The sequence below is a fragment of the Alligator sinensis genome, unplaced genomic scaffold (genome assembly GCF_000455745.1).
Source record: "Alligator sinensis unplaced genomic scaffold, ASM45574v1 scaffold111_1, whole genome shotgun sequence".
Classification (NCBI taxonomy): Eukaryota; Metazoa; Chordata; order Crocodylia; family Alligatoridae; genus Alligator; species Alligator sinensis.
The window spans coordinates 2,277,832-2,346,906 of record NW_005841875.1 but is presented as its reverse complement, the minus strand read 5'-3'; the positions used below and the strand labels follow the sequence as shown (position 1 = coordinate 2,346,906).

The 69,075-nt window shown below is 41.6% G+C and overlaps 2 protein-coding genes and 1 long non-coding RNA gene across 11 annotated transcripts in view; 2 read left to right on the top strand and 1 right to left on the bottom strand.

The window, feature by feature from the left end:
* Positions 1–7,180, bottom strand: part of SAR1B (secretion associated Ras related GTPase 1B) — a 20,027-nt gene extending 12,847 nt beyond the window's left edge. Inside the window, exons 1-3 of one of the 7 annotated variants that reach the window (XM_006017202.3) lie at positions 6,983–7,180; positions 3,782–3,843; positions 1,878–1,953 (exon numbers count right to left, since the gene is read on the bottom strand). In XM_006017202.3, coding sequence (XP_006017264.1) covers positions 1,878–1,935 — 58 coding nt within the window. In that variant the 5' untranslated portion in view covers positions 1,936–1,953; positions 3,782–3,843; positions 6,983–7,180. Of the gene's footprint in view, positions 1–1,877; positions 1,954–3,338; positions 3,488–3,781; positions 3,844–4,476; positions 4,592–6,982 lie in introns of those variants that run through there. The other 6 variants (XM_025196051.1, XM_014527858.2, XM_025196047.1 and 3 more) reach the window with 6 other exon arrangements.
* A 3,791-nt stretch (positions 7,181–10,971) lies between these two features.
* Positions 10,972–13,074, top strand: LOC112549151. The gene is made up of 3 exons (XR_003092483.1): positions 10,972–11,306; positions 11,576–11,669; positions 12,921–13,074. It is a non-coding gene; the product is annotated as an uncharacterized LOC112549151 (long non-coding RNA).
* Positions 13,075–14,195: 1,121 nt separating this feature from the next.
* SEC24A (SEC24 homolog A, COPII coat complex component) lies at positions 14,196–58,622 on the top strand. Of its 3 annotated transcripts, XM_025196045.1 has the most exons (24): positions 14,252–14,324; positions 24,506–24,609; positions 24,761–25,291; positions 28,878–29,054; positions 32,711–32,788; positions 33,434–33,597; positions 35,143–35,315; positions 37,262–37,364; positions 38,268–38,394; positions 38,770–38,879; positions 40,947–41,059; positions 44,765–44,883; positions 46,317–46,372; positions 47,088–47,294; positions 48,465–48,585; positions 49,789–49,947; positions 50,827–51,000; positions 51,540–51,650; positions 51,949–52,124; positions 52,729–52,866; positions 53,947–54,051; positions 54,210–54,302; positions 54,859–54,962; positions 55,391–58,622. In XM_025196045.1, the coding sequence occupies exons 3-24, from the start codon at positions 24,781–24,783 to the stop codon at positions 55,503–55,505; spliced, it is 3,234 nt and encodes a 1,077-aa protein (XP_025051830.1). In that variant the 5' UTR covers positions 14,252–14,324; positions 24,506–24,609; positions 24,761–24,780; the 3' UTR covers positions 55,506–58,622. The 3 variants fall into 3 exon arrangements, with proteins under 3 accessions (XP_006017263.1, XP_014383343.1, XP_025051830.1); XM_006017201.3 differs by lacking the exon at positions 24,506–24,609 and having other exon boundaries at positions 14,196–14,324; XM_014527857.2 differs by lacking the exons at positions 24,506–24,609; positions 32,711–32,788 and having other exon boundaries at positions 14,196–14,324.
* Positions 58,623–69,075: the final 10,453 nt, after the last annotated feature.

Below are 69,075 nucleotides of genomic sequence, written 5' to 3'. Positions count from 1 at the left end.
GGAAAGAGGCAAAAAGTTCTTATTATTAGAGTGCATATAAGCAGGACACATCAAGGATAAATTTCCCTGGCACTTTGATCTACAGTATCTCTTGTGCTAGAAAGATCCTTGGCGGGAGGAAAGGTTTCAAATATACAGCCATCACTGCTTGATTCAATAAAGTGAGAGATAAGAAAGGTTAGTCAACTTAGTTAAAATTTCACTGGCTGATATTCAGATAGCTGGCCAAGGGTCTAACATACAGTAAAAAAATCAAACCACCGACTGATAAAAGTGAGGCAATGACATTCCTGGTCTATGTAACCTATATTTCCCTTACTGTCATCCTTATATTCCCTTCCCTGCACTCTGTTGTACCCTAAACTCATCTTTTATCCACTTAGACCAGTGGTGCTCACTCTATATGGCCCCATGGCTTGGATGAGTAGTGCAGGCTTGGTCCAGATCCCACATGCAGGGTTGGTTTGAGGGTGTGACCCCACACACTGGCCCAGCCCTGTGCATTAGATCTAGCTGCAGAGTGACCTGGCACGAGCTGGTGTGTGGGGCTATGTCATCCAACCCATGGGGCTCCCCATGAGCTAGACGACATGGCTTCATGGGCTGGATCCAGCCCTGCAAGCTATAGGTTGAGCAGGACTGACAGACTACAAGATTTTCGGGTCAGGTACACTTTCATGTGATTTTAATAACGTGTTACTCAACATGGGTCCTGGGTATGACTGCAACCTGCATCTGACTGGAGGGCCTGGTGGCAATGTGATGGGGCAACTCCTACAAAAAACCCCAGTGTTGCAACCTCTAGAGTAAGGTGAGTATAGGGTGCCTCAAAACCCTAACCCCCCCACTGCCTTGTGGGTACTCCTTTGTTGGAAAAAGGCTAAGGGATATCACCCTGGTAGAAACAAGCCCTCACTGCAGCATTAGGCAGTCAGCAGCACTTCTTATCTATTGCTCTCTGGCAGAAGCTACAACCATCAAAGTACTGAACATCTGGACTTGGTCTGGCCTTTGGATTCTGTCTCAATGGTCTGAAGTGGGGATGGGAGGTCTTGGGCAGCCTCCACTCCTCCATACTCTTGCCTAGGCATATGCGCCTAAGGTCTTGGTGATTAGACCTCTTACACATGCACCATGATCCAGAGGGTACCTACACTCAACAGAATCCCATTAGCTTCCCCAAGAATAACTATGGAATCAGTTATGAGTTTGGCATGAGTAAGGGTTTCAGAATGAGTCTCCACAAGGCTTGGTACATCTGGGCCTTCCAAGTGACACCTTAATGCAATTAGGGTATAAATAAAAACTGGTGAATACTGAGAATCAGGTATACCTCCAAAGAACTCATTGGAGCTACACTGGGGTAAGTCTAGTGAGAATGGAAAGTCTTCCATAAAGAAAGAAGGAAAACAGCTATTTTCTCTTCCAGGAAAGGAGATGAGTGAAATGGATGGGGGAAGTACCGAATGCTGTTGAATCTGAGGCTGGCAACTATGGCCCATGGGCAACATCTGGCCCTCCAACTGATGTCTTCTGGCCTGTGAAACTGGGATGTTGGCGGCAGTTCTATGGCAGGGGCTGTCCACTGCAATTTGACAGTGGGGAAAGTGGCTGCTGGGTTTGGAGGGTGGTGCAGCCAAGGGGGAGTGGTGGCTCATCTTCAGAGCAATTGGCGCTCATTTGGCTTGCTGCCTGTATGAGGTTGCCAACCCCTGTGTTAAACATGTCAGTCCTGTTTTTAAGATTTCATATCTCTCTTCTCTGGGTCATTGAATTGATATCAAAATAAATGCCACTGTTTAATGCATTGTATGTTTAAAGCAAACGCAGGTAAACCGAACTGAGATCATTATATAAAACCGGCATTAAAAACTCACCTAAAAACTGTAGGACGCTACTGAAACCACTGTAAATCCAATCAAATATGAAGGACATATCTGAATCTTAAGGGGTCTGGAAAAAAGAAAAAGATAAATGCATTTAAGCTCTATTGAAGTAGTGTTATTAAGAGTTATAAAATATCTATAAATCAAGTGCTGGATAAAAAATAAAATTAAGAGATTAGCTTGCATCAGTAGATACATTCAGTTCTGGTATTCAGTCTTATTATCATAACTCTGAACCCTGTGCTAGAAAGCCAAACATTTCCGACATGTTAAAGCAGGATTGTTACAGTGAGTACTACCACAACATGGTGTACTGTTGGATGCACCACACTGAGTCAAAGTGGAATTACGAGAATACGATCAGAGTCTGATGAGTACAGATTACAGTTTGCATTCACAAAGAACTTATTCACAAGAGCAGAATTTTTAGCTAAGAAATCTGACACATTCGCTTTGACTTTTCATTTCAAACATTATTTCTTATGTGATTTTTAAGTAAGTGACATTTTACCATTATCATTAGACACCCTTTATTTAGCACAATTTATAACTTGGCATTAAATAGCTCCAACACTAGCTTTATGCCATTTAATATTATACTACCACATGCCAGTTTCTGGGCCCTGTTTCTTACTTTCACAGCCGGAAGAAGTAAAGAGTATTGCAAATTGTATGGTGAGACAGCTGAGGAGGGCAAGCCATGCACTCAACAGCTGCTGCCAGGAGTAAACTTGCTTTAGTTTATAAAAATGCAATTAACATTTGTTCTGATTTATAAACACAGAATCATTTCAAATACATTTCTCCTTCTATAGCACCTTTTCCCTTTATCTATACATGTCAAAACATTTTACAAACAAAGAATGGAGAGGCATATTTTACAGATGAGAAAACTAAAGCAGAGATTAAGTGACTGCCAGAAACTCCTGGGGCAAGTCTGCTGGGATGGGAAATGCAAGATCTGGGTTCTGACTGTTAATACAGACCATTCTTCCTACACATGTTGTGACGGAAAGTCTCCAAACGCTAAGGGTGACAATTCTATGGGTTTTTTTGGACACCTCGATGACATGTTTTTCTTCTACATGGTCATCTAAGTCCCAAACATGACAATTATCCACTGGCTGACACACTATTTCTTGATGCATATGAAGCCATTCATGTGTGTAGGGCTATGCATCCTGGAATAGGGAAGCATCCTGTGCATAAGAGGCATTTCTGGGACTTAGACAACCATGTAGATGAGAAAATCTGGTAGTCTAGGCTTCCAAAGGAAAACAGAATGCTACCCTTACTAGATACATTTTCAAATAACTGACTGAGGTCAAGTATGTGGATTATGCTCCTTCTTGGAAAAATATAGGACAAGTCTTTCATTTTGAGAGGTAGGTTTTGTTGGTTGTAGGTCAGAAGTCCTACTTCAAAGACTCATGACTAGTGGAAAAAGCATACTTATTTTCTTCCTTTAAGCGATCCCTGTAACTTGGTCCATCGATTGGTGACATCACTATCATGGTATGAAATACCCCTGTCTTCTCAGGGTGGAGCACTAGTATAGCAATAGTTAGATCATGGAGAAGCACAGTGTAGTTCTTCCTGGTCTGTGAAGTATAATTAAAATGGTACAATATTATTTTCTCTTGTCTTGGGAGATAATTGGGGAACTACAAGATGTCCCATGACCTAATTTTGTTCAATGAATCTAACTCTACTGTTTTAAGGAAGTGATAGATCTGTGGCACAGAAATCCTTGAATGGATATCTCCCCCATGCAAGAACAGCTTCTACCTTGCATGCTGTACTACTGCCCTTTGGAGTGATCATCTGAAAAGTCAGCATTCACACTGACGCAAAGCCATTTCTGAAGCAAAGCTTGTGATGTAAAGATATCTTACCACTGACTCACTGTGCTGCTATGAGCAGGTCATTTCATATATTCATTTTTATGTCCCCATTTCTAAAAAAAAAAAAGGGACATTTATTTAACCAACCGGGATATTGTCTATTGTTTCGATAACATTTAGAAACAATAGCATTAAGGCCCAGGTTCACACATGGTACTTAAGTGCTGGATTTCCATTAAAAATCAAGCAGAGATAGATACCTAAATACTTTTGATGATCTGGGTCTCAGCGCTTACCATCAGTTTGATGGGCATATTGGTCCCAACCTCTTTCTCTCTGCAATGTCCTCTACACTGGCTGTAGTCTTCTCTCCATCAGATCCTCCTACCCTAAAGTTATGGCTGAGTAAGGTAGCCTTCCGGCAGCCTTGTGCCATGAGTGTGGTGCAAGGCGGCTAAAGCACAGCTGATGGGTAGACCACCCCAAAACTGTCGTAACAATTAAAAAAAATCTTAATGATATTTTAGCAGCTTATAAAAAAAAAGAGTAACCCTAAGTGAACAGATTCTCCTGCCCCCATCCCCTGCATTCTGCCATATAAGAGCAGATGCCACACAAAAGAAAGGGAAAGGAAGTTTTACTTGTAGATCCTAAAGCAAAGTTACAATCTATTTAATCCACATTCGCCTTGAGAATCCCAAACTAGGGCTTCTCAAGAAGAAATCTAGGCTTTCTGCCATCCTCACCTGTACCTTGAATTAATGCGCACGTTGCTGATGAGCTGTGACAGAAGAAAATCAAGGATAAAACCCTGTCATCCCATGAACAGCGAGTTACAAAACATCACGAATACAACTGCCACTTGCACATCTGAAAAGCAAAGGTCAGGAGCAGGCAAACACAGCAGACCCTACACGTCAGCAGATTTATTTATTGCTTGAACAAAATGCCAACCAGGAAAAGCCTCTGTGAGGCTTAGAAAAGTGATCTCCTAAAGCAACCCAGAAATCAGTGCAATGGGTGTGATGCAACAGAGCTGCTCCAGTTACCGCGGTGAAAATAACTTCGTAAAGCCCAGTTATATGAACCTGTTGTTGTGTAAAAATCTTGTGGACAAATTAAAAGACTTAATAGTACATTTTGAAAAAAAAACTTTCATAAAGTGTAATTGGTGCAAGTTTCAAATATTATTAAAATGGGAAGCGCTATTTAATAAAAGCCCAAATAAAATGATTGAAGTCCTACAATAAAGTACAAAAATGGATGTTTAAAAGGGGGTATGCCCTAATAAACCAAAAGCACATACAACATTGACACCAATAAACCAAAAATACGTCAAAAACTGACACCAGACAGAATTTAAACAAATCTTTTCAAGTGAAAAAAACTTGACAGTTATTTTCCAAGACAACACTTTATTATATTGAGATGGGGCATTAAATCTACTGTTTCAGTATAGAAAAGAAAAACCTACACAGATCATGTCATATCTACGAATTAAAAGATTTAGCAGTACAGTAATTATTTGAGATCAGTTGTACAGCTGCTAACAGGATGAAGTGTAGCCTCAAAAATACAAGACTTGCACTTCAAATTCATGAAACTTGCTTTGTCCGAAAGCACCGGAAAAACTGAAATTGTGGCGGATCGCTTACCTACAAAACCCTGAGGAAGCAAAGTGCTTGCTCTTTTAGAATGGATCTAGATATTAAAATATTTTTTCTTTAAAATAATTCAAGCTGTGAGAGCAACAAGGGTTTGGGCAGCAGATTTTAATGCGCCGGTGATGCTATAATGGCTGTTTCTGTACAAACCACTGTATTTCTATGCTGTGCTGTCCTTTAACAAGACATTTAAAGTCATTTACGGTATCACATCAGGATGTACGACAGATGGGTATCAGTTCCAGATGTCCAAATCAGCAGTGAGTAGCATAACACCATGAGCTTTCTTGAGCTGAGTATCATTCTGTAACTTCCACTAGTTCAACAAAAACTGTTTGTTCTTACTTTATTCAAGTAAAATGCAGTCGAACTGCATCAGTAACTCTGGTATCAGTTCGAGGCAGTCTCTAAAAATAGACTTTTCTTGTTAAGAATTTTCAATCAAACAGATTCCTTGTAGGTCATTTATTCTTTACTTGTCAGGAGACAATTTTTTTTTTTGTTTTTAAACGGAGTTCTCTCTCTCATGTTCACTATTTTTGTTATATAATTCTTGTTACTTTTTTAACACGATACAATTTTCAATTATTAATAGAATTGAGGGGATTCTTTCTTGTGTAATGTACCATTGACAGAGAACACAAGGAATAACTATGAAAAAATCAATGGGTTTAACTAAGTCAACTGCTATCTGCATATGTTGGGAAGTGCCTTCAACTGTGCATGACGAGGGGTTGCTAACTAGCCAACATGACTGCACTTTAACCAGCATACTTTGGACTGCAGTGATTCCTGGAGATAGCTTTCTGGAAACAGCTTGGCAAATAAGTGTTCAAAGTATACTTTGTAAGATTGTAGGCACATGCATCTCAAACATTATCTCGATCACACAAAATCTTAATATTAATAATAAATCAAAATATTTCACAAAATTTTGCATATATTTGCCAGAATAGATTAATTCAAAAGCAGGAACTATTATTTTTTTCTAATAAAATCACATCATTGGTTGGTGAAAATAGAGAAACTTTGAAGGAATTCAGATTTTTTTTAAGCATCTGAACGACTTGCAGTAAATGTTTGGGAAACCTCAACATTTTTTCCATTACCATCAATATAGCTGTATTTGGTTTAGAAAGCAGGAAGATTTGTTATTCTATGAAGTTCCTTCTAACTTATTTGTTCTTCTTCATCATGCCTTGAGATGTTGCATTTGAGCTCAGCAGTTTTTATATTTGCTCAAAATGGTAAAAATAAAATAAAATAAAATAAAATAAATCTATGAAAATGGTGCAGCAGAAGCCGCATTAAATCTTCAAGACATCTAATATGCTGTGACTGAAAAGCTCCAAGAAACAACAAACTATTCTGAATTTCTTGTTTTTAAAGTATGGCTATAGTAATATTTGCTTTACCTAAACAAACAAAACTGATGTCACTTTTTTCCTCTTAGCTGTGACATTTCTCTAGCTTTATAGAGCACTCAGAACAGGCACCGACTACATCAGCATAACGTGCTAAAATACAAATTAAGCGTATTAGATCATTCAAAAACTTTACGAATGCTCTAATAGAAGCAAACACTTACCAACAGGGTATTGTAAACCACAGCACAGAAGAGAAATACAAAGCAGAAACAGAAAAGGAATTTGCCGAACCGTCCTCAAAGAGAAATGCAATTCAAGTCCAGCATAAGGAGCATCTCTGGAGAAAGAAGGTTTAAAACACTTTGGTTCCCGGGTTCTCTTAGTATAGTGACGAGGGTGGAAAAGAAATTAAAGTAAATGCCAGGAAAGTAGGCAGGTGAATCAAGGGAGTGCAGTGACTCATTATTATACAGGAGTCACTTGTCTATTCTGGATGATGCGAGAATGACTTCCAATTCTGTTTCCAAACAGGAAGCGATTGCATACTTCATGGAGAAAGACTAACCTACTTGAATCAAATTCCTCTAAAATGTATTAAGGACATTTCGATGGAAGCAAAGTGCTGAAAACTAGTACACCCAACTGCGATTGCTAAGGTGGTCCCAGCAAGAAAGAAGTTGGATCACTTCAGTACTGGAAGACTATATAAAAATAATAGCTGAAAAATATTGATGGGCACTAATCTACCATCTAAAAAAGACTTCTGAACCCAAAGGTGCATTTTTCTCAGGAATGTGTATTGTGTATTGTCTGATTAAAAAAAGATAAGAGTTAAAGAGCGGTGGTCTGGGACTGCGAAAGACGGTGTGCTGAGCTCTTCCCTTCACCAGCCCCCATCAGCATTCTTATACATTATTAATCGTTATATTACTTAATATTGCCAGGCCTTTATAAATGACAAATACTATGTCTAAATTTCACAGTGCAAAATGATTCTGCTGAGCAGACTGGATGAAAACTGCTAACATAACAGACAAACAATCAATCTGGCTGGTGCACTAGGAGAGAGAAACTAATATAGAAGATTTTTTAGCATAACGCATCTTCTTATGAAGTGATTATGATAGATACCTTCCATGTTGCAGGGTTGTTGGTTGTAGCCGTGTTGGTCTAAGGACACAGGCAGGCAAGGGTCTTTGGGTAGATGCGATATCTTTGATTAGACCAACTAAATAGCAAAAAAGTTCTTTGCAAACTTTTGGGCACAAACACCCTTTGCCAGGCGCAGGGAGACGTAACACCAGCAGAGTCTCCCCATGCCTGACGGAGGGTGTTTGTGCCCGAAAGCGTGCAAAGAACTTTTCCCCAACTATTTAGTCGGTCTAATAACATCACTGCTTACTCGGAGAACCTCGCCTGCCTATGATCAAGATCAGCATGTCTAATTATTCTTCATTGCGATCTCTAGCCCTAGACACTTCTATACATTTTGTGATACGACTTTCTTTAAATGATGGGACAGCGTCTCCGGCAGATTCCTCCCACAAAAGCTTGGTCGTACGAGCCGTGACCGGTGACGCAAACAACCGCGTTCTCACTCCTGACGTTTCGAAACCTCAAGAGAAACCTTTCACGCCTTGCGACCTAAGTATTAAATAGGGCTTATTGCGAAACACCCTTGAACTTCACATCAGGAGGGAGGGACCCTTAGCAGGGCATTTTTGAGTAGCTGACTACAGTTTCAGGTGAAAGGTCAATCCAAAATCCCGGCTGCTTTCAATGCGACTATTTAAATACAAATAAGTGATGTTATTTTAATGCAACCCGAAGTCAGCTATCACCTCTACTACGAGCCCTGATCGCCTTTTCCTCTAGACCAATCCGGCTACAACCTGAAGTCCCCGAAATGCATTTAGCTTTCTGCCAAGCAGCGAACCCAGCCCCCAGACAGCTCTCCTCTCATCCCGCTATTACGGACCCCCTTGAGACGCTGCCTTCTCCTTCTCAAGCAGTCCACAACAGGGTCGAGGCCCGATGGGCCGTCAGCCCGGGGCTGCCCAGAGCCACCTTGCGCAGGCGGGCGGGCGGGCACCCGGACCGCCCAGGGCTGGCAGGGCTACGGGGGGCATCTCTCAGGGCAGCCCTGACACACATCGCCAAACCCGGCGGTGGGTGGGTGTGCACGGGGGACAGGACCGGGCGGCGCTGTGTGTGTGTGTGTGCTGGGGGGGCGGCCGTGTCATTTCAGCACCGACGGGGGGGAGAGCCGGCGAGCCGGGCCGCGCCGGATCCACCGCCCTGCCCCGCTAGCGCCCCGCCCCGCCCCGCTCCTAGTTTTGCAGAAACCTGTCTGTTTAAATGTTTTTTATGGAAACCTGCCTTTTTTAATTTTTTTATTTTTTTTTACAGAAACCTGCCTTTTTTTTCTTCTTTTACAGAAATCTGCCTTTTTTCTGTTTCTTTTTTTTTTTAAACCTGCTTTTCCCCCCCTTTTTTTGGAAACCTTTTTTAATTTTGGGGGGGGGGGTTTGGAAACCTGGCTTTAAAATTTTTTTTTTTTACACAAACCTGCCTTTTTTTCCTTTCTTTTACGGAAACCTGCCTTTTTTTCTTTTTCTTTTCTTTTTTTTGAAACCTGCCTTTTTAAAATCTTTTTGGGAAACCTGCCTTTTTTTCCCTTTTTTTTTGGAAACCTGCCTTTTTAATTTATTTTTATTTATTTTTTATTTTTTGGAAACCTGGCTTTTTAAAATGTTTTTTACAGAAACCTGCCTTTTTTTTCTTTGTTTTATGGAAACCCGCCTTTTTTTCTTTTTCTTTTTTTTCTTTTTTTTTGGAAACCTGCCTTTTAAAAATCTTTTTGGGAAGCGTGCCTTTATTATTTTTTTTTTTTTTGCGGAAACCTGTCTTTTTAAAAATTTTTTTGGAAACTTGGCTTTTAAAGTTCTTTTTACAGAAACCTGCCTTTTTTTTCCTTTGTTTTATGGACACCTGCCTTTTTTTCTTTTTTGAAACCTGTCTTTTTTTAATGTGTGATTTTTTGGGGTTTTTTTTTCAGAAACCTGCCTTTTTTAATGTTTTTTTGGGGGAAACCTGCCTTTTTTTTTTTTTTTTTTTACCAAGATTTGTCCCTTGCTAAAGGGGAGGGGCTGGGATGACATTAGCCACCCAGGTGGGGGATGGGGGATGGCAGGCATTTCCCTGCAAAACTCAGCTTGACCAGGTTGGGGGGAGTTGCAGGGATGTGTTACTTTATATTCAAGTGCTTTGAGATCAACTGACTATTCCTGCACCTCCCTCTGGCCCCTTTGTCATCATGCACGTGGTTGAAAATCTCAGGACAGGTATCTCCAACTATTAGGCAAACGAGGCAGTCGCTTAGGGTGCCAAAATTGGGAGGGGGGGACAACAAAATGATACACAGAATAAAGTAACAGGCGTGAACGCCATGTGCCCCCGGAGGCTGGGACACCATGGGGGGTGCAGGTGCCACCGGCCATGTTGGGCAGTGACAATCACGGACCGACTGCAGACGCCGTCAGCAGTGTTAGCAGCGACAGGGGGTGGCGAGCAGGCACCACCAGCAGTGTCGGCAGTGCCTTTCTGCACCCTAACACCCACGTGCACACCCTGACACCCATGCACACCCCTATTTGTCGCACCCTGACACCCACGTGCACCCCCTATGTGTTGCACCCTGACACCCGCGTGCACCCCCTATGCATTGCCAATGGTAGGAGGAACATCATTCTAAATAACAGTCTTGGCCGGCTGTTATAATTGTGTTAGGGTTAATGAAAAGTGTGAAACAATCAATAATTCTTTGTTTTTGTCGTTATAGTTTTATTGTTCATTTTGAATAGCAAATAAGTACATGGAAAAGTTCATTCTAGACTTCTTATTTTCCTTTATATTGAAAGCGGTGGGGGCGTCAAGGTACACAGCTTGCCTACGGCACCAATTACCCTCGGACCAGCCCTGGGTACCTGGTGTGATCAGTTGACATCAAGGAAGCAATTAACATGTCCTATATGCAGACAAGGTTCTTTGGGTGAATCTGATCTCTTTTAGTAGGCCAACTTAAATACTTGGAAAAAAATTTCTTTGCAAGCTTTCGGGTTTAAAAACCATTTGTCAGGCTGAGGAAGCATCTGGAGTTGGTAATAAAAGAGATCAGATTCACCCAAAGAAACCTGTCTGCCTTTGTCCTTAGACCCACATGGCTACAACCAACACCCTTGTCCTATAACATTTGTGGGCAGAAGAAAAAATGTGGGGAGAATTAGGTTTTCTTGAAGAGCTTTCCCATTAATTCCTCTGTGGAATTAAGGCCAAACATCTTTTGTAATACGAGGTGTCGTTCTTTTTCAGTTTCTGTCAATCAATGGAATGGAAATGTTCAATAGGATATAATGGCTACACACACAAAAAATATATGTGAAGAAGGATCAATACAGGATTTCTACCCTATTCATCCAGTCTCTAACAATACCAAAGTTAGGAATTTGGCACAGCTGCATACTGTTTTTTCTGCTTGGAAATCAGGTACTAGGATAGGTAGCACCCAAAATCAGGACATGTTTGCTATTGCTGCTGATCATCTCAGAGTACGGTATACAGAGATGATCTTCCTTTGTGGAGGATTGATTCACAAACATCTTAAATCTCCACAATCACATTGGGTTATAAAGTTAATTGTATCACATACAAAGTCATGGCCAAATGAAAAGAATGGAATTTCACTGTATTTAAAGACTTGTGTCTATAAAAAAGCAATGATCATATTTTAATATGCATTGTTATGATATTGCAAGGACTTAATCCATCAATACTAATGGAAGTCAGAAAGGAAGTATCCCAAAGGACCTATCCAATGTATTAGTGATGAAAGAGAGAACTTATGATAAGGTAAGACGCAGTCCTTCTTCCTCATTTAGAAATTGTTGTAGGATATTCTTGCAGATTTTACACAAAAAAACCCCCAGTTATCATTCTTAAATACCTGACTGATGAAGGTATATTTAATTCTAGGCTTGCACAAATCATCCTGAGTCTCCATTAGGTACATCTATAGCTTGCTGCAGAAATTTAAAAAAACATAACAGAAGAAAAAAAATCCAAGATTAATAACTTTTTTTTAAACCTGACACAAGTCCTATTTTAGTCAATTGAAAGACTCTAATTGACTTCAGAATTTAATTGGGGTTTCACAGCCCTGTTAGAACAATACTGGCTTCTCAGTTATGCTACCCCACAATGAGCGATTGATAAATACATTCACAGCGTTGGTTTTCTGAAGTGGAAACTATTATTTTTTTTAATTTGGGAAGTGTTAAGATTTGGGTGTTATTGTGAAAGGTTTTGTTCCAGAAGACTTAAGTATTTTTGATGCAGAAGACTTTTGTTGATGACTTAAGTATTTTATGAGGAGTTTTATGTTTGTTTATAGCATAATTAGGTAAATAATGTGATCTGCAGACTGTCTAATTGCATAGATGTCTTTTTTTTAATATATATACCACTTTGTAAATAGTCACTTGTTGCAATGATGATCCTTGAATCCTAACCCCTCCATTTTGTGCAAGATGAATAATTGCACAGATACACGTTCCAGAGTGCCCTGATCGTGAGGAGTAGTTTCCCAAACAAGTGTGACCCCATCTGAAAGCTGTCCAGTGACTCGTGAAGTTAGCTCAGATTATTTGCCAGTAAACAACTGACTCTACCAGAGAGAGCAATCAAAGCACTTGTCACCCTGGTTGGCAGCCCAAGGACTGAATCAGCCCCTGGAACTAAATTATATCCATTTGCTAATCTCCAGTCAGTCCTTATGAGACTTTAAAAATGAATTAGTTTAATCTACCGCGCTATGCAATGCTGGAAAAGAACAGGATGAGAAGTGTGATTATTTGAAGAGTAAATAGGTGGTAGAAAACAGTAAAAATAAAGAAGCCTCACACATCTACTGTTGCCAACTCTCATGATTTTTGACATTGTTCTTAAAGTCTATGCTTCAGGAATGTGAGAAACTTCTTTTATATATGAGAGCTGTTCAAAAAGTATTAAGTATTGACTGATGGGGCCATCTCAGGTGAATATGGAGGCTGCGGCACTTGTGGGATACGGTGCAACTGTTTTTTTCTCTTCCCTCCACTAAAGAAAACCTTGAAAGGAAGAAGATTGTGGGATGCGGAAACCATAAAACAAAAAATGCGACGGAGCAACTTTTAGCCATTCCACACATTGCTGATCAGAGGTGCTTCCAACAATGGCAGAAACGTTGGGAGAAGTGCACAGATGCAGGAGGAGCATACCTCGAAGGAGATATAAGCCGAAACCCCTGTAAATAAAATATTGCGTTTCCTACAGCATCCATCTCGATACTTTTTGAACAGCTCTCGTATATACTCTTTAGTCTTGTACGTTCACAAAAATGTCCCTGTTCCATCTTGCATGTTGTTGCCGACGCTCATGATTTTTGGCATCGTTCTTGAAGTCTAGGCTTCGGGCATGTGTGTGTGTGTGTGTGTGTATATATATATATATATATATATATATATCTTTCTCTCTCTCATGATTTTTGGTGTTCTTAAATTCAATTTAAATTAAATTCTACGCTTTGGGAATGTGAAAAACTTAGCTTTTCTTTTATATGTATTGAGACTGATATATATTATATATATATCGATATACTGTATCTCTATATCTATCTTTTCGTGTGTGTGTGTGTGTGTGTGTGTGTATATAAAAAAGAAAAGCTAAGCTTTCCACATTCCCGAAGTGTAGACTTTAAGAACAACACCAAAAATCATGAGCGTCGGCAACAACGTATGAGCTGGAACGGGGCCGTTTTCATGAACGTAGAAGATCACCGTTGTAGAAAATAAGTGGTTGGACCAGAAGCAGCCCACGTGAAACACAACGTGAAGGAATAGTTTGTTGATTAAAATTTGGGTCAAGTTCAGCTCTTTTTGGTGCTCGATTCCTCTTTCCTTCCGCTTTCTCCTTCCAGGGCCGGCCACGTTGTCGGCACGCGTCCCTCTGGGATGGAGCCTTGTCGTTTTTGCCGTGGGAACCGTGGCAGGTGAAACGAGAGGTTTCACGCCCTGGCATCACTCATCAACAAAGGAAAACATTTCTCCTGTGGCTCTGGCTGTGATGTAGGCCATTGACTTGGCCATGAGCGTGACCAGGCGTCAGAGGCCTGGGTCTTAGCTGGAGTCCCTGCTTTGCCCCTGCCCAGTGTTTCCTGCCCCAGTCCCAGCTGCAGGCAGACAGGATCCTTCCTCCCCTCTCCCCAGCACACAGGACCCTCGGGCTGCTGGGCCGCGTCCCCTTTAAAAGCCAAGGCCCGGGGCCGCTCCGGCTCCGCCCACTGCCGCAGAGCGCCTGGGCCCGGAAGTGCCACGTGTACGGAGTGCGCTTGCGCGGCGCCAGGGTTCCTTCCGGTGGGCCCCCCCTCCCTCTCCTCTCTCCCGCCCTCGGCGCTGGGGCTGGGAGCAGCAGGAGCCATGGCCCAGCCCGGCCGAGCCCACGGCGCCGGGCAGCAGGCCTACAGCAACGGTGAGGCGGCGACGCTCGGGCCCGCGGGGCTGGGGTTGGTTCCCCTGGCGGGGCAGGCGCTGGGCTGAGCTCGGGGGAGGCCGCGTGGCCTGGGGGCGGTGCCAGGCGTGGGGAAGACCCCCCGGGCCTCCCCAAGCCCTGCTCCGCGCCCCCCGAAACCTCTCATGTTTTGTGTCCCGAGATGTCAGGTCCCTAGCGGCCCCCGCACTGAGGAGGGCTTAGACAGCGGCTGGGGGGCTCAGGCCCACGGTCCCCCCCCCCCCCCGGTGGCTCAGGCCCACGGTCCCCCCCCCCGCCCAGGCGGGTCCAAAGTACTGCACCAGTCAGTAGTCAAGATGGGACCCTCTCGTTTGCAAGCTGCTTATTATCACCAACGTTACTTGACGGATATTCCCCCAGCGCTCATCGTTTCGGTTCGCTTCGGGCAACCCGTCCAATGTCATCAGCCACTGGTGGCGTTTACTTGAATACGAGATGTCGCTAGGGTCGTATAGCCACGCTTCTAACAAAAAGTGTAGTTTCATATTTTAATGTTACTTTCTGAAAGGCCCTAAAATAGGAAGCTGCTTTTCTGGTGTATTTTTTTTAACAGTATCTGTTTCTGGTTGCTGGCCTCTACTTGGCCTCTAGCGTTTTCTTCTCTGGAAGCTGCTTTCACGCGACCGACATAGGGGAAACGCCGATGCAGAGTGAGTCATGGGTTTGATTAAGAGCAGCTGGGTGCTGGTCGGCTGCTTTTCGTTGGTTAAAATCTCAGCAGTCAGTCATACACGGAGGCGCTGGCCCTTTGGAATCGAGTGTACATGTGGCACTGTGATGATTGCTTGCAGGGGGAGGATCCGGAAAGCAAAGTCTGCTCAAGTGTAGCTTGATCTTGGGTTTATGCAAAAGTAGCGTTCTTCCCTACAAGGAGCAGAGTAACCTGGGAGAGCCTGGTCTGTTTGGAGAGACAGGCGTCACGTATCTTAAGATGAGAGGCGAGGATTTCTTAGGGTGAGATCTTTTATTGGACCAGCTATGTAGCTGTCGAACTTTATCCCGCCTATGTAGTTGGTCCGGTAAAAGATCTCACCCTGAGAAACCTTTGCCCCTTGCATAATTTCTGGACCATTGTGGCTACAAAATCACTCTTGCGCTACCACATCTTAAGACAAGAGAGATGCTGCAACTGGTGGTACAGGCCAAGTTAAAACCGTCCTTATCTTAAACCAGAAGAGAAAAATCAAGCAAGAAAAGCCTTTGCTCTTTCTCTTTAATTATCATGTAAATAAAAAGGGGATGCATTTGGTGCAAGTGTTTCATAGTTACGCATGAACACTGATGTCTCTTAAATTTTTCCTTTCTTATAGGCTTGGATCTTGGCTGTTCGAGTTGCTCCTTTTTCCTACCTCTTCATGAACCAGATCTGTTTTGTTACTTTTTTTAATATCACTGTCAGAGTTGACGCTTGACTAACGGCTGTTGAACATTTCTCTAGTGCTAAGCGTGTGTTTAAGTGCCTAATAGGGTCTCTGTTTTGAAGAGCTTGCCATCTCAATAGAGGATCAGTAGACGAAGAGTAGAGGAGTGCCAGCTAGCAGAGAGTGTGTTGTGGCTTTTGTACTGACATTGCTTGGAATAGGAATGTGCTTAGAGGGCACAGGGTACCTGTCCTAAGGAAATATTTGAAGAAAGCAGTTGGCTATTTGTGTGTTAGGCAATTAAAAGGAAATAAAGGTAGCTATGCAAATACTTGAATTGCTTTAGTTTTACTGAGGTAGGTACTGAAGATAGCACTTTGGTCACTGTTACTTAGGAAATGTAGGAAATGTAGCATTGGTAGGAACAATTATTATTTAAGCACTGACAGCGTTCTCACTGTTTTTAAAACATGCATGGAAAAAGAAGCCTTACAGATTTTCTTTTTTTTTCCGCCTCTGTTACTATGCTGCAGTGTGCATAATGGTTTGAGTAGTTCATGAAGGAAGCTGGCAAGTAACTCTGTTCATGTTCATAGTATTCATGTTCACTGTTTCTGCTTCCTGACAACTTCTTGCACCCCGGTGCTTCAGCAGGTAGCCAACTGGACCTTACTCCATAAATGGTTACAGCAGCACTGCATTGCTCTTTTCTAAACTACTTTTCTAAACTATGTTGGGTTGGGTTAGTAACTCTTGATACTTCAGACAATTGGACAGGGCTTTTCTTAGAGTAAAGTCAGGTAGACAGATACGATTGACTTTGATTTGCTTGTGTGGGTGTATGGGGAATAAATAGAGATGAATATTTGTAAGGAAATGTTAATACGTTCATTAGCTTTGCCTGTAAGTGTCCTGCTGTGATCACAGCAACCCAAAATCATGAGAAGTTTCAGAAGTATTTGTGTTTTCTGTTCAGTCCACCAGGTGCTGTGTGGCACCAGATCTAGCTGCACAAATTCTATCTTTAGGTACTTAAGCATTTCTCATGTTAGTGATCTGAGGGGGGTCAGCTTTCGAATGCATGTATCCTCACAGGCAGACAAGGTTCCTTGTGTGAATTTGATATCTTTTATTAGACCAACCCAAATAGTTGAAGAATAGTTATTAAGCAAGCTTTCAAGTTCAAAAACCCTTCGTGAGGCTAATGAAGTTTCAGCAGTTGGTGTATGCTCTTCCTCACAGCACTTCTGTGTTATCCCTGCTGTACTGCACTGCTTCAGTTTCAGTGCTGTACAAGTCACTTGCCCAAGGTCAGACAGGAAGCCTGGTGGAGCAGGGAGTAGAGCTTGGGCGCTGGAAGAGCAATGCTAGCACCCTAATCCTTGGACTCTTGTCCTTTATTTTCTTGCCAGGAAATGCCCTTTGTTTCTATCCCAGTACTCCATATTGTTATGCAGTACTGTAGTTTGTAAGAGACTTTCAGCCGTGAGTGCATTTACTGTTGGTTTTTTTGTTTTTTTTACTCTATACATCAATGGTTCTCAACTTTTATGAACTCAAGGAACCCCTCGAACAATACAAGCTTTTAGTTTTGACTCATTTCTTGACTATGGAAAAATAATAGAGCAGTATTTCTGTTGCAAAAAACTCATAAAGACTACAACAGGTCTGAATGTGTTTGATAGTATGGATGCTCTTTTAAAATCTCTGCATTCAAGTTGTGCATTATTTGTAGGTGTTTGCATAACTAACAGTTGCATAATGCCTCTAAAGGGATCTCATGGAAACCCAGGGTACCTTGGGACCCTGGCTGAGAATCACTGGTGTATGTGGCTCACTCTTTTCCTTCCTCCTTTCCTTCCTGGCAGGGGAAAAAGCAGTGTTTCTTGATCTGAGTACAGAAGGCATGCAGGTAGTCACAGCAAGGCAAGGAGATCTAAAAATTAGTCCCTTGCCACAGCAGAATGGCAAATTTGGAGGGATTTTGGGAAAATGCCATATTTCAGTTATATAAGCAGAGTCCACAAGGCTCTGTCATTTTAAGTTGTCAGTGGACTTCACTGGTCTGTCTTATGTTTGATTCACATTTTTCAAGGTTATTTTTTCAACCAGAACTGACCATTATGTATGTATATAATACATGTAATGTTTTATATATATCCCCTAAATGTCTTTCCACTAAATGAGGTTAACAGTGTGGAATTTACAACATCCAGTGAACTAGTCCTCTGATTCTCCTTGGGCACCTGGGTACTGCCAGAATACATGCAACAAAGTATATATGTTTTATTTTTCAGCCAAAATAGTCTCTTAATGTTTCAGCTGAAAATAATTTATATAACTCTAGCGTGCACAATGCTGCAGTCGGGCTAAAGTCGGAGTGCCACCTACAAGTGCAATAAATGAACTGTGTCACTTTAAATGTGTGGTTTATGAGTTTTTTGTTTTGGGGTTTTTTTTTTTGGCACTGGTTCTGCTTCTGTCTGTACAAGGCCATTTAACTTCTGCAACACACTATATTCATAGATTTAAAAACACAAGTTTTCAAAGAAGTTTGCAAGTTAATTATTTATATATTGTAGTTCTAGATATTGGGGGACTGTATTAAAGGTGGATACTGAAATAGGCTACTGGCCTGTGTCTGCTGTGAGGAAGTGTACAGCCAACCCTGGGAAGGCAAATGGGATGCAACTGTAGTGAACCATTAGCAAACTTGGGGATGGAGAACTGGGTAAAATCATAGGTGGAGGATAAGAAAGCTGGCATCTGGTCCATATTATGCAGACAGGGGAGAGTGAGGTTACCAGAACAAAAAAACCTTCCTGGTATATTTAGTTAAGATGCAGGTGTCCTAGTAATCTGTGGCCTGAAGCTGAATACTGTCTTGATAGGGGAAGTGTTAGTTAGGGTAGATGGGCTACCATAACTAGGTTCTTCAATGCTTTGTAATGTTTTACCCATTTCTGTTTCAAGTGATTAACAAATTCAGTGTAATCTTTAACAATATTTTATTTTGTAACTTCTTTCTCAGGAGAGCGTTTAAGAGTATGGATAGCTGCAAGTTGTTCAGAATCTCTGGTTTGAATAAAATCTTCTTACGAGTGGCTGTGGACCTCTAGGCTCTACTTATTGTAAATTCCAAGGTTCAAAAATTCCTTGTTCTCATAGGGTTGAAAAGAACGACTGTCCAGTGATGTGCTTTTTCAAACCATTCACAAGCAGCCAGAGGCAGGGTTCATCACCAAGGACCACAGAATAAATTGGGAGTTGATAGGCTAAATCGTTTTTCATGGTTGACAAAATGGTCAAAATTAACAATTTAATTTGTAAGTGCAGCTCTTTCCAGCTGCTGTGTTTCAAATGCCTTCTGAACTGTTGAAATAATCTGCCACCTGGATTTGGTGCTCCTGGGGATAGTCAACACTGGGCTGCTTACACACATCTAGTTACAGTCCTCACTACAGATACAATGAGGGTGCTTTGATTACATCTTTCTTCTCAGAAATCATTTGTGGTTTGAGGTGGTGGGTGATCTTTGACTGATTTTGTTTGTCTGAACTAGTTTTGTGGGTTTGTTTTTTCTCTCTCTTTAAACCATGAAACGTTTCAACAGCTGCTTTCATCAGTCAGAAATGACGTGGTACAGTGTCTTTGTGAAAACTGAATTCCTTCCTCTAGAAATCTTGCCTCTATTGTGTGATGGTGTAAAGCTCAAGAATACTTGAAGCTGAGGAAAATGTATTGTTAGGTACATAAACCTCTCCCTGATCAATGCTGCAAAACACATACAGCCATTTTATTTTTATTTTATTTACAGTATTCTTAGTGAATGTTGCTCATAAGATACAGCTGCAGAAAGAGATTTCCTACAGCAATTTATGTAGTTGCGTAGTTTTCTTTTATAAAGATACAATTAATTTTAAAACAAATGGATTTCAAATGTCAGTTAATGTAGCAAATAAACCCAGAGGAGAACACTGTGTGTTACAGTAATCTTGGGAGTTCATTGTTTTTAAAAAAACAATACAAAACAGCTACTTTGAAAATCTTTTAATTGCTGTTCATAACCATATATTTGTTTAGATCTAAAATACAGATTTTTGGGAGTCACTTGGGTCAGAGAGAAACAAATGTGAAGCACATCCTAAGTTATTTATGGTTAATCTTTGCCCCTTGTTAAGAAATTGTTTGGTTAACACAAGGGTTCTCAAACTGATACTGCGACTGAATGCTCGATGGCAGTGGTGGGGGGTGGAGAGCTCGCATGCGGCAGCTGCCACCACCATCCACCACTCTGTGTTGTCACCGCATGCTGCTTCCCTGTGCTGCTGCACGTACCCCCTGGGAAGTTTGTGGCCCCCTTTTAAGTTGCCTGGGTGGTTGCAACCCACAGTTTGAGAAGCCCTGGGTTAACTGCAAACACTGTGCTGGCCAGGGGGAATTCGGTTTGTGGAGGAATTACTGATGCTAAAACCTTCCTAATTTTTTTTTTTGCATTAAAATCACAGTTTTACAACTTAAGTTTAACAACATCAGAGAGAGACTTTTCAGGTTTTCGCTTCGTCTTTTTCTTCTATTTTTTCACTTCCTGCAGTCATTGACAAATTTGTCACCTCAAATTTTTTAAAGATTTGTTACCTTAGTTATAACTGTTTTGTTATATTATCCTATGCGTTTCCTGCATTTTCATCATGTTTGTGGCTACTGTAATATTTGCAGATACTACAATGTGGGGACATTTATCAGATTTTCAAGCATTTGAATGTTGTGGTTTTTATGTTTTGAAAAGATCTTTGTTGACCCAGGGACTGACTCAGTACTTAAAGGAAGGGTATCAGTATAAGTCATGGAAGAATTGAGGATATTTGGCCATTTCTGTGCATCCTGTCGCTAAGGGTACTTCAGAGGAATTAGGAAACATTGAATTGTTCGTGATTTTCCTTTTTAACTGCAACAGTGAGATTCCAGTTCAGTGCCTTCTGAACTTATTTACTTGAAACATTTTTTACAAGACTTGGAGGATTGACAGTTTTATTATGTTTTATAAAAGCAGTGCTTGCTTTAAAAATGCTGTATAGTTACTGCTTTAAATGGACACATGAAATATTATGATTTTGTGTGTGTTTAGAATGGCACAATGTGATCAAGAGCTGCCAGTAGAACTTCTGAGGAAGTGTTAATTGTTTCTGGACAAATAGTCACAAAGACTTTTGGGATGCAATCTTCAGCATATTTGGATCAGTGAAAAAGATCTCATTTGGAGAAGCATCCTGTCTGACTTCAGGGTGACGATAATGACTGTCTGTAACACCTAATGTGCCTAACCAAACTTTTCAGTGATGGTTTTTTCAAAGCTCTAAAAATAGTGTAATTATTTATTCTGCTTAAAATACAGGAAACTGATAATGCTCTGGGGATATAAATTCTCAAAGGAGTTAAATGATCTTTCTGTTCCAGTGAATCCAGATCAGCTTGGCTGTATCAGCAGGCCTTGCCTATATTAAACATCTGGTGGGAGGCAGTATCTCCCAATGTTAAAGTGCCATGGCATGCGTGCCCTGCTCAGGAACTGTGCTGCCAGAGCAGGAAGGCACCAACTGCTGAAGGCACTATGGCAGCCAGGGAAAGATGTAGGTGGGTCTGCTCCTGCTTCGGCCAGGTATTAGTATAGAAGCCTTGCTCCACTTGGCAGAGATGAAGTAATTCTGCCGGCGGAAATGAGGTTTTGCAACAGAGGAACTTTTGAGTGTGAGCTGCCGTCTTGCTAGCCGAGCTTTGTTTTGTAGACTAGGCCTCCAGTTCTTTTAAAATACCTTCAAGGAGCATGTCGGCAAAGTGGAGAGTGTCCAGAGGAAAGTAACAAGATGAAAGAACTGGGATTATTTAGCAGAGAAGATTGATGGGTATGTGAGGAGTTTTCAGATAAAATAATGGTTTTCATAAGGACAGTGTTGATGAATTGTTCTCTAGATCCACAAGAGACAGGACAAGAAGTAAAGGGTTTAAATTGCAGCTGGGGAGATTGAGGTTAGATGCACAAAGTTCCTAACTATGATGAGTTAAGTTCTGAAACAGATTATCTAGAGCGGTTGTGTAACCTTAGTCATGAAATTCTACGGCGCAGGTTAGACAGCATGTGTCTGGGATAATCCTGACAGGGATGACTCTCTCTTGCGCAGGGGGTTGGACTGGATGCACCTTCTAGCCATATTTTCCCATGATCCTAAGTTAATTTTCCTCAGTAAATGGCATGCTAGCACTACGGTGAGGTTTGTTTCTTTTGCTGAAATGGTCTATTCAAAGTTTCATATTGCATGTGATCTTAAGAGTAATGTTGATTCTCCCTTTAACTAAAGTGGAGGGAAGAAGTTAATCACCAAAGCTGCTTGCACATGTTAAGGGGGGGAAAAAAAAAGCAGCACTTTAAACTTGGCGCGCTCCTGAGCCCAGTACATGCCCAGAAGAGGCATCGTGTCAGTTGGATCCAGCATGTCCAATGTCTATACAGACTGGGCACTTTAGGGGGGCTTTTTTTGGTGTTTTTATCTAATAGCTGTTTGAATCAGCTATTAGATTAAAGCTCCAAAAAGCCCTGCTGAAGCACCCAGTTTATGCAGACGCTGCAGAGCTGGGTTGAAGTAGTGCACTGCTTCCTCTGGTAAAGCATTCTGGTTTTGTTTCTGTTTTTTTAATGTCTGCAAGCAGCCCAAGTGAAAATAAACTGACAAGCAGAAACAGGCTTTTCTTATCTGCCATCTACTGTTGGTTTCTTCATTCTTGTTCATTGGCCAGTTGTGTGGGAGAATGTGGGTCTTTCATTCAATGTGCTCCTCTTGTCTTTGGTTCTCTGATGTGGGTGCGCCCCAGGTGCTAGAGAAAAGCTTATTGGTAAGCTTCAATCTGGAGTGTGATGCCTTTAAAAAGGGTTCAAGGGATCTGCAAGGCTGTCATAAAAATACTCGTTCAAAAGTCTAGTGCAGCGGTTCTCAAGATGAAGTAATTCTGCCGGCGGAAATGAGGTTTTGCAACAGAGGAACTTTTGAGTGTGAGCTGCCGTCTTGCTAGCCGAGCTTTGTTTTGTAGACTAGGCCTCCAGTTCTTTTAAAATACCTTCAAGGAGCATGTCGGCAAAGTGGAGAGTGTCCAGAGGAAAGTAACAAGATGAAAGAACTGGGATTATTTAGCAGAGAAGATTGATGGGTATGTGAGGAGTTTTCAGATAAAATAATGGTTTTCATAAGGACAGTGTTGATGAATTGTTCTCTAGATCCACAAGAGACAGGACAAGAAGTAAAGGGTTTAAATTGCAGCTGGGGAGATTGAGGTTAGATGCACAAAGTTCCTAACTATGATGAGTTAAGTTCTGAAACAGATTATCTAGAGCGGTTGTGTAACCTTAGTCATGAAATTCTACGGCGCAGGTTAGACAGCATGTGTCTGGGATAATCCTGACAGGGATGACTCTCTCTTGCGCAGGGGGTTGGACTGGATGCACCTTCTAGCCATATTTTCCCATGATCCTAAGTTAATTTTCCTCAGTAAATGGCATGCTAGCACTACGGTGAGGTTTGTTTCTTTTGCTGAAATGGTCTATTCAAAGTTTCATATTGCATGTGATCTTAAGAGTAATGTTGATTCTCCCTTTAACTAAAGTGGAGGGAAGAAGTTAATCACCAAAGCTGCTTGCACATGTTAAGGGGGGGAAAAAAAAAGCAGCACTTTAAACTTGGCGCGCTCCTGAGCCCAGTACATGCCCAGAAGAGGCATCGTGTCAGTTGGATCCAGCATGTCCAATGTCTATACAGACTGGGCACTTTAGGGGGGCTTTTTTTGGTGTTTTTATCTAATAGCTGTTTGAATCAGCTATTAGATTAAAGCTCCAAAAAGCCCTGCTGAAGCACCCAGTTTATGCAGACGCTGCAGAGCTGGGTTGAAGTAGTGCACTGCTTCCTCTGGTAAAGCATTCTGGTTTTGTTTCTGTTTTTTTAATGTCTGCAAGCAGCCCAAGTGAAAATAAACTGACAAGCAGAAACAGGCTTTTCTTATCTGCCATCTACTGTTGGTTTCTTCATTCTTGTTCATTGGCCAGTTGTGTGGGAGAATGTGGGTCTTTCATTCAATGTGCTCCTCTTGTCTTTGGTTCTCTGATGTGGGTGCGCCCCAGGTGCTAGAGAAAAGCTTATTGGTAAGCTTCAATCTGGAGTGTGATGCCTTTAAAAAGGGTTCAAGGGATCTGCAAGGCTGTCATAAAAATACTCGTTCAAAAGTCTAGTGCAGCGGTTCTCAACCTTTTTAGACTTGAGGCACCCTTTGGAAACTGCCAGCTCTTATGTTTCACTCAGTTTTTGACCACAGAAACATCACAGAGAAATTCTTTTAGAGCTCACAAAGACCACGACAGGTCAGAATGTTTTTAACACTATGGCTTTCTATTTGAAATATATGGGTTTATTTTGTAAATCTTGCTTGTATACCAGACAGTGCTAATGTTGTGTGGCACCCTTGCAAAGGTCTCAAGGCACCCCAGGGTGCTGTGCACCCCAGCTGAGAATCAGGGTGCCCAACCTTTTTTGCTCTTTGGGTTGGATGGACAGCACTTGGTCCAGCTGGTGGGGCCTATTTGGCACGTGGGGATGCAAGGAGGAGCCCGATGAGGTGGTGTGGGGGTGGGGAGCAGCTCAGCTCTGATCCGGCTGTGATGGGGAAGGGAATTTGGCAGCGAGAAAGGGTAGCAGTATTATTTGTCACTGCTTCGCCACCACCAAATTTCCTAATCCATAGGGAGTCCCGTGGGCTGAATGCCATAGCTCCATGGGCTGGATTTGGCCTGTGGCCCAGAAGTTGAGCACTCCTGGCCTAGCGTATTAGGAGCAACTGATTATCAAGTAAGCATCTGTTGAAATCCTACATTGCTAATGATCTATACAATGGCCTGTAGCAGCAAACTTCTGAGGGAGAAGTATGTTGTATTACTGGTACTGGGAATTTCTCTTCAGGCAATTGAAGAGACTGACTCTTTGTAGTTTTGTCTTTTAGGTCCTGTTCAAAACCCATTGATGCATTCATCACACGTGTCAGATGGCCAGAGATATAACTCTCCAGGATTGTACTCGCATCCGATACCAACAAAGCCTCCCCTGCACCCTTCTCCTGGACAGTATAATTATGGTGGTTCCCAGAATGTTTCTCAATTAAGTAATTATCAGGGACCTGGCCAGACTCTTAACAGAGCACCTGTAGGACCTATTTCTGCAGCACCTTTGCAACATACAGGTTCTTCTCCCCAAATGCCACCTCCATCACAAAACTCAGCTGCCATATCATCTGCTGGTAGCTTCCTTCCTGGAACTAACCCCCCAGCACTTTCAAACTGGCAGTATGGGCAGACTACTGTGAGTCAGCCAGCTGGGTCTCAAACAAGCCATTTTGCTCACGTAACAGGAGCAGTACCAACCCAGCCATCAGCATCATCACCATCATCTTTGGGAAATACAAATCCTCCAACAAGCTATCAGTATGCAGCTTCTCCTGGAGTTCCCCCACTTCCAAACAGCTACATGAAACCAGGTGAGATAACATAACTGTAATGACTCTTAAACAATAGTGTGTTGGGACTGAGTTTCTATGTCTGCTTTTAAAGAGGTTATTTATTATTCACTGTTCCTATTTATAATTCCGTTCTGGTTGTGGGATTGTGGTGCTGGACCAGGTATTCTGGAGAACCATGCCCAGCAATCCCTGGGAAAACTTGCATGGATGTCAGTGAAAGTTCAATGTATGGAGCACACATTTAATTTTGTTGGTTTTTTTTTTTTGAACTGCTGAAGTATTTACTGTCTGTTGGCCTTGCTGTCAATGCTTTGCTAAAGCATGTAGGCTTATGGCTGTTTGTAGACTTTTATTTTTGTTCTGAATAGCTCTTTGAACGTTCACACTTAGGTTATGGAGCTCAAAAAGTTGGTCTGAGACTGTAATCCCATGACAACGGTGGTGTGTTATAAAGCTGAAAAGTGTACTTAGAATTCCAGTTAATCGTTTAATACAGCCCATTCTAAACAAGGCCCTCAGTGGGAAGTTGCAAACTGAACTCTCTGCGCTTACTATGAAGAAAAAGCCGCACAGTTTTCTGTGTCACTGATATACAGAAACCTGGTGTGTGGGTGTTTCATGTAAAAGCTTGCGTTGGCATTGTTGATGCCACAAATCAGTTACGTGCCTAGCTAAACATAAATGATCTGTTCAGGCAGGAACAGCGCATCTCGGGGAGATACCATTGAGCACAGCATGGATGTCAAAACACGTATTAGCACATACAGTTTTTATAAGAATGTGCATCAGGCAGTTTTCAACCTAATTCCTTGTGTTCTCCAGTGAGTGGTAAACATTTAATACTTTTTCGGCAATATTTTCTTTTACTGATTCGTTGAGGGCACTATCAGTTTTATAGCATGCCACAAATTCAGTCTTCAGCTGTTTTAATAAAGCAAGTTAAGTACTGTATCTGGAATAATAAGACTCCATTCCCAATTTCTAACTTCCCATCCAACATGAAGTGGCCTTCATGTTGTTGAATGGAAAGTTTATTTACCATAAAATTTTAGAGTTTTTGCTCCAGCCCAAGCTACTCACTAATATCTAGAAAAGTGACAGGTAGTTAGCCGTATTAGTTTAGTCTGATAGATGTATGTACTTCATGGGTCTCATTTAATTAGTCTGTAAATATATATTTATATATGTGTGTGTGTTCATGAGAGAGCACAAGCTTTTGTGAACCCATGTTCACTAGGAGTGCACCGATAAAGATTTTTTGGGCCGATTAACAATGGCCGATGATTAATGATCCATATTGGTTGATACCGATCTGATTGCCAGTATGGAGCCAGGCAGCTTGGAGAGCAGCGTCTAGCTGGTAAGTCTGTTGGTGAGGGGAGGGGGAAGAGAGATGGGCCAGCCCTGGCCTAATCCCCCCCCTCTGGGAAGAACCCAGCCCCAGTGGCAGCCTGCCCTCACTCCTTGCACAGATTGGGGGGCATATGGCTTCCTCGGGGATATGAGTAGTGGCAGGATCTGTGCCTCCCAGACGAGCCACGGGGCTCTGTCCCATGCCTTGCCCCAGCTGGGCAGTGCCTGTGCCTACCTCAGCCCCACTCCCTGCCTCACCATGGGGGGCCTCGATCTGTGTGTCGTTCCTCTCCCCTTACAACAGACTTACTAGCCAGGCTGTGGTCTCCAAGCTGCTGGGCTGGCCCCATGCAGGCTGTGGCTGTGTGCGTGCACACAGCATTTATCAACGACTTTATCGTCCACATCAGCCAATAAAAGCTGACTGCCGATAATGTCAATTTTCCTTTCATCCATGCTGATACGACATGGACCAGTGTATTGGTGCACCTCTAATGTTCGTTTCATCAGATGCTGTCTGAAGTGAATTTGCATTCACAAAAACTTGTGCTGTTATAAATCTTACCTAGATAGATCGTACCTAGTGTCATAAGAGGCACAAAATTTGCTGTAAAAGTGATACATTTTTCAGTTACATGTTGCTCTAGTACAGATCCTTTGTGCTATCTCATACAGAAGTGACCAAGTTTTGTAGTATAAAGCAGCTGCCTTTTAACTAGTTTGTGAGCACATTACAGAGGCTTCTTTCACAGTTTGTTCACTGTCTTTGTCAGGTTTCCTGTACCCAATTCAAATAAATCTCTCCTTTTTTTGATTATCAAGTGCTCTCCTGTCGAGCATATGTCCCTGTTAATAGAAACTGCACATTTTGCTACTTGAAAAATTATTGTGACCTGAAACAACTGGAATGTTAAAGCAGATACTTCCTTGTGAATGACATTTAAACTTGGCTTGGCTGATGTATTGGAGTGTTAACTCCTCCTAAAAGTTCACAGCTAATTGCTTAGCTGTTTTCAAAATGTGACCTTTAGGTTATAAGAGTCCATGAATATATTTTTTGTGGTTCTTGGTGGGGAGCAAAAATTAAGACGTCTGTTTAGAGATGCTAGTAAATTGTGAGAGAATCTATGTGCAGTTGCAGAATACAAATGAATGACTGAAAGAGTCAGAGCTATAATACAATAACTTTTCCTGAATTTTCTTGTATTTATTTTTAAAAAATAGTAGTGTATTGAGTATTAACTTTGTATAATTGAGCTTATTGCCTAGGTGGGTGGGGGGAGGTGAACTGAAGCAAATGCAAGATTTGGGTGGGGAAAATTTAACATTAGCAATCTCAGGTCATGGCGTAGATAAAGAAACAAAATAGTAATCTTTACTATAGATAACAACAATACAGTTGATAGGTCAATTGTATGGATTGATTGTTTGCTGCTGATACCACAGTGGGTGTAATTGCAAGACTGTAGATTAAGTAAGCAAGTATAGATAACTTGACACAATTTTTTAAAGTTATTTGACCACACTACACCTAATGTCATGTGGCTAAAATAATTAGTGAACAACAGAATGCTGTTACTTTTAGTAGAAGGCAGCGTGCTGCCAGGCCAGGGTGGAGACCCGATATGGTGACATTGGCACGAGATTTCTGAAGACGGTGTTCATTTTCAAATTTAACTAGTTTGTATGTGCTCAGTGGTCTCCCTCTGAAATAGGGGGGCTGGGAGAGAAAATGCTTTTAGAATAACTCTAAGGCTAGAGTAAAACATTAGGGTGGGGAAGGCAACTGGATACATGATTTTTTTTTTTTTTTTTTTTTTTTTTTAACTTTCCACCAAATAACCATGAAATAGAAAGTCTATCATTGGCTTTCCCTTTCTTAACCACAGCAAAATGGTGTGGCATCTTCCTACATCAGAAGTGTGTGAAGTTCTGACTACTTGATGGAGACTTGATAGAACTGTCTTATTGCTGAAGTAGAGTTTGGGTGATGCTTATCTTTTGCTCACAATCATCAAGAGTAAGATCCTCAATGGAAATAAATCATGGAGCCCTAAAGGCCCACTATTTAGGGAACAGGAGAAGAATAGGCCAACAGCTACGAAACTATATATTTATTTTGCAGTTTTTGCAATTGGTGCGAGACTTTTCACTGAATAATGTTTACAGTTTGGCCTTTGCGGCTTTGTAACACAGTACATTTCCATAACTCCAGTTATTCCACAACTCATGAAAATGCATCTTTCTCCAGGATCTGCTCCTCCACCAGTGAGCCAGCCTTTACCTTCGACATACCCTCCTGCTAGACCTCCCCTAGGACCCCCTCCGTCTGGAGGGCCACCCTTAGGAAGACCTACTGCAGCCATGACAAGCCCACCTAACAGCTCTGTGTCCCAGGCTCTGCTAAATTCAGCTACAAACCAGGAAGGTAAGGATCTGTCAACTGTCTGTTGTATTTTTTTTAAATAAATAATTGGACATGTAAAGTGAAATTCTATAAAGAACTTTGTAAACAGAAACTTTGAGGTGCTGGACAAGGCTTCCCCCCCATGATTTTACTAAAAATTATCATCACTTTTCACATTACAAAAGACAGTAAAGTCCTGTGAATGTGTTCATCACCAATACTTTCCAAACAAAGGTGATGAAAGCGGTTTCACCTTCCTCAGTTTTCATTTAATTTATGTTTCCAGTTGAAAGAAGTCAATAAAATATCTTCCAGATACTAATTTCCCATTAGAAGAACAAGCTTATTCCAGATGTTGTATTTATCAGGTGTTGCAACTTGCCTCTTAGTATACTGTCCTGCAATTTAAATAACAAAATGAAATGACATTAATGTGTTACATATTTCCCTAGAAAGAGTAAGGAAATTACAAGAGAGGAGATGATATACCTTTTTGCCTGCAACGGCAAATAGAAGTTATTAACTGAGTGGTCAAAATAACCCTTTGTAAACGATTTAGACATGACTGAGTCCTTGATTGTTATTATTCACTCTCGCTGTTCTCCCAATGAAAATAGTATATTGCTTTTATCACTATCAATAATTGTTTGGTTTTGCTAGTGTGATTAGAATAAGAGCTTTTTATATACATCCTGATGTTGTTTCTTTCAGCATTCGATAGAAACCGCCATGTACAGGACTCTTCCATGGGGGAACCTGAGTTACATTAACACCATACCAAATTTAATAGCTCTATGTTTTGTTTCACTTTTCTATGAAGCTTGAAACACGTACTTCACTTCCTTCCAGTACCTGAAGGTGGTTAAGTGACATGCTATTGATAAATATGTGCCACCTGTCAAGGCCTGGGCATATCCAAGGAACATGGCAGTACTGACACTTACTAGCTGTTACCCCCATGGCTAACACACAAGTATGCCATTGTGTCTAAGCACTCATCATGGCTCTGTATGGACAGACTTACTGTGTTCATGTTCATTTTAGAGATGGCCATGTGGTAATGGCACGGATCGTTGTTTTTGAATCCAGTAGTTTACTTGGTGTGAAACCAAAATCCACAAAAATGATTGTCTTCATTTATGCTAGCTGGGTGGCACTGTACTGTAAAGGTAGCTTTTTCAGGGAATCCTGATGCCAGCTGAGAACTTCTAATTTTGAATAGCTAAAAAGGATATTTCAAAGCACCTGTGTTGATATCCTTGTTTCCAACCAGCAGAGTAGTGGCAGCAGTTTCTTTGCCTTGACAAAGTTGCTTTTACCATGATATTCCAAACTCAGCACACAGTAAAACTAATTTATTCCCTAATAAAAAGCATTTGAAAAGAGGACTCTTAGTACTTAGTATCACACTAAAGTCCGAGGTATTCTGCCGTCTCAGAATTAGCCTCAGAATGCTTTCTTCTTAGGACGTGGCGCTCAGATGTCTGATCACCAACATTTTGGTGGCATGAAGCACTGACTTATTCTCTATATTAGCTTGGAGTAATGAGGTCTTCAGATGCTCCCTTCCTTTTCCGTTCTTTTCCATAGTCTTGACCATCACTTATTCTGGAGCAGTTCGAATGGATGTTGGAGATGCTGAGCTGATGTCAGTAACACTCAGTCTATAGACCGGGATGGGGAGAGAGGTTTTCTTTTAGCAGAAGTAAATCATTACTATCGAGTGAGAGCTTTTTCTTAAGTATTTCCAAGTTGAGTGTCTAAGCCCCAGTAGGCTTTCCAAAAATAACACCAAACATGCAAAACCTCTCTCTGGCATAGAGGAGCAATCTGACATCTTGCTGCATTGCATAGCAAGGTGGAATCTTTGCAGAGCTAACCTAATATCCAAAATCTGTTCAGATGATCAATGCACTCTGGGTGGTGGTAATTAGATATGCTCAGTTCCATCAAGGTCTGCAGGGGGTGGACAAGTTAACTGAACTTCCAACTGTGCATTTAAATAATCCAATGCTCAACTGGTGCACAAGTGAAGATGTAAATGCAAAGCCATGTTAACTGCAAGTTTCAACCAAAATATTCAGTTTAGTGAAAAGAGGTTAATTATTTGGGGGGGGGAGGGGAGGGACTTCTATAGCTTGTAACAGACATTACTTATTATGATGCAATTTCCCAAAATAACTTCTCAAAGATATAGTATTCTTTTAAATGGATTAAGTTTCTTTCTTAACATCTGATTCCTTAGTATTATGTTTACCCAAATCCAAGATGACTCTGAATCTAAAACAACCCCCAAATAATTAAACTCTATATATGGAAAATTTGATAAATTTGTTATAATTTTCCATGTATAGAATCTAAATATTGGAGGGTCACCTTGAATCCCCCATGCAGCTGGGAGTTAGGCAGTAGGGATTGGGATTCAAGTAGCCTGCCCTCCACCCCCACACCTGTCCTGCTGCCTTTGGGCTCCTGCTCACTCACCTTCTTACCTTTGCTTTGGCAGCCTCCAGCCAGCCCAGGGCACGAAGCACATTTTTTGTTTCAGCCCCAGCCTGGCCCAGTAACAGTGCATCAGCTATTACCAAGGTGGGGGGAAGTGGCAGTGGGGCAGACAACAGCTGTGGCTCTGACCCGAGTTTGGGGCTGGAGCAAGAGCTGCAGCAGCTGCCTATTCCCCCTGCCTGCCTGCCCCCCCAACCCTCCACTCAACCACTTTATACTCAAATCCAAGATGTGGGATTCTTTCCTCTCCCCCCAAGTTAAATGGGATTGAAAACTTCATCTTGGATTCAAGTAAATATGGCATCTTAAGGTAAAGATAGACCTCTCAGTTCACAGTGTGTTTGACACACGTTTATGTAATGGGTGCAGGGAATCTAGAACTGGAAAGCCTTTTTGCCTTAAAGTAGGTTAGAGTCATGAAGTTTTAGCAGAAGCTTTAACACTAAGTAGCTTTGTTCCTCAAGCAGCTACCCCTTGGCATCTGACTGAACCTAACAGGAGCACTGTATGAAGTGAAAAATTGTACACTTGATTTCTCATGTTTGCTATTTATTGATCAAGGCAGTTTTGCCAGCTGAAGTTTTGTATTGGTTCTGGACTTCGGGCCTGAAGGTTTAGCGTTCTCAAACTTTTTCTCTTTCCCCATTAAAAGCAATGTTGGGTGGAATTTGTTTTATTTTCTTAAATCCTTCCAGTATTAAAATTGGTTTACCTCTTCTTCATAAATATAGAAACAACTTTCTTGTTTTGTGTTTATCTCGTTATGGCTGTCCCAGGACTTGTTTCTCTCATTCCTTATGTGAGTTCTGGGGTTTACTTTCTGAGGGATTCCCAGCAGGGTTGCTGACTTAAGGGATTCAGTGGTTCGAACAGAGAAATGACTCCAGTGCCAGAACTGAGATTACCACTTTCTTTCTACTGTGCATGACTTCCAAGGTGATTCATAAGGATTTTTTCTATTTCGTTAGGTGATCTGCTTTCACTCTGTGTACGTGTGTGTATATATGTGTGTGGCAGGGGTGGGAATTAAGCATTAGAATTTTTTTTCCAGAGAGAAATTTTCTCCAACTGGTCACAGTTGTATTAAAATCCGTGTGTGATGTTAAACTTCCAATAAGTAACAGCAGGTCTGTTTCTGAACTTAAGCCCTCATTTTTCAATGGTTTTTGTAGGTGATGCCACATCAGCTACCGGTGATGGATCTTTGGTCCAAAATAGTTATGATGCAATAGAAGGGGGAGGCTTCATGGGTAAGATATTCTAATTAGATATTTTTAATCTTGAGGAATTTAAATTTTGAAAGCACTTTCAAAGGGAGGTGGCTGTGTCTTCCCTTGAGAAATGTAAGCCTTACTCATAGTATTTTGAAGAAAGCAATATAATATTTGAAGCATGATTCTTTTTATTCTTTAAATAGTGTAACATATGAAAAACTTGGATGGAAAAGTAGAGCAATCTTACCAGTATTTTTCAATAGCTATCTGATCAGAATGGGCATTTTTTACGTGTGTTCCATGCAGGGGGGAGGGGGCTTTAATCGGAGCCGCTCTAATTAAAGTGCATGCAGCGTCTCGTGTATCAGTGTCCTCATGCTTCAAAATGGCAGCGGGGGGCACTTTAACTAAAAACTCATCAGCTGCTCTGGTACGCGAGACATGGAGGCTGACTGGAGTGTGCTAGCTGGCATGCTCCAGCAGACTCAATAAATCAAGTTTGCTCCAGTGTGCTGTAATTGCAGCACTTCAGAGCAGCTTCCGGTCATGTCTACAGGCACCCAACTTTGACATAATAGCACGTCAGCTGGTGTCTTGTGTTTTTGGGTTTTTTTAATGTATTGATCTAATTGGATTTCTTGGACAAATTAATTTAAATATTACAATTTTCTTCACCTCTAGCAAGCACGCATCCTTCTCCTGCTTCCCAGAATCTTAAAATGGGTAGGAGTGTTGGGTATTCTTATCCCAGCTTGCCACCAGGCTACCAAAATACTTCACCTGGAGTGCCAGGAATGCAGCCCCCACCCATGCAATATCCAGATGGGCCGCAGTCATTCCATCAGGTAAGTCATTTCTGCCATTCTTGCCTCTTGCTATAGACCCTGTCATCTCAACTGATCTGTGCGGGTAGACTGCTGCTTTGTAGACCTAATTAGGATCTGTGTGTGTACCAGGGTTTGACTGCAGTTCAGTTTGCAGGTTTGAGGCCTGAACGTGTGCATGTTGAGATCTCAGGCCTGGATGGGAAGAAATTCTGTTTCATATCTTGATGTACAACAGCAACAGGGGAAGCAAGCTGACAGCTTTCCAATTAGACTCACTTGGATTGATCAAAGGAAAGAAACCGCTGCCAACATATTTTTTTCCCAGCTGCATGGAACATGTTTTATTTCTTCCATTCACTGATTTTCCCCAACCTGCTATTGCCATCCATTGTTCTTCATATTTCAATTTTTTTCTCCAAATGTTTGAATTGGAACAGAACTCCATCTCTTGTTGCAGCTGAGTTTCTCTCCTGCCTACTTGTCTTCCAGATCTCCTTTGTTTTGGACTTCACTAATCTGCATAGAGTTAGTGGTCCAGTTTTAATTACCACTTGTCCCTGTTCGTCCAATATATGTACATGCAGGAGGCATTAGAATACAAGTAGTTTGGATTAGAAACTTTGCTAGAGTCATTTTGCCTCTTTTTAAAATGTTGTGCTCACATATATCCTAGTTTCTCAGCTTTTATAGTAATGTGTTTAAATAAGACACTGCTAGGAACTCTTGTACTGTGCAACGTGTTAGACCCAACCTACACAGCAAGGGTCCCTCAGTGTAGGTGGTGGGGTTATATTGCATTATATAATGTCAGTCACGGTAACTTGGTAGGCTATGTGGCTTCTAACCTACAGTGGTAGAAAGGGTCTGAAGCAATGCAAGTGAGGCCTAAAGTGAAACATGACTGCTAGGATTCCTCCAGCTGCAGAAATGCACTGTAGGAAATGCACTCCTAGGAATGGGGTCTTAAGAGCTGAGTGATTAGGAAGGACCACCCAATAATACGTCATACCTGCTAGGGATAGAAGTCCTGGTGTGGCAAGGATGGTATTCCAGCCCAGACAGGATACCTGGAAATGCCACCCTATTCCTCAGCTGCCCGTAGAGCCTCCTCCTATTTCTGGGTGTATGAACTGAATAGCTATAGAGTGGCAGGAAGGAGGTCAGTTTAGTAGTTTTATATAGCAGATAGTTAAATATGGAGGGTAAACTTCATGATTGTTTGTGCCTAGGTAACTTCATCCCTGAGACTTGCTTACTGTCAGAAAAATAAACTCTGCTACTTTGTTCTTGTTCCACTTCCCTGTATTTGTGTTCCAAGGACTCCTAGGTAGCACCCCAGATTTGTTCTCTGTACTATAATATTTAGGTTGCTGTTTAATAATTGACAAGACCAAGTTTAAGCGCCAAAATGTCCAAAACATTGCAGTATTAGATCCAAGTAACATCATCTTCATAAAATGAAGGGGAAGTATTTTGCTTGCTTTGCAAACTGATTGGATTTAGGTGTATCATCCGGACAAGCTTAATTAACTTCTGAATTATTTATTTCTTTTTTTTACTTAGCCTGCCTTGGGCACAAATCACCTGGCTGCATCTATGGGTAGCTTAAGTCTGCAACCAGAAGGAGTAAGACTTGTCAATCTTCTTCAGGAAAGGAATATTCTTCCCACAGCCCCTTTGCAGGCTCCTATTCCGAACTTGCATGAAGACATCCAAAAACTCAACTGTAATCCAGAGTAAGGTTTCTCATTAGCTATCATTTTTCAAAACGAATGGAAATGTGAACTTCTTTTTTATAAAACTCCTTGGTGCATAAAATCAACATAAAACTCTTCATGAGAAAATTTACTTTAGGTTTTTTGGTAGCTGTCAGGAACTATTTTAGTAGTAGTGTAATTTTTTTATTAAAATAAGGAAAGTGGACAGTAGCTTAAGCTAGATAGATGTGTGTGCGTGTAGAAAACAGACAAGGGTACAAAACTTTAACTGATCCAGTTGCCTCCCAGTTATCAGTACTCTAGACCCATTCTTGTCCTAAAGCTATCCCTTTATTGCCTTTGTCATAATACAGCTACTTTAAAACAGCTGCTCTGCTGTTGAGTTGCTGCAAGGGTAAAATAGAACTCCATAGCTTTTACTGTTGTCAGAGAGAGAAAATGATGACAGACTAAATCAAGAGGAAGAAAGGTCCCTTTCTTGTCTTTAAAAAGAGAAAAAAGAACCTGCTGGGGATGCTGGAAGGTCTTACACATTACTTTCAAAATATAATTGTTTGTACAAAATACTGTTTTCTCGGGCCTCTTCTTCAGGAAGGGTTCGGAACGCAGGTTTTAAAAGTTCTCTCCATTTGTACTAGCTTTGTCAGAAAACTAAAAATAGATTTTATGGGATTAATTGGGTAACTTCACTACTTTAGTGACCTCATCTCCACTTGTAAAACAGCTAGAGGTACCCTTGACTGTAATCCTTTCTCTAGCACAGACAGCTGAAATTTTTCCTTGGCTAACTTTGGTACATGGACCAATTCAGTATTTACTAATCCCAGCATAACTTGTAAACAACCATCAGTTCTTTCAAGTATGTAGGCCCTGCCTTTCTGAGGATAATGACTAGACGCTTACCTGCCAAGAGACATGGCTGTTAAAGTGATTTCCCAAAAAACAGCTATAGCAGTAAACAGTAGAAAATGTGTATTTTCGTATGTGGCAAGTGGAGTTTCACCACAGGGGAACATGGGCAAAAGACTGTTATTTGTAAAGCTCTTTGATACATGTGATACAGAAACCTAAAGAAAGACAGAATTGGTTAGTTAATTATTTATTTTAAAAGACAATAAGTAATTGGTAGAATGGATCCCGATCAGGTGTAAAGATAGAAATTCAGTCATTTAAATAAGGTACACCAAAAGACGTCTACCGATAGAAGACCTTAAATAGAAAGTTAAACAAAAATGGCCAGCGAGATTGTTACTACAATAATCTAATTGCAAGAACCATGATGGGTATTGCCAGATGCGCCTGTACAGTTGGTCTTCAGTAACTGTAAAGATTTGTTATCACTGTTGTAAAATTGACCTTGGAATCCTTTTCAGAAGATACAAGATACAAACTTGGAGCCATATTTTCAAAGGAGCTCGATGCCCCAAAGCACCACAGTCCTTGGAAGTTCTAGGGCGTTGAAGTCTTGTGAAAATGCAGCCTTTGCCATCTAGGTGTAATTTTGGGTTGCCTTCTGGTGGTTGAGGTTAACTTTTTAAAATACTTCAGTAGTTTTCTTCTAACAGATAGAACCACTGAACTATTTGTTTTTTTTTTAAACAAGATTGTTCTTCAGGTCATTTGGGATGCAGAATGTTACAATAAGCCTAGTTTTCACTTGCTCTGCAGCAAATTCTATTTAAGTCTTGAATGATGTGGATATATACAAACTATACTGTAATACTGAAGAAAATTTAGGTACCTGTGACTGCTATACTTGGATCAAAAGAGTTCAGACTGAAGGTGTAGTGAAGGTGGCATGGTGCTGGAGCAAGGGTATTTTATTTGGAGTATTTTATTTGGAAGTAGCAATTCACTGTCTTTAGTGTGAAAAGAAACTATAAAAGATGCAATGTACTAAAATTAAAATCACCATTTCATTCTCACTGAATGCCTCTGAAAATAACCCTTTGTCCTTCCTGTAGGTTGTTCCGATGTACCCTGACTAACATTCCTCAAACTCAGGCCTTATTGAATAAAGCCAAACTTCCTTTGGGGCTCCTGCTTCATCCTTTCAAAGACTTGTCGGTATGATGAAACATTCAAAGTTTAAATACTGTTGTGTTAGCTGTACCTATACTAAAGTGCAAAATTCGATGACTAACTCTGTAAGAAATGGCCAGTGTTTCAGGTAGCTGTGGCCTGGGAAAATATAATTCTCCTCGGTAACTGAACACTTTGACTGGCCAGTCACGTTGTCTGTATTCCACATGAGTTGCTCTTTAGTTGTGAAAGAAAGAAAGAATGAGGACCTGCATCCCAATGTTACGTGACCTATCCTCATCCATAAATTGTTCGAATCCCAGAGGGAGCACGGTACTCAAGCTGTAATTAAAGGCATTGTATTTTGTTATTGGTATGGCTTCAGTAGCTCTGTCTTATCACACAATCACAGCTATAGCCATTGATTTCCTATATTCAAACCATCTAAGCCCTACTTAACTAAGTTTGAAAGTCTGGGCTTGAATGTCCTCCGATACCGTTAAAGGTGTATTATATAGATTCAGAGAAGTTCGGGGCTGGAAGGGACCTCATGAGATCATTGGGTCCAGCCCCCCTGCACTTGGGCAGGAAAGACTCAAGTGCCAGGGCCTGTTACTTTCACAGTTGAGTTTGAATGTAATATCTGTTTCTGAAGCGCTGGATTTTGTCTTTCAAATGAATTAAAAACACAAAGCTGGACACTGCAAAAGGTTTGTAGTTGTTTTGACAAAGAGACATAAAATCAACCAGGTTAGTACCTGTATAAGACCAGCCTTTCTAGGCATCAGTTTTAAGGGTGCCATGTTGATCAGTAATATATTCTGGTTCCTAAGTGAGCTTGCACCAAAACCGGCTAGCCCCGAAGCCCAGTAAAGCTAATATTGCTATCACAGATAATGTTGCAAGCACCTACCTTCTGGGTCTTTAAACAGAGTTTTTCTATTCCAGCAATTGCCTGTGGTCACCTCAAGTACAATAGTGAGATGCCGTTCCTGCCGAACATACATTAACCCCTTTGTGAGCTTTCTAGACCAAAGGAGATGGAAGTGCAACTTGTGTTACAGAGTGAATGATGGTAGGTTTTAAAACAGCTTGCATGCTTGAACATGTATTGCCTCAGAGGTACACTAATCCTGACCTTTTGCGGTCTGCTACTATACTAGTCTCCTGGGATAATACTAAGTGGTTGGGCTGCATAATATGGGCAGTCTTCCAGATCAAGAACTGGTCATACATACAGAGACCTGTTGTTTTGGAAGCAGTACTCCCAGTGTGGAGTATTACTGTAGAAATGCACTGCCCTACATTGTAGCCATGGAACTCATTCTTATGCTATATTCCATTTTGGACTCATTGTGATTATATCAGATCTGCTCTGAATCCCAGTACAGTTAATGTCAGTGTATGTTGGTATGAGAGTTGTAATATGACAAACTTCTATTTCATGTAGTTCCTGAAGAATTCATGTACAATCCTGTGACAAGGGTCTATGGAGAACCTCATAAAAGACCTGAAGTTCAGAATGCTACTATTGAGTTCATGGCTCCTTCTGAATACATGGTGAGGTTTTTCATTGTTATTCAGTTTCACTCTCCAGCTGCCTAAGTCTGAAAAATGCCCCATTGTGATGGGTGCTCTGCTGGTCGTTTGTTAGACAGTCCCTGTCTCTTGGAGTCCGTCTGAGAATTCTTAAGATGAGCTTCTTCAGGCAGTCTGCAATCTTACCATTACAGTTGTTGGAGATATCACTTATGGCACTTGCTGATCCCAAGGAGGAGTCGGTTTACGCAGCTGAGCTGTTCTGTCTACTTGTTTTCCCCAGTGGCTGTTTTGGTTGGGAGTCTTAGCCTGCTGTCTCAGCTGTCTTTAGTGATAGAGGTCCATGTTCCATACTTAAATCCCAGGCTCACTTATTTCTAACCATTGTCCTGTGCGTCCATGAAGCCGTATTTCCTTACACTGATGTACAGCAACTTCAACAAAACATTTTCTTGACGTAATCTTTAGAACAGTGGATCCCAACCAGGCTGTTGCAGCAGCCAGATAAACCTGCTCTGCACGCTTCCCCCACATTAGGGCTCTCTAATCAGCCTAAAGCAGGCAGCCTTGTTCTATGCAATGCTTTCTGGTTTGGTGTCCCCTACGCTTCTACTGGAAATGAGTGCGGGTGGAACTGTCTTGTCCACTTCCATTTCCAGAAGGAGTGTAGGGGGGAAACTGGACCAGGAAGGCTTATGCAGCACAAAGCAGCTCCTGCCTGCTTTAGGCTGATTAAAGAGCCCTAATGCAGGGGGAGTGTGCATACGTGGCACTGCCCTCCCCAGGCTGGCTGTGCAGTAGGTATGTAGGGCAGGTTCATCTGAAGGCAAAAGAACTCGGCTGAGAAGCGCTGGGTAAGATGAGGCAGCACCAGCAGTGGTTCTCAGCTGGAGGTGCCACCACATTCAAAAAAGTAGAGGTGGGATGTCATGAATCTGAGAAGGTTGAGAGCCATTGCTTTAGCATAACAGCACGTTTCATTGTGTCTGCACTTACATTTTGTAGAGGACTAGAAATTACTTGCTATGACTGCCAACAGTGCAGCTGCAGTTAATTGTTTGCCCTTTGCATCTCTAGCTATAGGCAGCAGTGGGTTCTTGGGCTTTGCTTGGAGCTGCAGTTCTGAATTTTAACCAGGTTGACTTTGTGATGTGAAAGTTTGGGGATCCTCATCCCTTTAAAGAGAGATTGTAATGACCTTCCTTTGACTGAAAACCCATGACTTGAGACCTTGACCCAACTTTCTTCTGTTCACATGCCTGTTTCTTAAAGCAAAGAATCTTAAATTCACTGGATCCATTTTCCAAATGGTAAATTTATTTTCTGCTTCATGTTAACACTTTATCTTGTTGGATTGGTAAATAGAAGTTTTAGGCATCACTGTGTAACTTAAATACCATATAAACTCAAAGATGCTTCATTCCTTCATAATTAGTGGACTCAATAGACAAAGAGCCTGACTTCTACCCTTGTTCAACTGAGAAGTCCTTGGACTTGAGTGAGCCTGTTTGACTGGGTGGTAGTTGTTGCAGGATCTGTTCCTTAAGTATTAGCCAGTATGTTAAACTTTTACAATGCCAGTCTGTTGTATCTACATTTTCTCTTAAATCTTAGTTGACAAAAATGCTTTGGAAAATTATAATCTATGAATTTGGAGTAGATCTGGACAAAAAACATTAAAAAAAAGATCAAGTACATCTTTGAAAAAGTTGTTTAATACTTCATGCAGTGAAAAGCTTGTTTAAAAAAAAATATCTTGGGGTCCTTGAAATCGCATGTCAATATTTTTATTGTTTGAAATTGTACATTGTAAAACTTAAGTTTTTAAAATACAGATTTCAGGGAAGATTTGATCTGACAGTTTCACTTTGGCAGCTGTGAGAATTGATGCTATGTTTATTCTTCCGTGAATATTTCCTTACTTTACTGTTTTATACCATCACACTATAATGACTCTTATTCCACAAAAAGGAGTCATCTTGTGAGCTGTTCTCTGAAAGCAGTTCTAAGTGATGCAATATAGATGTACTGAGTAACAAATAATAATCCAGGCAGTCATGCTGAAAATAAAGTCTCTTGTTTCTTTAGCTACGTCCACCTCAACCTCCTGTGTACCTCTTTGTGTTTGATGTTTCCCATAATGCGATAGAAACGGGATATTTGGACACAGTCTGCAAGTCCTTGTTAGATAATCTTGACTTGTAAGTAAATGTTATTCTTTTTTCTGTCTGGTTATTTACATACTCTGGTATTTTCTATCTGAAAAATGCTTGTAGTGACTTGTGAAACTAATTTAATGTGCAAGTAAGACTTCAATTCAATCTGAGAGAGAAACTTATGAGTATTTTATGGTAATATTGGCTTAAACTGCAGTCCTTTTTCAATTGTAGTTTCACTGATTTAAAAACTTGAATGATTAACAGGCATGTTTTACCAACTCATTGTTTCACTACTTGGTTTTCTTTCATAAGGGGTTTTTTATTTAAGGGGATGGAATACCATATTTATTCAAATATTAGATCAGGGTTTCCCCCCTCCAATTAGCTGTGGGAGGAGTCCCTTGTCTTACACTTGAATACAAGTAAACCTCATTAAATACATTACCTATCATTAAACTGTTGTCAGAGGCAGCATGTGCTCAGTAATAGAAACCAACTATGATGTTATTTAAGTACATCCAACACTGAGCATCCTTGTAGAACACATGGCCCATCCTAGGCAACATACTGATGGAAACCTTTTTTGTGTGTGACCCTTTTTAAAAAAACAAAGCAAAACCCCCCCCAGTATCTCCAGGCTCAGTGCCAGTTCCCTGCAGAGGGGACACTTGTCTGTACTAGCAGGCTGGCACAGGGAGGGCCAGAGCCACACCTGACACCATCCCCTTGGTGCCAAAAATGCTACATTTAATCTTGGCCAAAAAGGCCACGAGCCTGATGGGAACCTACCATAAGTCTAGGTCAGCACCTATTTTGCTGAGTCCCTCTTGGGGCCGACGCTTTTTCAAGTCATGGTGAACTACTATGTCAAATACATTTTGACTTCCTCTTCACTCCCACAGCTGAGCAGCACAGTTTTTCCTCCAGTTTCCAATGATTCCTGTTTCTTCACCAGCCTTAAATGTTTAGCAGACCTCACCAAAAATCTTTGTAGATGAGAAGCAATTTTGCCTCTTCCCCCCGCCCCCTGCAGCCCATCACATGTGATTAGTGTGGCCCTGCACTCTGAGGTGGAGCTGGATCAGGTAGCCCTGTACCTCATCTATCTATAAATTTTTATAGGATCCCAGAACTCGTGACAAGAACACCTGGTTCCAGTTGTGGGTGGGGGTGCTAATTAGCACGTGAGTTCTTTGTGTGAGGTCTCTGGAGCAGTGCTTACCGGGGGTCAACGTGGCTTGAAATGCTGTTGATTCTGCTGGGGCCCAAACCCAATGATCTCTATGATAAATTATGAGACTTTTGGTTTTGGACTAATATCTTGTATAGCTCATACTATATATAAGTAGGTACAAAGGTGCTGCCAAAAAGTGTGTTTATGGAGTGCCTGTGCTGAAACTTGCAGTAGTTTTTGCAAAAAAGCTAAAAGCATCAATTCTGAATGAACTAAGTAAGTCTAGATACCCATAATAATTTGCCTAAAGAGATCCTAAGCTTTGGTCAACTTTTGCTGCACCATTTTATACAAGTTTTAGGAATGGATGGCCACCCTCTTGATCCTTAGAGCTCTCATATTTTCTTGTAAGTCTTAAATCTGCTAGAATAGCTACTTGACTCTTGAACCAACTTACATTGGAAGTGGTTTAATCTTAAATGGTAACCTTGAGTCTCTTGAGAGCGTGTTCATCCTCTTTAAAAGAACTGTGTAATCTCTATAGTCCAAAGAAGCTACCCCTGCTCTCCGCTTAGAAGTTCAGTACGCAGTGGGTATGTCTACACGCTGCCTTTTGTGCTAGGTCGCCATATGGCGTGCTACAGCAATGTAGTGATTATGCAGGTCTACATAGGATAGTTAGCTACAACGCCATAATAGCGCACTCCTTGCTTATAGCGCACCAGTACAGTGACACAGCAGGGAAATTTTAAACATGCACCACCTGTATGGTGTGATACAGGTGTGGTTACTGCACCATGTTTTAGTACTTGCAAAAGGAAGTACTGAAGCACGGTGCAGTAACATCATTATCATAAAGTTACGTGTAGCCACGCCCAGTAAATTGTTATTATAGTACCTTAACTCTTGTATGTATATCAAAAGAAGACCCACTTTCTAGAGTTCATGCAACTTGGCCAAGAACTTGTGATGAGAATCTCTCTCTGAGTTTTTTCCCTTTTGTACAGCCTCCTCTCTCTCTCAAGTTAAGTTTCTGATACTAGTCAATTTCTGTAACTTGCAAGAGGACCATTTGTAACTAGAGGTGCACTGGTACGTTGGTCCATATTGTATAAGCACTGATAAAAGGAAATCGGCTTTTTTTTTTGGCTGATGTGGCTGATAATGTTGCCAATAAGTACTGCGTGCATGTGCACAGCCGCACCACACACGTGGCCAGGAATGCAGCCTAGCAGCTTGAAGAGCAGCATCTGGCCGGGAAGTCTGTGGGGAAGGGAAAGGGTGTGGGGTGAAGAAGGGCAGATCGAGGCTCACACGGTGACAGGGAGTGGGGCTGGGGCAGGTCTTGGGATGGAGCTGCGGGCTGCCTCTGCGTGCTCGGGGCTGGGGAAGAGCCCGGCGCAGCCTAATGTGGGGGCTGGACCTGGACTGTGTTTGGGGCAGGGCGAATGGCAGCAACACTGAAGGAGGGGTCTACGGCAAATTTTGGGTGGCTGGAGCCTCTCTGCCAGCACCGCTGCCATCTCCCCTGCCTGGCCTGAGCACTGCCCTGGCCTAGTCCCCCTGCCGGGAAGAACCCGGCACAGCCTCTGGTCCCGAGTGCCCAGCGGTAGCCTGTGCATGGCTTTGTGGGGGCATGTCGCCTATGCCTCCACTGGGGGGGTGTGCAGCAGTGGGAGCCACCCTGTGCCCCTCTCCCTGGATGAGCTGCAGCTCTGTTCCATGCCCTGCCCCACCCTGGCTGTACAGTGCCTGCCCAGCTCCTGCCCCACTCCCTCTCTCACTGTGGGGGGGGCCTCAATCTGGCCCCCTGATCCTTTCCAGCAGACTTACCAGCCAGAGGCTGTTAACTAGCTATATCAGCCAATACCAATCTGATCGCCAGTGTGCAGCCTGGCAGCTGGATGGCAATTGGCCATTGGTATTGGCCCCAAATTCTTTTTATCGGGGCACCCCAATTTGTGTAACCCATGTTTCATTTCAGTGCTTAGGCTTCAGAGCACCCTCTGTGGCTAGTTTTTGGAGAACTTGATGCAGAAGGCTCAACTATATCATATACTAATGCTGCTCTTACATACCAGATGGTTGCTATGAAGGCTTCTAAAAAAATCCTGGTACACCTGAAAGAAGCTTGTATTTACTTATACTAAACACTTATGCAGTAATTTTGCTTAAAGCACCAGCCAAAGTTTTGCTAAGTTCTTCCACACTTGTCCCAGAACTCCCCTTCAGGGAGGGATTTTTTTTTGCTTTTTGAAAATAGAAGGAATGTTACATGGATCTTAATTTTTTTTTCTTAGACAACTAGCCAACACAATTATATCAGCTTATTTCTGTAGAAAGCCTGAAAGCTGAGCCAGTGGAAAATAAAAATCAGAGTAGCAGTTTGTGTCTCTTTCAGACATTAGCCCTAGATGGACATTTTATTCCTGCGCCGGGGGCGGGGAATGTTTTACAATATTCATTGCATCAAAATCGCATTATAAAAACTGTAGGAATGAATGCATGAGTACTCAAAGGACATAGGCTAACTACAGTTGACTTACTGAGCCCTTTGTGTCTTTGGTTTTTAGGCTTCCTGGGAACACTAGAACAAAAATAGGCTTTATAACATTTGACAGTACAATCCATTTCTACAGTCTTCAGGAAGGTCTCTCTCAACCACAGATGCTAATAGTTTCGGATATTGAAGGTATGTAAAAGTAACTCTAGACCAAATATTAGAAAATACCAGACAATTTTGAGATTCTTCTTGGGCACGCGTTTTGGTGGGGGGGTTCTCAGCTCAGATCATTAATCATTGATGCTCAGGGGCACTGAAATCTGCTATCTTATCCAAGGCCCATTTAAGTCAGTTGAACAATGCTTTGGCCTGCAGAAGGGTTCCTTTGTGGCCCTCACAAGTGAACAGTTCATGGCCTGAAACATGAGATCAGATTCCTTTACATTCTAGTTTAACCCATAAAATTATCAAACCCTTTATCACTAAGGCATTGCAGCCGCTGATGCTCGGGAGCATCCTGTGAAGTTCACAGTGACTGAATGAAGATTAGTTTGGGGGAGGGGGGGGTTCCTTATGATCATACTTGTGTTTAGTTTCAAAAGAACCTTCCTTGCCTGTTCTAGAACAGGAAAAAAGGAGCACCAAGGTGTTTTACAGGATCTTATTTTACAAGCTTTGTTATCCTCCAGCACGTCTACTTTCCAAGCTAAATGATTCGCATCTTCATAACTGTATTCTGTTCACAGATGCTTAAAAAAAAATGCTATAAAAACCTGGCAAAACCTTCAGATACTACTAAAATATAATTATTGATTGTGGTGGCCTTACACTGACAAGCTGAGCTCAAGAGTCAATGCTGAGTGCTGAGAGTCGATGTCTAGTGCCCTTTTGGGCACTAGACATTGCAGGACTTTTAAGCAGTACATAGTTTCATGGGGACCTAGATCCTGCAGCAGCTCACAACATCTAAGAGGGATAGTGTCTTTACGTGGTGGGATTTTTATTTATGTATTTATTTATATTAAGCTAACCTGAGTAGAGGAAACTGTTTTTGACAGCTACTCTTAGTTTTAGATTATTAAACTAGTGTTTCTTCCTTGTATGTGGCCTAAAGAATTGAAGCAAGCTAATATAATTACGACAGTTATGTTTCACATCTCAAATTAAGAGGTGTTGGTTGTGTAGTAGCTGTTACTGAGGCCAGAATAAGAAGCCAACTTTGTAAATGGTTAGAAAAAAAGATGGTTGAATTGTTAACAATTGTTAAACAAACCAAGCTGAGTTTTAATGAGTGAGCTGTACTCTTTAAAGGACAAAGTTGCTGGAAAAATGAAAGTGTGTATTATGTATTTTCCAGCAGGGACTCAGACTTGATCACAGGTATAGTAGGGTTATAGTGAATACTGGACAAGAACCAGGGATTCCCAACTGCACCAGGCAAATATGCTGCCTCTGTGATGCTGAATTAATTGCTTAACTTCACTGAGCCTTTGTTTCCACATCTGTTAAATAAAGATGCCTGTTATCTGCTGGCATGGTATTATTTGCAAATTGTTAAATTGGAAAACCGGGGAGAATATATAAGCATGGTTTAATAACTAGCCTCATTTCTGTTCTTCCAGATGTGTTTATACCAATGCCAGAGAACTTATTAGTAAACCTCAATGAAAACAAAGAGGTAAGCCTTAAGCAGTTGAGATCGCATGCAGTATGGAGTCCATAGCACAGCTATGTAGTACTTGCCAGAATACCGTCACTTGAAGGCAAATGCGTCTGAATCTTTTCAGGGGATGAATTTCAAATTGCGGGTGTCTTTTAAATGGGGCTTCATTGCTTCCTGAAGCAGAATTACTTAAAATAGTGTTAAGCTTTGCCATCTTCTGTTTGATATGCTACAGATGTTTTCTTCAGAAAAGAAAGATTGTTGTGAATGTTGTGTTAGGTGAAACATAAGAACATTCATTTGGGCTTTTTGTTATTGTAGCCATGACCCAGCTTTGGCTCTTTATCACTAACTGAAAAAGTGAAATGCACCTGCTGTTCTTTAAGTAGGGGCCTGTCTTAATCTCTGCCTTCTCTCTTAATAGTAGATGAGGATAACAAAAGGTGTATTATTTTAATCTGAAAAAATGCTTTACTACTTCTTGTTAAAAATGTTAATGCTCTTAAATTTACCACTATTTTGCAAGTACCAAATTTCTGGTAGAAATAGTGTCTCGGTGGTAGCTACAAAACAGCAAACGGCTATCTTGTTTCTTGACATTTAGTATTGCTTTTTGGAGTGGGCATTTTGATTTTCCACCTTAGTATTAACAGTACCCCACATTGACAAGTTGGATGATCAGGAGACATCTCTTAAGATTATAGTTGTAAGTAACTTTACTCTGTCTTAGCTAATTCAAGACCTACTGAGGACCTTGCCACAGATGTTTACCAAGTCTCTGGAAACTCAGAGTGCTCTGGGACCTGCGTTACAGGCTGCCTTTAAACTGATGTCCCCCACTGGTGGTAGAATCTCTGTCTTCCAGACACAGCTTCCATCTGTAGGAGTGGGAGCACTGAAATCCCGAGAAGAGCCAAACCAAAGAGCATCTGCAAAGGTTAGTGTAGCAAATCCATGGCCGTGGGGCGGTTCTGATTCCCCTTAGTGTCCGTGCAGCCCCTGCCTGGCTCAGGCTGAGCTGTAGCCCTTCCCTTGGTTCTTACCTGCCACGCCTTGATCTTTAATAAAGATTATAAAAGGGAGGCTGCCTGTGTGTTCTATGTAAGCCTGAGCCTGTGTTGATCCTCACTGGGCTCTCCCAGAGTCCCCTTAATAACAGTCCTGCACCCCAGACCAGCAGGCCCTCAGCCTGCCTGTGCCTCTTCTGGGCACTGCTCGCCTTAGGGGCTCCTTGCTTGGCTCCTTAGCCTTCCCTGTACCACTCCCCAAGCCTTGCAGGTGTTACTGTTTGATTGGCCCTTTTGGGCACTGGGCCCCTGACCCCCTCTGTCTGCCCCTGTGGCCTTACACTTGGTCTACTCCGGGCTGAACAGCTGCTCAGGCTTTGAGCCTGCCCTGGCAGGGTTCAAGGCTATTGTGTCCCCCATAGGCACTAAGGGACCTCCGTAACCACCCCTTATAGTCCCAACCCAAACTGCTGGTCTAAACAGTGACATAAACATAAGCCCCTGGGCTATAACATAACAATAAGAATGGAAACAACCCTCTGGCCCTTTAAGAGGGCAAACTTTTACTTTTAGTACAGCTCCTAGGGGGTCACTATTCCTGTAAGCACAGAGCAGGCAGTCGAGTGCCCCTGGGTGGCTCTCCTGGGCAGGAACTCCTTCCCTTGCAGCTGCCAGGGGGGGAACCCTGGACCGCTCAGGCTCTGGGTTTATATAGCTCCAGCCTGAGCCCTCTTCTGGTCATATGCCTCATTAGCTCCTTTCCCCACCTGCAAGCAGCCTCACAGGCTGCTAGCTCCCATAAAGGAGCAGGCACACCCAGTGCACTGCTACAGTTAGAAGAGCACAAAAAGTGAGGAAATGCTACCCCATGGCGTGGTTTTATGTAATTCTCTTGAGTGGGATGTTCTAGGTGACCCAAAGATCTTTGTAGTTCTGGGAGTGTAATGGAACTACTAAGGAAACCATTTGATTTTCAAAGATCTGGAACACCCAGGATTGCTGTTGAAGTTGGTGAGAGGAGGCAGTGCTTACTGTCCTTGAAACTGGGGCACAAATGTGTACTGTTGGGAATTCCTTTTTCTGGTTTTTTATATTAACAGGACATACATCTTACACCATCCACTGACTTCTATAAGAAGTTAGCTTTGGACTGCTCGGGGCAGCAAGTTGCAGTTGACTTGTTTCTTCTTAGTGGGCAATATTCTGATCTGGCTTCATTAGGTAAGACCTTACAGGCTGCTTCTAAAAAGTAATTGTTGTAATGTGTATTTCTACACTGCAGTTAAAAATGTTTGAAGGTCCACTGCAATTCAAGCATGTGAAACTAGATTTTTTTTCTTTCAGTGTTGTATATTCTAACGTTCAAAGCATTGACTAGTAACTCTCTCCAAGTGAGCAGGTACCACACATGGCAGAGAAGGGTCTTTCTAATGAAGTATTATAAGTTACATTCCTCAGGAGTTCAAGGCCTTGTGGCCAAGCTAACAGTTCACCAGTTCTTTCTCATCTCATGAAACAGCTGGTACTTTGTCTAAATTAGTAGACAAAATAAATCTGAGATTTGACTGAAATAAGATCTTGCCTAAAAAAAGGAAACTAAATTTAAACTAGAACAGAACAAAAAAAACCAAACAAAACTCCATGTTTTTATGTCATTTAGTCCTAGGCTTATAAGGAATCTCACTAGTAATGAGGTTCCTTGCTTTAAAAAAAAAATTATAATTGGTAGTAACGTCTTCACTAGTCAGAAAATTCACAGCCCTACATGTGATTTTTTTTTTTTTTTTTTTTTTTTTTTTTTTTTTGTTGACAGTAGAACTTTTGTCTTTTGAGTCCTCAAAACTTGTCCATTTTCCTCTAGAATCGGTGTCCTAAGTTTTTGAGGTTTTACCTTTGTGTTAACTAAAGACATGTGTTAAATACTAGGGTGGCAAATGTAGGAATTGAATTGGACTACATTTTATTAGTGTATTGAAAATTAGCTTTATCTTTGTAACTACATTGTTTGCAAGACAGTGTTGAAACACTAACACTATTTTCAAAGGATGCTTGTGGTCTTGGGATAAGGTGAAAGTCAGTAGAAATAAATGATTTTCCTTACCACCTCTCATTAGATGACTGAATAAACATCTTTGGAACAAGCTTTATTAGCATTTTAATTACTTTCTTGCCCATAAAATAGTCTGAGTGGCATGTTATCGTATTTCCTACATACTAGTTATAAATCCATTTCATACCTTATAACCTTCCTGATTAATTGAACATGGGTGCTTGGGTGTAAGCCTACAGATATGTAATATGAGAGAGTTATTTAATATTTAATGTAGGCAAATGACAATTAAAAAAATTGGTAAACTGCACTGTAACTTAAAGACCAGAGTCAACAACCAGTTTGCACTCTAATGTACATTGTTTCTCTTCTAGGCTGCATATCACGGTATTCTGCTGGTAGCATCTATTACTACCAATCTTATCATCATAAACACAACCCTGTTCAGGTGGAGAAGTTACAGAAGGAGTTGAAAAGATACTTAACTAGAAAGATTGGCTTTGAGGCTGTCATGAGGATACGGTGCACCAAAGGTCTGAATTTTTTTAGTTAAAATACTGTATGGGCACTTTTCCCCACAGGCATGAATAAACAAATGGCCACACACACACACACACACACACCCACACACACACACACACACACACATACACACCCTAACCTGATTGCAGATTATTTTTTAAATATACAGACTGCTTCCCTATCAGTAAAAACTGGTGCTAACAACCAAATAGTTTTTGCCTTGTCAGAACTAGAAATTGGCACTTAGTTGCCATGAACTTTCATGTGGTTCTTAACTTAATATATCTGCTACATGGAACATTTTTCTACAACTGCATTCTGCCCTGTAGTTAAGCTAGATGCTTGTATACTGACATCTTCATGAGATGACAGGGGAATTTCCTACTGTCTTGTTCAGTTTGTAATTTTGATAGAGGTACAGCTTTCTAGTACTGCCTGTGACAAGGTTATTGTACTTTTATATTTAGTCTCATCATTTACATCTGTAAACTTTTCAGACTTAAACTACTGGTTCGAAGAAGTAGTGCTTATATAGAAAAGGGAATTTTTACACAGTACGTTCTCTTAAATGATTTGTCATACAATGCATTCTACATTAGAAATATCTGGAAATTCTGACTTGCACTGCTGTGGGGCTAGAGAAATTGGGAGCACTGTTAATCTTCATGCTGGTTTGTATTGTGAATTTTCAGTAACCACCACCTTTTCTGCAAATTAATGTTCAGCCTGTAGTATTTTCATTTGCTAAATGATGCCAAATTTGGAAAAGGTGGTATGTCAGCAAGCTAGAAAGGAATGCAGATATGTAATCAGTTAATTGTTTATATTTGATTCTAAAACTACCACTAACTAAATGGGTTTGTTTTTTTTGTTTTTTTTTTCTTTCCTAGGTCTTTCCATCCACACCTTCCACGGGAACTTCTTTGTACGATCCACAGACTTGTTGTCCTTACCCAACGTGAACCCCGATGCAGGGTATGCTGTACAGATGTCAGTGGAGGAGAGTCTTACTGATATGCAGGTTGTTTCTTTTCAGTCAGCACTTCTGTACACCTCCAGCAAAGGTAAGAAACATCAACAGCATCAGCTAGGTCTGTGGTGTAATATGCTAGATGCCATGTGGACAAGATCTTGAGATGTAACTAAGTTTACTCTTTAGGTAGCTGCAGGTGAATTTTCATGGTGTCCAATAAGCTGGCAAGGATTTAAAAGTTAGAATACTGACAAACTAGCTGTACGAGCTGCTGTGTGGTGGCATTATTACATTTTCACTTTACGGGTTAAGCTGCATGCTAGAAAACTTGCTCTTATCTAAAAACGTGCTGTTTTGAGCCAAGAGATTGGCCCAAGTTCTCAATGTGCCACTTAAGATCTGTAAAGCTTCAGATACTTCAGTTGTAGCAGGTATTTTTCTGGGACACAAACTAGTTGCTTTTGGTAACTTGGACATAAAAGAATAATTTAAAAATCAAAATTGCTGGAAATACTAGTATCCAGACTTCATTGTTGCCCTGTATGCACCAGTTTTTTGGGTTTTTTTTTAAATGATGGTGGTGGGGGGAGATGCCATTTGAAGATTATACAATTTCTTTTTTCTTCATAGGCGAAAGAAGGATTCGTGTCCACACTATGTGTTTACCAGTTGTAACAACACTGAATGATGTCTACCTGGGGGCTGATGTGCAAGCTATTACAGGACTGTTGGCTAATATGGGTAAGTGGTGAATATGCTGTTTGAATGTGTAGATTTAAAATGTTATGTATCAGTGGAACCTACTGATTGGCCAAGTGCCTTACAGCGATTGGAGCAGCAAATCAGACTCTTGGCCTTTCTTCTAAGCTTCCTTGATGTCACTATCCCTCTTGTTAGTCGGGTGAAGCCCCATGCTTGTGAGAACCTTAAGATCCTAAGATGAAGAGCTAAGGAAGTGCAAACATTTTAAGTTAATAGTTCTTGGTAGAGAAATGAGAGAACTTGCCATTAATCGTCTATATCTGCTCTTTATTTTTAGCTGTGGACCGGTCAGTTTCTGCTAGTTTGAGTGATGCTCGGGATGCCTTGGTGAATGCTGTGATTGATTCCCTATCTGCTTATCGGTCTTCAGTCCTAAGTGTTCAGCAGCCTGGTCTCATGGCTCCCTTTTCCCTACGACTCTTTCCACTTTATGTGCTGGCTCTCTTAAAACAGGTAAGAAGAAAATAAACTTTCCAAAGGCTGAGTCAGTTGCTATGCATCCACCCAAATTAGAAGTGTCCTTGCAAGACGAATATTGATATTTTCTGTGCAAGGGCTTCTGTGAACCTGCGTAGTGCCATTGCCTTTTGAGTCTGAACACCCCCCCCTGAGAAGTTGTATGGTAGAGTTAAATATGGTTGCTCTTAAAAAAAAATTATACATTTTTAAACTAATTGGTTAGCAGATGTTTAATGAATTTATAGCTCCCTCTGACTCTACTCTCTGGCTCTTTAGAAAGCATTCCCTTACTAGTTGTTGGCACCAGAAGTTCACTAAGCAATTAGTTATGAATTTCACAGGTATAATTTAAGAAACATGATTTGCACATAGATAAGTTAGGTGGGAGAGCTCACAAAGTTTTTATAATGATATATTTAGGTGAATTCTCAAGGTAGAATTTTATATGGGACTCTTAAAATACTTTAAATGTACCAAATCAAAATCAGATGCAATTATGTATAAATTTCGTATTTAAATGTGGTACTCTACCTAGTGCCTCCTGTTGGCTGCAAATTAATGGCAGGTTAAATGCTTAAAATATTGGTTCTGTTCACAGAAAGCATTCCAAACTGGAACGACAACCCGTTTAGACGAACGCATTTTTACTATGTGTCAAGTGAAGAACCAGCCCCTAATTTACCTCATGCTCATGACCCATCCCAGTCTGTACAGAATTGACAATCTCACGGATGAGGTATGTTCTTTTGTTTGTTTTATATTTTTTTCCCCACAGTATGCTTGTTGCTTGGTTTCTTAGATCATTTATTAGAAACAAATAATTATAAATATTTTCTAGGTATGCAGTTAGCTCTCAGGATATTCTAGAGTTGGATTTTGTTCCAAAGATCCACTGAGGCAATCTATCAAAAGAAATGTGATGTTCTGATTCTTTGGCATTTAAGTTGAAGGCTTAAGATATGAATTGTGCATAAAGACAGCAGCATTAAAGCTGTGTTCCATAGCATCTGAGTCTTGTTCCAAATATCAAAGGTGTAGCCTGTCGTTAGATAAGTGGGAAAGTGGCAGGAGAGCATTGGAGAGCAAATCAGGCTAACTGGAAGTTCATAAACGTATTATGAATACAGTACATAGTCCCCTTCTTGAGACTGGCTGGTGGTTTGCCTGGCCCTGTGATGGAGGCAGAGTTGTATGGCTTTTGAGCAGTTCCCTCTTCTTGTCTTTCCCCAACTGTTGCTTACAATTATATTGATGAGCTCTGGACAGGATGTGTGATCCAGCTGGCAGGGTGGGAATTCCCGTATATGGAGAGCTCAGTGAAAGATATTGGAGACTAGCACTTTGAAAATGTAATTGGGTTCTTATTTAGAAAACTTTCGAACTACATGCTGCATCTTGTAAAAGGAGACGTTACAGCAGCAATACTTTCTATGCAGTTCTTGAACAGCTGCTTTTTAAGAAGTCTGGACAGTAGTTCTGTGAACAAACATAAATATGTATACTTATTGCAGGAGACAGACCTGTTCTCTAAACCCCTACTTCAAAGCCTGTTGACTTCTGACAATAAAACATATGAAACTTTCAGAAGGGAAATCAATCTGTCTGGACAAAATGGATGCTTTTTTTTTAATGTATGGCTAAATTTGAATGTTTGTGATAAACGTATTATGCATTTGTGGGGTAACACATGGCTCTGATAGTTATCTTTTCTAGCTAATGAAAGTGTATATCACTTGTATATTTCTTTTGTTTCTCTGTCCTTGTTTCTCATCTATGTATGTAGATGCACGCTGATGTGATACATTTTTCTCTTTAGGGAGCCCTCAACATCAATGATAGAACCATACCTCAGCCACCCATCCTTCAATTGTCTGCGGAAAAGTTGAGTAGGGATGGTGCTTACCTTATGGATGCTGGCTCTGTAAGTTGTTTGCTTTGGGAATTTTAACAACTTTTATCCGAAAGTGTTTAATAAGTTCTTTTTGAAGACTCCTGAGCATTTGAAATATTGAGGAAACCTATGAAGATATGCATGTTGCACAGTTTTTAATGCTGTGATTTTTGGGCCATCTCTTTCAGGTAATGTTTATGTGGATTGGAAAGAACTGTGGACAGAATTTTATTAACCAAGTCTTTGGGGTTCCAAATTATGCATCTATACCACAGAATATGGTGAGTACTTTGGTGTAACATTTGACTCAAACATCAAAATAACGTCTTAAACAAATATAAGTAAAATGTCATCATGCTCATTGCAGTGCTTTGCATGGTCAGGCCTAATTCAGTTCAGGTTTTGGAAGAAATTCATTTCTTCCATTCTGCTTCTCTCCTTCCTTAGGAGTTCCATGTTTAAAATGTTAACCTGGGGTTCTCATCATGAAGTTGCAAATAAGTGAAGCTTGACTAATGCAGGCAGTTTGTGGGTGCAGACTAAGCCCTTTAGTTTTTGGTGGGAGTTTTTAATATCATTCTTCTGTACCCCAAGTGAAGGTGAGACTGTCCTCCCAGTTATGACAGCTGAGAGCCAGCATCAGTTTGGCACAATTTGATAGATTGCTCAAGGATGGCCTGTGACTACAATCACTGTGATTGATGTATAGAACAGCTTCATGTTAACTTGCCTACTTTTCCTGATTTAAGACCGTGGTTGATTTATTTTATTAATGCTAAATTTACTTCTCCTAAAAACACATTCTGTTGTAGCTTAATAATAATCTTTGTCTAATAGACGCATCTTCCAGAACTTGATACAGCTGAATCTACCAGAATCCTAGCTTTCATCTCCTGGCTGAGAGAGCAGAGGCCATTTTTTCCTATATTGTATATAATAAGGTGAGTAAGAAGTTTTCTGTTAAGTCCTTTATTGAAGTATGAATGGTCACATGTTGGCTGCTTTAGTGACCTATTTGGCTTCAAAACGTGCAGCATATGGTGGCTAAATGTTTGAGACACTAGTGTGACTGCCCATAGTCTCTTGTTTCTTAATCACTTTTATAGTTGTGGAGAATGAGAAGTAGCCAAGGTTAAATTTAGTAAATCGATTGATAGTAAATTGAATTAATTGGTTGTTTTCCAGTATATTGCGTTGCAAATGATTGATTGCAAGGTCTTTAGCTGCTGCTTTTTATTTACTTTTTACTGGTCTGTGTGCTTAGTAAATAAAGCTTTCAAAATGTTGCAGTTTATCTTAGCATTTTAAACAACTGGTACTATAAACAATACTTATCTTATATTACTCATGTTTTATTTCTGTTTTAAAGGGATGAAAGTCCACTGAAACCAAGTTTCCTACAGAATATGATAGAAGACAGAACAGAATCTGCCTTATCATACTATGAGTTCCTTCTGCACATACAGCAGCAAGTGAATAAATGAACCACTGGGTTGTATGGCTCACTTGCTTGAGGAAAGTTTCCTGCAGTAAAGAACACTTGCGCTTTTAATATCTTCTATTAAATTTGTGGCCTGATGCAGTCGATGAGAAGTTCTCACTGTGATTTCAACCAAGTAAAGCAAATAAAGGACCACAACTAAGAATCAAATGTGCAACTACATAAAATAGTACTTCTTAAAATTGAAATATGTGAACTGGTTGGGCACCTTTAATTTGCTGCAAATTATGTTTTTACTGTAAGTAGTTGCAGCATGAATACATTTACAGAGGCAATATTGAAGAGGTGAAATACATTTTGTAAAATAAAGAGTTCTTTGTTGTTCAGAATGTATATTTCTGTAAGTTGTTTTGCTTTTCTGTTTGTTTTTTGCTGCTAGATATAAAACCTCACAATACTGATTTGATTTGCAGGGAAATTCTTATACAGTATAGCCACTGATTTAACAATTGAGCATTACTTTTTAAAAAGCAACCTGGTATACTGAAAGTAGCAATGAATTCATTGTGAAGTGAACAAATATAAAAAATGTTTATGAAATTTAGAATTCAGTGTTTAGAAATGGGTTGTTTAAGACTAAAAGTAAGCTTAAACTGCCATATCGGATGGAGAGACTATGAAGTAGTTAATTTTAAAAGCTTTTAAATGCATCAGTATTGTAGTTGAAAGCAGGCCTAATGTACTGAGTACAATGAAGACTAATCAAGTGGTTTGATTCAGCAGCAAAAATGGGCTGAGACTGACAGTAAGCTTTTTTTTCTATTTAAAGTGAGTTTAGGTCTTACCTTGATAAATGGCAGTAATGGGGGCAACAGAAACGAAGGACTAAAGCTACCTTGGATTTTCCTGTGAATTACGTTATCATAAATTTTAACCTAATTTAGGTTAACTTCCATGTAAAGTCCATAAAATGGAACTGTTTTGTGAAATGAGGCTGTCTGGCAGTACTTGGCTTTATCTGTTCTTGGAGAGGACACTGAAGACTTTCACATTTTAAAAAAGATTCCAAACAAGTAACAATTTTACCTGTGAAAGAAATACAAACCGTATTGTTAGGAAGATTTTTATGGTTTTTGAACACATTTTACAATTCTGAACCTATGGAAAAGCCTAGTCCCAAAGCTATTGTGCAGACGGAATACCTATATTAATTTCATTAACAGACCTCTCCATGTACAACAAATGAAACATGGAAAACAGGAGTTAGGAGAAGTTGATTTACATGCATAAAGCTTGGGGAGTACAGTGCATTGATATAAAACTTTGATCTGGGGAATATTGTCATAAACAGATGACTACTTGTGTTGCTAGCACATTTACTGTCCCTTCTATATCCATGAAAGGCCTGTGATGTAGTAGACTTCCATCTTATTTTGCTTTTAGTTCATGTAAATGCTGATATACTTCATTCAGTCTTGCAAAATCTACTTGCTGGGGCAAGTAACTTCATTGAGTAAAATATTATTTGTCTTAAAGGTGGGCAAGTAGATATTGTGCCTAGGCTAGTCAATTCATATGGATTTTGCAAAGCTGATTTTACAGTTCTTGGTAGAATCGGTTTTTGCAGCCATTTTCAGGCTCCAGCTATACTTGACTGACAGGAGTTGCCTTAATGCAGGGGAGAAGCAGGTGGTTCTTGAAAGAGAAACTGCTCTTGCTGTTTGAGCACAAACAAATTCCAAGTTCTGTACAATTTTCTCAGACAGCATTTCTGAAGAGAACTCCTTCTCCCAAAACTGTCAGGAGCATCCTGCCTGCTGTCTGCATAGCTAGTGGAAGTGTTTTGTCCCCCCCTCCTGCCCACCCTTGCTTATAGGTACGTAAACTATTTCCAGTCCAAGTGAAAATGTCATGAGTATGTTGGGGGGAGGGGAAATGAGTGGAAGTACATCGTTAGCATTCAGTTAAATGATTTGGGTTAGTTCTGGTCCAGTCGTGTCTAATATTTTAGCTTTTCTTAAATGAGAATTTCATTTATGCAGCTATATCTTTATTTAAAATGGCAAACTGCTTCAAGGCGTATGATCATGAGATGTATGCGCTTGGATGCTGGAAATTATCCTTGTGCTGAACACGCCAAAAGCCCGTGCATCTTTGTCACCATATGGTTTATTGTTATATCCCATCATTTGAGTTTTGAGTATGGTGCCTGCTTCTGAGACGGTTTCACTTGCTTTATGTACACAAGGATAATGGCTGAATAAATAAATCAATTAGTGGCATACTAACAATTTTGAATTGGGCTCCCTAATGTTTGGGTTTTTTTCCCTGTATAATTTATGAACACTAAGCCAATGAACCCTTTTGGAGAAGAGTGCTTTCGTTCAACCTGGGAGATTCTGCACTATTGAACATTGTTAGTTGTATCTCTTGCAGTGGGCAACAACCTGGTCTGTTGATTACATTTTTACAGCATCACAAAGCAGACCAGTGTGTAAAATATTGTCACTAGTTCCAAATGACAAGGATAATATAAGACTTTCCACTGCTTTAAACAGGCAAAGGTGGCCCTGATACTTAGCATTACAATCCTACTATGGCAAATGTACTCTATTTTTCTAGTTTCTCAGATTTTTTTTAACTATTTCTGTATTTGACATAATGTTAAATTTCAGTCCACATCAGTACCATCCATTATAATTTGCATATGTTACCTTTTTAATTTAATATATTGGAGTCTGAGTCAAAATAGACTGTTTTGCAATAACTAGAATAAGATTTACATCTTTTATTTAGAGTTAATTTCTTAACAGAATCTAATCATAGATGCAGAACAGCTGTGACATAAGGGACCATTTAATGTGATTCTAATATTCTGTTTACTATTACGGATGTAATACTTAGTAAATTTAATTTTGTAAGTAGTGTATAATATTGTAATATTAAACCTTTGTTTTCTGCAACTCAGACATTGATCTTGCGTGAAGTTACAAATCTTGCCCCTTATGAATCTGAGACAGGATTTACTTGTCCTCCTTTTTACAGTTTGTAATTTTCACTGTTTTATTCCTGTAAAAAGTCATTTGTAACACATGCAAATGCTTATTTTATCTGTGCTAATTTATCAGATTTGGCTACTCAATAAAATCAATTGAAAGAACTCACATAAGTTCCTCAGTCCTTTTTATAAATGGAAGTAAGATGTTACATTTGACCCACTGCAAGCTGATTCTTATCAGCTGTACCTTATTCACCATTAATAATATATAGCTAAGAGTAAAGAATTGTGGGGCACTTCACACTCGGGGAGACAATGCATTTCTAGTTAGTAGCAAGTGAAATGTTTCTCGGTTAAGGTGTGGTTTTTTTATCCCAGTGCATATTTGCATAGGTGGGGAACAGCAGAGCACTGTCAATCACTCCTGTCCAGGGCATGTTTTTTCCATCAAGTCCAGCCTAATTGTGTCAGAGTAGAATGGCCTGCCATCTAGTTGCGGTAGGCCCTACAGGCCAGGCTGATCTTGATTAGTTTTTCACATGAGTTTCTTCTGGGGGGTTTTTGGGTGTCGGTGTTGGGGGGGTGTTTTGGGGGGGGGGGGGGGGGGGGGTGTTGGTCATCTCTTAATTACCATGGTAATCTTTTATTTTTTCTGGTGCTTAGAATAAACTGTTAGTATAACCTGGCTTGATAAACATCTAAACTAACACAATGCTTGAGTCCATAAAATATCAACTTCTATGCAGTATTTCAGGTTAAAAGGAGTTGGGTTTGGCCAAACCTTTCTATAGATATATTTGATTGCTTATCCAATTTGAACTTTCTTCCCTTACGTGTTGCCTGTCACTCCTTATTTCCCATCCATTATGATTTCTTCATCACAAATGAATACCTAGAGATGGCTTTCATGTGTTATTCTGAATGTTACTTTCACAGAGCTATCCTGTTAACTTACCAAAATCAATCTGGCTCAGGGTACCCATCTTGACTAATTTCATGTTCTTCCCCATAAGTAATTTGTATTCACTGCCAACCTTGGAAATTCCCTAAACTAACATTCAATGGTGATTGTCCATGTCTTCTGCTAGTGATATGTTTAGTCTTTGTGGGTGGAAATGTATTGTCTTTCCTTGCCTTTGTGCCGCCATAAAAGCTATAGTGGCACAAAGGCCAAGCAAACAGACATCGATATCCATTGGTGTGCCACAAAGGCCCAAAATTTGTAGCTACCCCAAAAATGGTAATAGATTGTGCTGCCTTGTGGCAGGAGAGCATGGGTAACTGAAGTTGCCTATGTTGTCCATTACCCCTGTGCAAGAGCACCAGAGGCTTGAGGGGCCCTATCCTCTCCGCCCCTGGAATTCCCTGGCAGGATCCAGACCCCTGGAGCATCTGCCCAGCTATCCCTGCTTAGAGGTGCTCCTCAAGGAATCTTAGGATGTATCTCAGTAAACAGGGAAAGCTGGGGTTTCCATGCTTATGGAGATCCACCTCTGGGATCTCCCAGGGATGTCCCCCTAATCAGGGAAAGCACAAGGTTTTCTGTTTATGGAGATGCACTCCTGGGAGCTGTGGGAGACAGGAAATTCTTGGCACACTGTGCTAGGATCCACGCTGACCTCTCCCTCCATGTGCAGCATCTGTCAGAACAGGTCTCGTCATAGAGACACAGGGTCATGTGGGTCCCTGGCCTCCGCAGCACTCCTAACTGACTTGTGACTCCATGTGAAGCATGGGTCCTAGCGTGGAGGCCACAGCTGATCCACTTTGGTTTGGCAATATCTGTTTCTACCCTGTTGGACCATCTGGTTGAGTACTTTGTAACCTTGAGCAGTAGGGAACCAAGTGTCACCAATAATGAGCTTGTGCTACCCACAGGTAACCCCTTTACCTTTACTTTTCTCATTATCGCTTGCTGTTGTGGAGTTGTGCGGTCCTATCCTGTTCATTCACTTCCAATCTTTTCTTTCATATTGTATGCCATTATACTGAATATTGCCAGCTATTGAACTGTAGATGAAAGCTGTCCTTCTGCAGCTTCTGTTGGTGCATAACAGCAGAGTGGTTTGCAATTTATAGTAGGTGGTAGTAAACCTTACTACAACAATTTGTTCAGATGCTGGCTTCAAGCTGTTTCACTGTTCCCTTTTACACTGATTGAGCAACCCCATCACTGTGCTTCACTTGTCCACTTGAATGCCTAGAATAACAAGGTATTCCAACAGTTGTTTCTCCTGTGTGGCAGTGGGGGAAACCGGTAACCTCCTTTACTACTTTATTAGCCCATTCTGACCTGGAATAAGAATAATAAAGTTCAAGCTTGCAACATGTTGTAATAACCTGTAACTGAAGGCCACTTTGTAGGCCTGGTTGGCATCAACATAAATGTCTGACTTGCTCTACCATTTTAAATCCAGCATGGACTTGTTTGACTAATCTTTTCTCCAAGTCATGAGAATAGTATATCCTAGACTGTTCGGAATTGGTATTGTGGTTGCTTCCATGCTTACTTGCCTTCCCAGGCTAACACGCTTGGACTGCTTGGATTCAAAATAGCTTTCTTTTCTTGGACAAACTTGCCTAAACAGGTTAAGTGAGTTTGGTTTGCCTTAGTATGTGGCTGATTTTCCTTCTCGATACTTTTGGTTCAAGACACTTTTAAAAATTTGTAATACTCCATACATACCTGGGTTTTCCCAAGAGGGATCACCTCCATGCATCCAGGGGCTGCACTCTTTACACTGTTGTAGCCCAGCACATAGCTGCAGAGTACTTATAAGAGGGAAAAAAACCAAAACAAAACTTTTCTTTAAAAGGAAAAATCCAGGGTGGGGAAACCCCACCCACCCTGGAATTGGCAGCCTGACATTCTTGATAATAAAGGTCCATCTTCACTGCACAGCATAGTGGCTGACAAACCACTGGCATAGCTGTTTGAGCACTCGGGTTAGGTCCCAGAGGACTGGAAAAGGGCCAGTATGGTCCCTATTTTCAAGAAGGGGAGGAAGGAGGATCCGAGTAATTGTAGGCCAGTCAGTCTCACCTCTATCCTTGGAAAGGTCTTTGAAAAGATTATAAAGGATCATATTTGTGGGAGTCCAGCAGGGAAGCCAGCATGGATTTGTAGTAGGTAGATCGTGCCTGACCAATCTGGCTTCATTTTATGACAGGGTCACAAAATGCTTAGACACAGGAGTAGAGGTGGATGTTGTTTTCTTGGACTTTAGCAAGGCCTTCAATATGGTATCTCATCCCATTCTCATAAATTAAGAGGCTGTGACACAGACGTTTACACGGTCCAGTGGGTGGCAAATTGGCTTGGGGGTCTCACTCGGAGAGTGGTAGTAGATGGGTCAGTATCAACCTGGAAGGACGTGGCAGTGGGGTCCCACAGGGTTCGGTCCTTGGACCTGTACTCTTCAATATCTTCATCAGTGACTTGGATGTGGGTGTGAAATATATTCTGTCCAAATTTGCAGATGATACTAAATTGTGGGGTGAAGTACACACTCCGGAGGGTAGGGAACAATTGCAGGCAGACCTGGATAGGTTAGACAAGTGGGCAGTACACAATTGGGTGCAGTACAACAAGGGCAAGTGCGGAGTGCTGCACCTAGGGCACACAACTATCCAGCACACCTCCTGATTGGGGAATGACCCTCTCAGCAGCACAGAAGCGGAAAGGGATCTTGGAGTCCTAGTGGACTCCAAGATGAACATGAGTCGTCAGTGTGACGAAATCATCAGCAAAGCTAACCGCACTTTATCATGCACCAGCAGATGCATGACAAATAGATCCAAGGAGGTGATACTATGCAGCACTGGTCAGACCGCAGTTGGAGTAGTGTGTCCAGTTTTGGGCGCTGTACTTCAAGAAGGATGCTGATAGACTCAAGAGGGTCCAGAGGATGGCCACTTGTATGGTTAGGGGCTTACAGCACAAGCCCTATGAGGTGAGAGGCGATCTTGTGGCAGCCTACAAATTCATTAGGGGATCGGAGATGCTCTGTTCGCCAGGGCGTTTCTTGGGGTAACAAGGAACAATGGTCACAAACTGAGAGAGAGCAGATTTAGGCTAGATATCAGGAAAAACTTCTTCATGGTAAGGGTGTCCAAAATTTGGAATGGGCTTCCAAGGGAGGTGGTGCTCTCCCCTACCTTGGGGGTCTTTAAGAGAAATCTGGAAAAGCATCTGGCTGGGTTCATCTGACCCCAGCACTTGTTCCTGCCTAGGCAGCAGGTCAGACCCGATCATCTGACTTTCTGCCCCTGGGGCTGGGGGCTGGACTTGATGATCTTCAAGGTCCCTTCCGGCTCTATTGTCTAAATGCTTATGAAATCTGTTGAGGTCCCTTCTGACCCTAGCATCTATGAAAATGGGAAAGCACACAGGAAGGCGTAAATGGGACTAGACATGAAGATTGCTGACTTCCATGTTATGATTGCTTATTTGGGTGGTTTCGGGGATGATACAGGCAACTTGCAAACATCTGCCTGTTCTTCAGAGAAATTCTAGGATGCATTAAGACTGGAATGGTAAAGAACAAAGTAAGCTACAGTGTAAACCGTAATATTTCACCGGCAATAGTGTGTTCCTGTGATTTGAGGAATTCGTAAAATGTGTGAATTCTGTGTTGTCTTTTGAATTGTCCAAGTCCTTACCAAGCTGCCAACTCCCTCTTGCTTGTATAGTACTTTACCTTCTCTCCTTTCATTTCCACGTGCTGAAGTTCCAAGGAGTGGTAGCGGATCAGAGACCTAACGATAGATGGCTGCTATATGGATTTATGGTTCTCTATTCAAATATAGATATCTTCAATGAGCTAGTTCCAACAAAGGAGTGGGTTGTCAGTGGTGCAATTGCTTGGGAAGGGTCTGATGAGGCTGATCGGGGACTTGCTTTGCAGAGGGGACTGATAAATTTATAAAAGGGCAGGAACCAAAGGCATTCATTTTTTTAAGTTCTTCTCAGCAGCTGAAGTGGAAGGGGAAGCTGCCTGTACCAGGAGTCTGATGAGGCAGAGGAAACTGCTTTCTTGGACACAGACGGCCCTTAGGGACTTCCAAGGAAGTATGGACAAAGGTAAGGAGCATTGCATTCAGATTATTGGTCTTGTATGGGAATTCCTGAGTTACACAATGTCAGGACCTACCATCATCAGGACCTACATTTGGGTTTCCTCTGCTTTGTGGAACTTGGCAATATACTGCTCTCTTGTGCCAGACTAGGGCGTTGGCCAGAAGTAAGATCCTCATTTCCTCGGTTGCCAACGAGCTCAAAACAGAACTTGATTTCTTGCCTGAGTTGAGTAGTTCAGCCTGGCATTTACTAGAGCTGGCGTTGCACTTCGATGTTTGGATCTCAGTTTTCCTCCTGTTCAAGGTCCCGAGAGGCGGGTTGGCGATCTGGACCTGTGAGGCAGCTGGATGAGTTCTCAGCTCCACCTCTCAGTGGATGACTTAGCAACATGATTTTTCAGCCAGAAAAGGTCAAGTGATAATACCTGTCCTGAGAAGTATGATCCATTGAACACTTTTCTCAAGGGGTTGGTCTAGGTCCCTCTGGCATTTGTTGTTTTGTGGACATACCACAAAAATGGCCTTGCCCCTTCCCCCACCCCCATAGCTACTGTGTTTTTTTTGGATGGGGGGGTGCCACTTTTCTAGCCTCCTGCTGCTCTTGTGAATTTGCTGATGGGATTGTGAGGATTTGCAGCAAGGGGACGAGCTATATGGATGACTTGGTTGGTATAGCGTACACACTGTGTTAAGTACTTTGTCTGTATTTACAGATGCCGTTTTATTGTCTCTCCAGTATGTATCTTTTCACATTCTTGGTGCAGTTAAGAATAACGAATGTACTGGAATAGCATTAGTTTAAAACAAGCAACAGCACTGCACTAAGGAGCCATTTCACAGGGCTAAGTTAAATTGTCTGATATGTGATACAATGGTATTTCTAGGGAATGATGAAGCATGACCTAATCTTCCCGGGAATGACACAGTGATATGTGAATTTGAATATTTAATAAAATAGGGAATTGTAGGCTCTAGTTCCTTAGCCTTGAATCCTTTTGAGTCTAGGCCAGTATATAATAAATATCCTTTGTATTCTACATTGACATTGAAATTCTGTGACCCGATGTAATTTAGGAATTGCTGTGTGGATCTAGCCAAGTAGTCTAAAAGATCTCATTAGTCCATGAAGAACGCAGCCTGTTAACATATTTGGCCTTTCATGTGGTGCTGGTACGGTAAGTGTGCCATATTCAGAAGGTTAAGTTCTGCAGGTTTGCCTTTCTCATTGTAGCATTAGATTCTGAGGTGTAAAGGGTTTTTTTTTCTGGCCAAAAATACCTAAGTCAATTATCAAGGTCACATCCTCTGAGACTAGAGCAGGACATATCTAGAGCAAAATGTTGCTATTTATACACCTACATGGGTAAAGGGCCTCTTTCTTTCTACATCCCAATTTTATGTTGGCTTGTTATAAAGAGATTTTCCTCTCTGAATATGTGCCCCTGAAGTTGGAGGCAAGATTTCCATGATCATGTTTTAGTGTTAATGTACAGTAATGCAAACTTCTCACAAAGGAGACCTGATGGAACTGGACCTTGCTGGTCAACTATAATTAGTTTGTTGTGAATTTCAACCATACAAAAGCCTCCAGTACAGCCATGGTTCATAGAATATTCTTTTCCTTATTATCATAGAAAGTCAGGGTTAGAAGGGACCTCAGGAGGTCACATCTAGTGCAACCCCCTGCTCAAAGCATGACCATCCCCAGGCATGATCATCCCAGCCAAGGCTTTGTCTAGTCGGGCCTTAAAAACCTCCCAGGATGGAGAGTCCATCACCTTTCTGGGTGACCTGTTCCAGTGTTTTACTACCCTCCTGATGAGAGAGTTCTTCCTAATATCTAACCTAAACTTCCTTTGCTGCAACTTGAAACCATAGCTCCTTGTTCTGTCATCTGCCACCACTGTGAAGTGTTTAGCTCCATTCTCCTTCCGGTAGCTGAAGTTTGCTATTAATCCCCCCTCAATCTTCTCTTCTCCAGGCTAAATAAGCCCAGTTCCCTTGGCCGCTCTTCAGAAGTCATGTGCCTCAGTTCCCTAATCATTTTTGTTGCTCTCCACTGGACTCTCTCCAATTTGTCTACATCCTTTCTGTAGTAGGGGACACAAAACTGGCAGCAGGACTCCAGTGCCAAATGGAATAGAGGGGAATAATCACTTCCCTTGATCTGCTGGTAATGTTCCTAATGCAACCCAAGATACCATTAGCCTTCTTTGCAACAAGACCACACTGTTGGCTCAGATTCAGCTTATTGTTGACTGTAACCCCAGGTCCTTTTCCGCAGAGTTGTTGCTCAGCCAGTCAGTGTCAAGCTGGTACTGGTGCATGGGATTGTTCTATCCTAAGTGCAGGACTTTGCATTTGTCCTTATCGAACCTCATTGAGATTTCTTTTGGTTCAATCCTCCAATTTGTTGAGGTCTCTCTGAATCCTAGCCCTACCCTCCAGCATATACACTACTCTCTTTCCCCCACCCCCCCAGCTTGGGGTCATCTGCAAACTTGCTGAGGATGCACTACATCCCATCTTCCAGGTTGTTGATGAAGACATTGAACAAAACCAGCCCCAGGACTGACCCCTGGGGCACGCCACTTGATACTGGCAGCCAGCTAGACATTGAGCCATGGATTACTACCTTGTGAGCCCGACGATTCAGCCAGTTTTCTATCCACCTTAGAGTCCATTTATCCAACCCATATTTCCTTAGCTTGCTTACAAGAGTGTTGTGGAAGACCATATCAAAAGCCTTGCTGAAGTCAAGTTATATCATGTTCACAGCTCTTCCTGCAGAGCCAGAGCCAGTCCTCTTATTGTAGAAGGTAATCAGATTGGTCAGGCATAATCTGCCTTTGGTGAACCCATGCTGACTGTTTCTAATCACCTTCTCCTTCAAGTGCTTATGAACAGACTCCTTGAGGACCTGCGTCATGATTTTTCCAGGGACTGAGGTGAGGCTGACCTGTCTGCAGTTCCCTGGATCCCCTTCCTTCCCTTAAAGATGGGCACTATGTTTGTCCTTTTCCAATTGTCCAGGACCTCTCCCACTTGCTATGAGTTTTCAGAAACGATGGCTAGAGGCTCTGCAATCACATCAGAAAGGATCTGATGTTTACCAGTTTAGTTTATTTGTGGACTTGGTTGCTGCTGCTGACTGTGGTTCTCAGGGATGGATCAAAATGATATGGAATATTCCTTTAAAATACCATTTAGTTAGAGTAATTTGTTTTGTGATGGTATGTGGTGCCTTCCATTTCAAAAGATCCAAATGTACTTCACTATCCAGACACAGCTGGAGCTGCCTCTGGATGAAATTCATTGCTTGTGCAACCGCAGCACTTAGAGCTAGTCAGAAAACTTGTGCCTTTATTAAGTTACTTAAAAAACAAATCCTGGAACTGTTTGTTTCAAAACAACTGGAGCTTGACAACCTTTTGCTAAACACAAGGCCTGGCTCTGAGGGAACCATTTTTGATTCTGAATCAGTCTGCTACAGGATCAGGGACTGAGCTATAACACCTCTGGGTTATGATCATGCTCAGTGGATCTGCCCTAGAATCAAGTAACCTGGGAACCCCCAGGCCCTGTTGTAGGGGCAGATTACGTGCATTTATGTGCTTTAGTTAGTGTGCATTAAATTTAGTACCTCCGTTGTGAAGTTCTAGAAAAATGTGCATTAGCTTATCATAACGCTCATTAACTAAAGAGCAGGGTTTTTAGTGACACTTTAATGCACATTAGCTTATTTTAATGTGCATTAACTAAAGAGCACATTTTTATAGTGATGCTTCAATGTGCATTAAAGTAGGCTATTGCACATGTGTAGGTATGCCCAGAGAGCTTTGAAGGTTACTAGGGGGGAATGTGGGAAAGAGGAGCTGCAACGGTGAGCCATTTTGCCCAGAGAAGGGAGGAGGCCTTGCTCCTTGATACGTTGCATGCACCATTGAAAGAGGCCCCAAGTAGATTGTGGAGGAGCCTGGTCTGAGTTCAGCTGGGAGAAGGATTGGCTTTCCCACTGAAGAGACCCCAGCAGAGAGAGAGACTGGCTGCCGCAACACAGCAGGGCCTGAGTGAGTTGCATTGAAAAGGCTGCAGAAGTGATGCAGTCAGTGTAATTGCCGAGCAGTGAAAGTCCTCATGCCATCAGGAACAGCTGGGGCTGTGCACAGGGTGAAGAGTCCTTGCCGAAGGGTCCTTGTGAGACTGGAGTTGGTGTTTTAAGTTGTACTTTTGAGAGGGGTCCTTTGGTGATCAGGTTTCCATGCTTTGCTGTGTGAATGCTTCTGTGCGTAAATAATATATCACACTTGTTTGTACCTACCCTCCCATTAAACTGAGAGACTTTTGGGGAAACAGTTGCCGCTGCCACACACCCACACCCCCTTGCAAGACGGGGCACAGATGTAGATTTCATAGACGTTAGGGCTGAAAGGGACCTCGGAAGATCATCAAGTCCAGCCCCCGCCCCAGGGACAGGGAGTCAGTGGGGGTCAAAGGATGCCAGCAAGATCAGCGTCCAAACCTTTCTTGAAAGAGTCCAGAGTAGGTGCTTGCACCACCTCTGGAGGGAGCCTATTCCAGGCCTTGGGGGATTGGACAGTAAAGAAGTTTTTCCTTATGTCCAGCCTAAAGTGGTCTTGGAGGAATTTGTGACCATTGGTCCTTGTTATACCTTGGGGTGCTCTGGTGAACAGGCTTTCCCCCAAATCCTGATGCACAACCCTCATGTGAGGGGTGGGCAAAATGCGGCCCGTGGGCCGGATGCAGCCCACCAGGCCATTCTGTCCAGCTCGTGGGGCCCCTAAAAAATTTAGAAAATTAATATTTATCTGCCCTGGGCTGCCTGTCACGCGGCCCTCGATGGCTTGCTAAAACTCAGTAAGTGGCCTTCCACCCAAAATAATTGCCTGCCCCTGCCTTATGTACTTATATAAGACTGATGTACACCCCTTACATATTTATGTAAGACTTATATAAAGCTGCAAACATGTAAAGCATCAAGACGATTTTCCGCGGGGGAGGCAGCCCCATGTTTCCAGCCAGCGCAATTAGGCCAGTCAAGCAAGGAGAAAAATCAATTGCAAAAATCTTCCTCGAGGTGAAACGGCAGGATGTCTTGAAACAGAAGTGGTATGGTGGGTAGGCTTTTGCATGCAGAGAGATGAGCTTGCATCTCCCTTTGTGGGGCGCTGCAAAAGGCGGTGCGGTGCACACGACAGGGGACGGGGAGGGAAGAGAAATGAGGGCAGAGAAGGGTGTAGGGCTGGGAGAGGTAAAAACAAAGCCCAGTGCAGGTAAAGGATAAGTGTGGCCTCTGCACCACAGAGCCCACCTCCCCCTCCAGCCCATGCAGCCAGCACCAGGCCCCTGTGCTATGGTCACGGGGAGTGGGAGGGGCTGAGGCTCTGGCCCCGCCCCCAGGCGCGGGATGACGCTCCTCTCCCCTCTGGCAGGGCAGGCCCCGCCCCCTCCGTGACGCCACGCGCGCCATGTTAGCTGTGGGCAGGGCGTGGCGCGTGCGCAGTCGGGCGGGCGG

Excerpts from the sequence above, each read along its gene's own strand:
- SEC24A (XM_006017201.3), top strand. The coding sequence starts at position 14,273 with ATGGCCCAGCCCGGCCGAGCCCACGGCGCCGGGCAGCAGGCCTACAGC. Across the intron at positions 32,789-33,433 it reads AGAAGGGGGAGGCTTCATGG|CAAGCACGCATCCTTCTCCT; the intron begins GTAAGATATTCT and ends CTTCACCTCTAG. Across the intron at positions 46,373-47,087 it reads ACCTCAATGAAAACAAAGAG|CTAATTCAAGACCTACTGAG; the intron begins GTAAGCCTTAAG and ends ACTCTGTCTTAG.